Source organism: Salvia miltiorrhiza, chromosome 4 (genome assembly GCF_028751815.1).
Source record: "Salvia miltiorrhiza cultivar Shanhuang (shh) chromosome 4, IMPLAD_Smil_shh, whole genome shotgun sequence".
NCBI classification, from domain to species: Eukaryota; Viridiplantae; Streptophyta; class Magnoliopsida; order Lamiales; family Lamiaceae; genus Salvia; species Salvia miltiorrhiza.
This window is the reverse complement of record NC_080390.1, coordinates 23,359,687-23,431,775: the sequence shown is the minus strand read 5'-3', so window position 1 is coordinate 23,431,775 and position 72,089 is coordinate 23,359,687. Positions and strand designations below refer to the sequence as shown.

The window sequence follows — 72,089 nt, the reverse complement described above, 5'->3', positions numbered from 1 at the left end:
ACTATTTATTTGCACATAGTTGAATATATTTTTGAAGGATTAATTACGCGAAAAATGATGAACTTTGGTCGGATTTCCAAGCTTTCCATGAACTCTTTTTTTTATCAATTTTTTTCCTGAACTTAACCAACTGATCAATTTTGCCATGGTTTTGAGAAATCCTCAAATAGAGTACTGACATGGCACTCTTTAAGTTATCTCAAAATTGACGTGGCATCGTTGGCAGGAACAAGAGACGGCGACGTTTAATAACACCTAAAACTACGTTTTATTCACCAGAGCTGAATAAACTCGACAGAGCTGACGTTTATTCACCAGAGCTGGAATACACTCGCCAGAGTAGATTTCTAGCGTCAGAGCTGACAAGACAGCCAAATTAGATTTCCATCCCAAAAGCTGACAAAACCGCCAGAGCTTACAAGACCGACAGAGCTCTGGCGGCCTTGCGAATGTTATCAGCTCTGGCAATGGAGTGAAATATCAGCTTTGGCAACGAAATATCAGCTCTGGCAATGAAGTGACGTCGTTTGACTTGAATTCCATTCAAAACAACGTCTTTCAATACACTCTTATAAAACGGCGTCGTTTCTATTAATGCCATGTAGGCGCCAACTCAGACCGGAGCATCACCGGAGGTAAAAACCATGGCAAAATTGATCAGTTGGTTAAGTTCAGGAAAAATTTGATAAAAAAAAAAGTTCATGGAAAACTTGGAAATCCGACCAAAGTTTATGATTTTTCGCGTAATTAACCCTTTTTTGAATGCATATTTCTATCATATTTATGTGGTCATTTTGTTTAAATACAAATTCTTAAATAAAGTTCCTATGCAACATCCAAAGATTTGATTTTGCAGAAAAAATATGATTTGTTTTCATAAATAAAATTGGTCAATTTATTAAGTTTAATTTTATAATATTGAACAATAATGTTGCATTATTTTAGTTGGGTTTTGATTTTAATAAAAAAAATGAAAAATAGTTATATCGGTAAGTCGTAAGTGCATACATGTCATGTAATTTGAATAAATATGATAACAATTATTTTTATGTGCATTAAAATTTTATTTGTGTTATTTTACTAATATCTTTTATCAATGGGTAAGTGAAAAAATAAAAGGTTGAACATGAGATATATGTAGTTTATTTTCAAAAATAAAATGTATATAATTTAATATTTAAAATGCTATTTTTAAGATATATATATATATATATATATATATATATACATAGGGGAAGACTAAAATAAGAACGCTTCTTAAAATATAAATTAGGAACCATTTTTAGCCCTTAGATCATCAAGATCTACGGTTGATTCATCACCTTGTTGGATAAATTCATGGTCCTGAGTTCGAATCCCAAAGGTAGCAAAAAATTATTTTTCGCAATTCGTACCTTTATACAGTTTATTCATGCATGTTATGCATAAAATTCATGCATTTTTGCTGGTTCGCAATTCTTAAAATAAGAGTGGTTTATTGAATAACCGCTCCCTATATATATATATATATATATATATAGGGTTGCATTCAATGACAACCACTCCCTTAGATAAAGAATGAAGACCAAATCAGGGCCATTCATCGAAAATAAATCAACGAGCAGGATTAAATCATGTATTTGATTTTTAAGCAATTAAATATTGTTGATTAAACATTCTTTTCGTGCAAAAGGTCAAATGAGTAAACTACAATTTCATTGAATTGCTACTGTTTAGCATATCCCACAAATTCCTCAATTCCCATTCTTGGGACTGATCTATTTCGATAGAATGGAGAAAAATTCTAGGTTTTTAACAAAAATTTTCATCAGCGATTCAATTTACGAAAATATTGCTGAAATTGCTAATTGTCGTTCTAGCAAAACGCCGCCGCCGAGGGATTTTTTCTTGGTTTCAATATCGCGATTGTCGAAGTCCGTAGAAGACGACGAATTGGATTGCATCTGAATTTATCTCTGCCGGCGACGAACACCCATCTTATATGGTAAAGCTCATTTCGTATAATACATGAAGATCCACCCCCTTTCGTTTAATACATGAAGAACCCATTTTTCGGGGTTCAATATCGAGGTTGTCGAAACCAGCAAAAGTCGACGAATTGTAACCCTGCTCAATTTATCTTCGCTTTCAATATGCACCAACCTTGTATGGTTATGCTCCTTGCGTTTGTTAAATGAATATCATTTTTTCGTAGTTTACATTATCTAATATATTTTGTGAACTGATGAACTGCAGTAAATTGATGAACGGATGAACTGATGAACTGCAGTAATATATTTTGTGAACTGATGAACTGCAGTAATTAATATATTTTGGTTGTTAAATGGAATTTGATGAACGGATGAATCTATTTATTAGGCTATTAATCAGATGTAGTGATAATTGTCTGTTTACCTACTTTTTAAAAAAAGTATCGCTCTTATGGTTATGATGAAAATGTTTTAATGTTATTTTTCTGAATTGTAACCCTGCTCAATTTATCTTCGCTGCTCAATTTAATATATTTTGGTTATGACGAATTGTAACCCTGCTCAATTTATCTTCGCTTTTAATGAAGTTGAAAAGTATCGTTGTTTTGTATATATATAAACTTATGTGTATTTTTATAGCAACCAAAAATTGTTTGCAAGTGAAGAATCAAGCAACAGTTGAGATGGATACTGAATCAAAAGCTGGATTTAAGGAGCAAGAAGGGGTAAAATATAAATATGTTAGGAGGTCTAGGAAGTAGTTCGATATGATTGTATCATAAATAATTATTTTGTGCAGCAGGTAATCGGTGAAACACTAAGCCTATCATAAATATTGTGTTTACCCTTGTGCATGGTTGACGATGATGTATGTGGTTCAAGGTTTCAATTCATGGAATGCAAGATATAGATAAGCATGATGTCTCCAACACTGGTGTGCCATTGGGTGATATGCAATAAATGATGAAATCAGTATTTACTTGAATAAAAATTGCAAGAATAATATTAACTGCTTATTAATGGATTTGAAAATAGCTTACATTTTTGTTTTGTTGTGTAGATCGAACAAGTGGAGTCAATCGCTACAAGTGAAGGGACGACATTTAGAGACGTTCATGAGTGATTGTTTTACGAGTTGGAATGGATACAAGCACATACTCTATTGTTAAAGAGTTGTGTATACCATACATTGAACTTGAAGTTTTTATATCGAACATATGAATATATTATAATGAACATAGTTCGCTGTCGGGTATGATCATGTTGATACCATCTGAAAAAAAAGGGTTCATTAAATATAACATATATGTTCGACGTATAGCATTTACAGTTCAACACAACTGCAAATAACATGTATCATAACGATGACTATACAAAAACCATAGTTTTTTCTAACATGTATCGAAGTAATATCTTTTTTATGAACATATTGGTGAATAATATTTTTCTACGAACATATAGTTGAACATTAATTTTTATACGAACGTAATAATGAACATAAGCATTGTTTACAAACATACAGACTTATGAACTAATGAATACGAAAAAAAATACATATATTCAGAAACTGAACATTACGCACCATTTTTTGGTGCAACCTTGCTAAAAACAAGTATAAATGAATACCACAGTACATTTATTATTATGAAGATAATACTTATTGCATTATGCAAGAGTTATATTATCAAGAACAACATGAAAATGGAGAACAATATGAAAATCCATTTGAATATTCTAGTTTGTTTCTTCAAATACTTTATTTTTGCAGACAACACTTCATTCTCTCGAACAACATTTAAATATCATCCCAACAACATTTAAATATCATCTGTCAATGAACATAAATGTTCATTTGTTTTTCAATGAACATAATAGGTGAACATTAATATGTTCATTTGTTTTTCTACGAATAAATCGACGAACATTATTATGTTCATTTATTTTTCTACGAACATACCGACGAACATTAGTATGTTCATTTATTTTTCTACGAACGTATCGACAAATAAAAGGGTTTAGAGGTGAGAGTTGGGGGAGGGCAGGAGGCGTCTGCCACGGCGGCGGTGCCACTGTCACAGCGCCGCTCAAGCTGTGTTGTTGACAGCCGAAGTGGCAATAGGCGGCGTCCTCACCGGAGGAGCAGGGCCGGCGACGGTGATGCCAGATTTGGAAAAGGGGGCGGCTGGGCGGAGCTGCGGTCGACGCCATCACGCTCGCCGCCGCCGAATCCACAAAATGCCGAAGATGGAGTTTTCAGAATCCCCATTGCCAGTCCAACAATGGGGGAATCGTTGGTTATATCGATTAGGGCAGACCGATCTTGCTGCTTCTTCTGCATCGATGATTTCTCAGTTTTCTATAATTGAGTGGTAAATTCTAGAGCATATTTCGGGATTCTCTGTTGAAGATGAAAGATCCTACAAAGAAGGAAGTCTTTTTTGCCCTTATTCCACATAAAAATCGAAAGTCAATCGGTCAATATGCAACTAATTTAATAAGAATTTAAAAATCTAAGAAAAAGGACGTCCGCTTGATTTTAGTAGATCAATGGCCTTGATTTGGTCTTCGTTCTCTACATAGGGGAGTGGTCTCTATTGAACTCTCCCCTATATATATATATATATATATATATATATATATATATATATATATATATATATATATATATATAGGGAAGAGTTCAACAAGAACATAAATATTTGCAAAGTCTAGAGTCATAATCTCGTTCGTTAGATCGATTTTAATCAAGGGCTGAGATTAAAAGCTAATATTAGTATCCCTTAAATTACTCACATCCCTCTCTCCTCTCTCCTCTCTCTCTCTCTTCCGTCACTTTTTCCCTCTCTCCTCTCTCATTTCTCTCTCTCTCCTTTCCCTTTTTCCCTCTCTCTCTCGTCTCTCACACAGAACACACACACACAAACACACAGAACACACACAAAAGGTTGTAACGGGTATTCTAGGCGCGAGGATCTCCTTCGCCGTCTATCTGCCGGTGATGGAGGTGATCTACCGCGAGGTGCGGTGCTACGCGATGGTGGTGGAGATGCAGCTGCTGATGGGGCTCTCGGCCACGGCGTTCGCCACGGCGGGGATGGCGGCGGACGGCGGGTTCACGGACTTGAAATTCGAGAGCACGGCGGGGTTCGATCGCGGTGCGGCGGCGTATTGGTGGACGATTTGGGGAGCCGCTGTGGCGTGGCAGATGTCGTTCCTGGGGACCGCGGGGATGGTGTTCCTGACGACGTCGCTGACGGGCGGGGTGTACACGGCGGCGCTGCTGGCGGTGAACGTGGCTGAAGGGTGGTGGTGTACGGCGACGAGTTCGGCGGCGTGAAGGCGCCACCTCCTTCCTCGGCGCCGCCCAAGTTCAGCCCACAAGTTCATAGCCACCGCCGCCCTCAAGTTCAGAGCCACCGACGCCTTCGAACCCCCTCAAGTTCAGCCACCGCCGCCCAAGTTCAGCCACCAAGTTGTGTTGAACTTATACTTATAATTCTGTTGAACTTGTGTTGAACTTGTCTTGAACTTCTGAACTTCTGAATTTGTTGAACTTCTGAACTTGTGTTGAACTTGTCATGAACTTATACGTATAATTCTGTTGAACTTGTGTTGAACTTGTCTTGAACTTCTGAACTTCTGAATTTGTTGAACTTCTGAACTTCTGAACTTGTGTTGAACTTGTCATGAACTTAATTATGTATTTTGATTTTAAGAGAGAGAGGAGAGAAGAGAGAGGGGACGAGAGAGAGAGAGATGAGAGAGGTGAGGGGTGACGTGAGAGGAGAGAGGAGAGAGGAGAGAGAAGAGAGTAAATTAAGGGATATTATGAATCTTACCAATTTTAATTATATTAACTTCTAATCTCAGCCTTTGATCAAGATTGATCTGACGAACCAGATTGCGACTCTATTCTCCGTCTAATATTGTGTTTCTGTAGAATGCAACCCTATATATATATATATATATATATATATATATATATATATAAACAAAATTAATTATTTATCTACAAATTTATATTAATATAAATTTCACTTTGATTTTTTTTAACATAAAGAGTTCTAAAATGAACAAATATAAAGTTTTATCTTTCTAGTTCAAAAAATATAAAAAATTAAATATATATATATATATATATATGAATGAGATCATATAGATCCCAATGCTTATAATAGATCCGTAGATCCAAATCTAGACCACACATTTATGACATGTGGCGCATCAAGATGCATAAAGGCATTTCAAGGCAAAATCTAGAGAGGGGTAAAATTGGAATGTAATTTTCGGATTTAATAATTAAAAAATATATATATATTTTTTTAGATTTTCTCAAAATAGATATATTTTAGATGCATATAGTTTCACACAAAGATGCATAAAGTTTTCACATGAAATGCATGACTTTGAACAGAAAAATGCATCTGATTTTTACAGTTTTGGTATTTTCACCACCCCACCCCCCAACCCACCCCACACCACCCCCCAACCCTCCCCATTACCACCCCCCAAAATAGTCATGTTTCACATGCATATAAAATCAAACAAAAGTGCATAAAGATTTTACATAAAAATGCATTAAATTATACAAAAAATGCATTTCATTTTAATAAATCTGGTATTTTTGCCACCCCACCCCTGCCCCACCCCCACCCCCCCACCCCCCACCCAAATTTTTTTTTTAAACTGATTTTATGGCCACTGCCCCCCCACCCACCCCCCCCCCCACCCCCCCCAAATTTTTCTTTTTTTCAAAACTAATTTTCTGATTGTTGAGTCACTGACCCACCCACCCACCCCCCCCCCCAATTTTTTTTTTTAAAAAAAACTGATTTTCTGACCGCTAACCCCCACCCACCCTCCAGCCCAAAAAAAAATTATATTTTTTCAAAAAATGTAATGCATTTTTGTGTGAAAGTATATGCATTTCTGTGCGAAAGTATATGCATGTAAAACATGTAATTTTTTTATGCATGTAAAAATCAGTTTTTCAAAAAAAAAATTGGGGGGTGGGGTGGGTGGGTGGGGGGTCAGTGGTCAGAAAATCAGTTTTTGAGAAAATAAAAAAATAAAAAAAAATTGGTGGGGGGGTGGGTGGGGGGTGGGGGGTAGGGGTGGGTCAGTGGTCAGAAAATCAGTTTTTAAAAAAATAAAAAAAAATTGGGGGGAGGGGGTGGGTGGGTGGGGGGGTGGGGGTAGGGGTGGGTCAGTGGTCAGAAAATCAGTTTTTAAAAAAATAAAAAAAAAATTTTGGGGGTGGGTGGGGGTGGGGTTCAGGGGTGGGGTGGGGTTCAGGGGTGTGGGGGGTAGGGTTGGGGTGGGGTGAAATCTTATGCATTTTTATATAAAAACTTTATGCATTTTTATATGAAAGTTTATGCATTCTCGTATGAAACTTTATGCATCTAAAATATACCTATTTTGAGAAAATCTAATTTTTTTTTTAATTTCAAAAATTACATTCCAATTTTACCCCTCTCCTTATTTTGCCTTGAAATGCCTTGCCATGTGTCACCATCTTGATGCGCTACATGTCATAAATGTGTGGTCTAGATTTGGATCTACGGATCTATTATAAGCATAGGGATCCACATGAACCCAACCCTATATATATATATATATATATATATATATATATATACATATATAGGGGTGGGCTAAAATAAAAACATTTTTTAGAATATAAAATAGGAACTATTTCCAGCCCTTAGATCATCAAGATCGACGGTTGATTCATCACCTTGTTGGATAAATTCATGATCCTGAGTTCGAATCTCATAGATAGCAAATAATTTATTTTTTTCAATTCAATGAATTCATACATTTACAGAGCGAATTCATACGTGTTTTACATATAATTCATACATATTAGGTAGTTCATATTTTATATGTTAAGAAGTGTTTATACCGTAGTCATCCCCTATATATATATATATATATATATATATATAGGGGGCCGCTCCAATGAGACCCCTTAATTTTAGTGAGATCTAGGGCACGATTTGGTGCGTTTATTTTATCAATCCTATGACTGATATTGTATCTAGAGGGTGATTTTTTTTCGCAGGGTTCGAGTTCTGGAGGGAGCAGAATATTTTAAATTTTATTATCAGTATATACTGCATTGTTCATCAGTATATACGGCCCTGTTCATCAGTATATATATCTTATTCATTACGAATTTTTTAAATTTTATTTTTCATCAGTATATACATCTTGTTCATTAGATATACGTTTTGTTCATTAGTATTATATGTCTTATTCATTGTACTCATGTTACACGAAAAATAGGGGGTCTCACTGGAGCGCGCCCCTATATATATATAGGGTCAGTTTCTACAAAGACACTCCCCTTATAGATAGAATAGAGAACAAATCATATCCGTTCGTTCCTTAGAAAATACATGGCTGAGATTAATTGCACAAATCAAATCCCGCAATACTCTCGTTTTCCATGTTGGACGCTGATCTGATTTCAATACAATGGATTTTTCGCTCAAATTCTTCGTTCATTTCTTTCCGTGTTGATTGAACGTGCTTTGGTATATACTACGAACGTGCACACATGGTTGAGAGATCATTTTTCATTATTTCAATCTTAAAGTATATCTGTGTTGAACGTATGTTTTGAACTTACATGTATGTTCACGAATGCATTCACAGAAATTCAATGAATTGGCTAGTATGTTCATAAACGTCTTTGAACAAAAGTGGAACGACTGAAGGGGACGTATCTTGCGTTGATATGTTCTAATGAGATTTGGTGAGTAGTAATTAAGGTAATAGGCGGATTTGATAATATTAACCTCATCTCCATAAATAATGCATGCCATCAGATACAATATCTACCGTTCGGTTGCTTCATTTGAATGGACAAGATTAATTCTCTATTCTCTACACATTTAGGTGTCTCTATTGAACCTTTGCCTATATATATACTCGGTCGGTTTGATTTTCGATCTACCAAATTTGAGAAAACCGAATTGATAGAGATTTTTTTTAATAAGAAATAGGCCGAATTGATGTAGCCATAAAAAAAACCCAATCAAAAACAAATTGATTCAATCAATTTTCGACCGATTTAGTTTCTGCACAACCATACTACCACCAACCGTTCATCGTCATAAAACACTGCATAAAGAATAAAGTTGTGAGCGAGCAGCCAACGGAAAGAGTTTCTCTTTTATTCATAAACTAAGAGGGTGTTTGGCTGAGTTTATAAGCTCTTTAAAACAGTTTATAATCTTGTTAGGTCCAGAGGGTCTCGAATAGGTGTATGGAGGGGGGGAATACACCTATGGGCTATTTTTATCGAATCCTCAATCAGAGGGATCTCTGTCAGAGATCAAAACGAAACTTTGCATGCAAACACAGACTCCTGTTTTACTGAAAATAGTTTTGACCAAACAGGGCTGACGACTGATACTGAAAGCTCTTCAGTAAAGAGTTATCAGTTAAGCTGTTGAAACTTAACTGATGCACGTAAGGGCTTCAGTCGTGTTTGCTAAGACAGAGATGATAACACTCTTCCTGACTATCAAAAGATAAATCAGTCAGACTGATATCATACGCAGCGGAAATTAAACTTAGTTTCGCAATAGCCTTGGTGGAGCACGTTGTTGGTTATTAGGTTACTCTTTGCAGTTAATCAGTGTTCAGTTTATCAATTGAAATAACACAAGTAAGAATGTAAAACTGAAAACTGTAAACAACACAGAGACTTTTACGTGGTTCGGAAAAACTCTTTCCTACATCCACGGTTGGTTGATCAGACCAACAATCCACTCCGCAAGTGCTTAACAGGTGCACTGCAAACCAAACCGTGTGCTTGCCGGGTGCACACAACCGTACCACTGAAGAAAACCCTTCTTCAGGACCCACGCTTCACTCGCGTCGGATTTCTATGCTCAACACAACCCGTGCTAAGACTTCTCACTCAGAGTCAGAGTACCTTCCTGAACTCCGAATCACTCAAACACTCTTTTGGGGAGGAGGTTTGAACGAGTGCCAACTTCACTACAAATAACAAGTTCTTTGAAGCAAGTTTGACCTTTGGCTTCTGGGTAAACAGAGATTTGCCTAAGGTCTAAGAGAATGTGTGTAATCAGCAGTGACTGATTTTGGCTTTGGAATTCTCTTCTTCGATTCAAGCTTTGGGGAGATTAAGCTTTAGGCTGAGTAACAATTTCGGCAGAGCTTCAGCTTATGTCGTTGAATCGGTGAAGGTTGAAGTGATCCTCGAGCGCTATTTGTAGGAGAACTCTTGAATAGATCCGTTGGCGTAGAACGTCATCAAGATTTCTTCCGTTGGAGAGCAATTCGAATTTGGGCTGAGGCTTCAATCTTCGAGGTTCCTTGTCTGGGTGGAAACGACTCTCTTTGATGGACATGAGATGTGACGTCTCTGAAAAGTAACCACCAGATAGGAATGACCTCTGCAGAGATAAGATCCTGAGATCTCTGTATTTAATGCGGCTGTACTTTGTGAGTACGTGGTTTCCTCTGAACGTTGGAAGATCAGTCCGAGGAGGAATATTCAACTGATACTTGACTTTAGTATCAGTCCATTGCGCGCATTAAGTAATCAGTCTTCAACTGATACTTCAGTTGGTATCTGCAGTCTTCAGTCTTCAGTCCTTCGTTCTTCAGTCTTTAGTCTTCGACACCGCAAACTAAACTAGAAACGAACTCTAACACTTGAGTTCAAAGTAATTCTAGTCTATTACAATTAAGTCCTATGAATTTTGGTATCATCAAAACAAGGATTAGGATATTCCACAAGGTTCCCAACAAAGCTCTTTAAGAGCTTAGAGCATCTCCAATGAGAGGTGCTTAAGGTGGTGCTTAAATGGTGGTCCCCACCTTAAGCACCTCCCCCCTCCAATGCATTGGTGCTTATAGATGTCCTTAAATCTCCATTTCCACCAAAATTCTCATTTCTATACTTTTATGTTAAAATGTTTAATTTTGTTAAAATTAAAATTAAACGTTATATTAAAAATAAAAATTACACAATTTAAATAACTAAAAAAAAGAACATAATTTAAATAACTAAAAAAATTACAAAAAAATAAAAATCCTAAACTATATGATTTCTCGATGCTTGAGCACCTCATGGATCAAAATTAATAAATTACAACAATTAAAAATTAGGTGAAAATTAAAAAAATTTAGAATTTTAAAAGAAAAAAAATTAAATATAAATTAAAATCAAAAAATAAAATTTTAAAACCCTACCTACCCCTACCCCCAACCACCCCTCCCCCAGCCGACTCCCCCAATTATCCTCCTCTTTGCCCAAGTTTCCCCAGCAACTCCTATCGCCCATCTCTTTCTCTTGCAAAATAGTTAGGGGTGAGCATCGGTTCGGTTTAGTTCGGTGCAAAACCGAATCAAAAATTCAAAACCGAAAATCGAACCGATGGTTAAAATTGGAACCGAACCGCACCAATTGGGAGTGCCAAACCGAACCGGTAAAACCGTCGGTTTCGGTTCGGTTTACTGAACCAATGCAAAAAAAAAAACTTTTTTTTTTGAAAAAAAAACAATTAAAAACTTATAAAATAATGTAAAAATATGAAAAACCCAATTAATATATTATAAAATATATAAAATATTAATATATAATAAAATATTATAAAATATAAATATATAAACCAATTAAAAATTAGAAAATTGAATATATATTATAAAATATAAATATATAATAAAATATTAATATTTGTCGGTTCAGTTCGATTTAAAACCGAACCAAAAACTAAAAACCAAAACCGAACCAAAACTTATCAGTTTTTAATTTTCGGAACCGAACCAATAGATTCGGGACCGAACCGCACCAAAACGGTTCGGTTCGGTTCGATTTTGCATTTCGGTTGGGTTTTTGTTCACCCCTAAAAACAACAACTATTTCTTTATTCTTTTTTTTTTTTTAATTTGTGTGCGTGAAACGCACGCAGAATTCAAAACCCCCCCTTCGACCCGAGGCGAGCAGACGTACCGGGGGCGCACCGTCTCGGCTCAGGCACGACTCAGGCCTTATTTTGGCCCGTTGCGGATGCTCTTATAAGCTCCTTCAAAGTGATTGACAAAATAAGCTCCTAAAGAACTTATAAACTGTAAAAATAAGTTTTAAAAGCTTATAAGCTCCCCAAAAAATAAGTTCATCTACCCCAATTTATTTTCTCATTATTTTATAAGCAACATTCATTTTACAAAAATAATTCAACTATAATTTATATTTTCATCATATTTCATTCTAATTTTTTTTTTTTTTTATCTCTTTAACAAAGATTTCTCTCACTAACTAAAAGTTATCTCTCTAGGTTATAAGCTCAATTATCTAAACAATTTGACAATTTATAAGCTCTTAAAAAACTACATGTTTAAGATCTTTAAAATAAGCTTTAGCCAAACACCCTTTAAATCTCACTCCTCGATTATATGCAATTAACCCATGTGGAGATAATAGATATAGCAAACCTCCTCCCCCCCAAAAAAAAATCACAAACACGTAGAAATAGGTTTAAAAAGATAAAAAAGATAAAAAAAAAAATCCTTGAAATATAGAATGATAGAATTGCATATGCGAATACATACAGACGAAAACGAATTTGGCAAGTGTAGAATATTGACAATATATAAGAAAATATTTTCCTTCAAATTAAAATCCAGGTCACTCAATTATTTCGTAAACAATGATACACTATGAAGAAAAATTCTATTAATAACACGAGCCTTAGTAGATAATATTCGTGTCATAAAAATTAGTGGTGTTTGAAAGTATAATTATTAGTGATTAACTACATCATCAAATATCATTAATTTTTATGACACACATAATAGCTACCAATCTTCATGTCGTTAGTGACTTTTTTTTGTGATAACATATATAATTAAAAAAGTTAATTACATATAAATTATTAAAATTTCAAATAATTCTTATTTTCCACATCAACTTTAAAATTCATATTAAAATTATTCCACATTAGTGTTTAGATCAATACTCGGCAGGATGAGATCCAATGTCACACAATTTTATATGTGCCACTGTGTCTCATGCTTAAATCTATAATTTTAAAAATATTTTTTATAAAAATAAAATTTATTATATATAATACTATGAATTATATTTAATTTTTTTAAAGTATATATCAACCTATTATTAGCTAATAAAAGTGAAATTAGTAAAAAATAATTGTATACCCTAGATTGATGGAATAAACTCTAATTAATAATCACAAAACTAAGCAAAAGTATATAAAGTTGAAATTAAAGAAAAAAAATATAAATAAATAAATAAAATTAAAAGTGAAACACAAAATAAGACATAAAATATGGTACACTAAATCTCTATACTCGACAATCGACATACTGTCGTTAACGTACTTTAAACTGCCGCATTAATCATGAATCTTGCAAACAGAATTTATTCATCTTCCAGAACCACATTTCTCAAAACAAGAAAGAATTTGATTCAAAAGTCGGGATTGATAGCGCTGGACACTCAACATTATATACTCTTAATTTATTATCATCACGCACGCACGCACGCATCTATATATATATATATAAAAGTAAAATAAGCTCTATCCTACGTGGCGTAATAGAATCACTCTATTCTAATTTTCCTCAATTCTCATTCATTCTTATTTATTTATACATTTTTAATCAATTTTTACATTTAAAAACTATTAAATAATCATATAAATTTATAGATAAATTTTATACTATTAAATAATCGTATAAAACTATTAGATAAAATCTGTACTATTAAATAATTGTATAAAACTATTAGATAAATCCAACATATCTATTTAATTATTATTACTCCATTCTAATTTTCTTCAATTCTCATTCATTCTTATTTATTTATATATTTCTAATCAATTTTTACTTTATAGCAAAATAAATCATATCCTACGTAGCATCGTACAATCACTTCATTCTAATTTTCCTCAAAATTCTCATTCATTCTTATTTATCTAATAGTTTTATACGATTATTTAATAGTATAAAATTTATCTATAAATTTATATGATTATTTAATAGTTTTTAAATGTAAAAATTGATTAAAAATGTATAAATAAATAAGAATGAATGAGAATTGAGGAAAATTAGAATAGAGTGATTCTATTACGCCACGTAGGATAGAGCTTATTTTACTTTTATATATATATATATATAGAAATAATTGTATAAAACTATTAGATAAATCCAATATATCTATTTAATTATTATTACTCCATTCTAATTTTCTTCAATTCTCATTCATTCTTATTTATTTATATATTTCTAATCAATTTTTACTTTATAGCAAAATAAATCATATCCTACGTAGCATCGTATAATCACTTCATTCTAATTTTCCTCAAAATTCTCATTCATTCTTATTTATCTATAAATTTATATAAATCATATCCTACGTAGCATCGTATAATCACTTCATTCTAATTTTCCTCAAAATTTTCATTCATTCTTATTTATCTATAAATTTATATAAATCATATCCTACGTAGCATCGTATAATCACTTCATTCTAATTTTCCTCAAAATTCTAATCCATTCTTATTTATCTATAAATTTATACATATTATAGCAAAATAAATCTTATCCTACGTGACATCGTAATCACTTCATTCTAATTTTTCTCAATTCTAATTCATTCTTATTTATTTATATATTTCTAATCAATTTTTTACATTATAGCAAAATAAATCATATCATACATGGCATCGTATAATCACTTCATTCTAATTTTCCTCAATTCTCATTCATTTTTATTTATTTATACATTTCTAATCAATTTTTACATTTAAAAACTATTAAATAATCATATAAATTTATAGATAAATTCTATACTATTAAATAATCTATATATATATATATATATATAAGTAAAATAAGCTCTATAGCAAACTATCGTATAATCACTTCATTCTAATTTTCCTCAATTCTCATTCACTTGAAAATTTTAAATTAGTAAAATGATGGCATCCATAATAGGAATCTTTATACCTACTTAATTGACATTGTTCCAAGTGTGACTAAAACTTAAATAAAGTATACCAATAAATTAATCTATATATATATATATATATATATATATATATATAATAGAAAAATAAATCATAGTATATGGGTCACACAAAAAGTGAAATTGTAAGAGTGATAGTTAGTGAAAGTGGAGAACGAGTCTCACAAAAAAGTGAAATTGTAAGAATAATAATTAGTGAAATTGTTTTAAAAAATAGGTTAGGAGGATGTTTTGGGGACGAACCAAAATCGAAAAAAAGGAAAATGTTTGAGAGACGGAAAGAGTAAATATTATCGATATACGATTAACAGTAAATGCGACACATCAATTGTACATCATATCATACTTCAAATTTACATATTTTTTTCTTCTAAAATATTCAATCCCACATCAACTTTTTATAAACTTCATCAAATGAATATTTATATAAAAATGTATTTCTATTATCACAACCTACATTTAATTGGCGAAATTGATTAAGATTAATATTATTTCAAATATTATATTACTAATTTAATTTGATCATATAAAATTAATTAAAGAAATAATTTATATATAAACTATTTCATATGTTACAATAATTATAAATGATGACATAAAATAATTCCCGTCGAATTTTGACGGGTTAGACGCTAGTGTATATAAAACGATATGCTATTATAATGAGCTAGCACCGCTCAAATTTAATATGTATTAATATTACCTTTTTATATATTTATTTTTTATTTTAATACATCCAAAATTATTATTAACATTATTAATTTTTCAAATTATATAAAAATCAAAAGTTGTTTTGTTCTTTTATTTATTTATTTAAAGTTATAGAAAAAACATACAACTCGAACTTCTATTTATATACTCCCTCCGTCCATGAAAGAACTTCCTAGGAGGGAGTGGCACGAGTTTTAAGAAAAAATATTGTTGAGTGTATTGAGAGTGAATAAAAGGTAGTTGAGTGTATTGAGAGTGGTGAAAATGTGTTATAATTAATATTGAGAGTTGTGAAAAGTGAAAAGTGAAAAGTGAAAAGTAAGAGGATTATAAGTGGTGGGGTATAGTCCAAAAATAGGTAGGAAATTATTTTGTGGACGTCCCAAAAAGGAAATATAGGAAGTTCTTTCGTGGACGGAGGGAGTATAATTTATAAAATCAATAATGTCGATGACAATTTCTAAGGTATCAAAATAAAACAAATACTATATAATAATAATAAAAATAATAATAATAATAATAATAATAATAATAATAATAATAATAATAATAATAATAATAATAATAATAATAATAATAATAATAATAATAATAATAATGGTGTTTTTACAATACTCACGATCAATGGTGTTAAATCAAATATTTTTTTAAATTTTCTTTTTAAGTTGTTAAATTATTGGTATTTTATGTGAATCATTGCAACTCCACCGTCAAATCAAATCGAATAATTTAAATGAACTTTTTAATGTCACATTCAAAATATATATAGAAAATATATAAGTTTTTTCTGCGTCTAGCCCCGCATATCATTCCTTATTCCTTCACATGTGTGTGTATATATATATATATATATATATATATATACAAGTCAACAGAAGGTTCAGACAATTGATCATCACCATTAATTCAAAACACCTAGCTAATATTGTTGAAGATGGAAGCCCTGACATGCAAGAAATGCAGACGAACCTCGTCGCTGCCATCAAGTGCGCAGCGCATCCGCTGCTACGGATGCAAAACAGTCTACTCACTGAGCACCACCACCACCACCACTACCGACGCCGTACGCTACAAGGGCAGCACCACCGATGAACGGAGCCTCGACTTGTCCAAGAACAAGACCGAAGCGAAGCTCTGCCGCAGCTTGCGGAGAAAACTACCCTTCACCAACCCGGCGCCGCAGCAGAGCCCGAGCCTCCCCGGCGCCATCTCCCTCGACAACGAGGCCCACCGCGGGAGGCGAGCGCTCATCTGCGGCGTGAGCTACAAGAATCAGAAGCACGAGCTCAAGGGCAGCGCGCAGGATGTGAAGAAGATGAGCAGTCTGCTGCTCGACCACTACCATTTTCCGGCAGAATCCGTCCTCATTCTGGCGGAGCAGGAGCCGTATCTTCCCCCGACGAGGAGGCACATCGAGGCGGGTTTCGAGTGGCTGATGAGGGGCGTCCAGCGCGGGGATTCCTTGGTCTTCTACTTCTCCGGGCACGGGAAGCGGCAGCGGGAGGTCGTGCGGGGCGACGAGATCGACGGCTTCGACGAGACCATCTGCCCCGTTGATTTCGAGGAGAATGGGATGATCGTCGATAACTACATCAACCGCGCCATTGTTAGGCCGCTCGTGCCGGGCGTCACGCTTCATGCCATCATCGATTCTTGTCACAGTGGGACTATTCTCGACTTACCACACGTTTATGACATTAAGTATGTGTCTCTTTTTCTTTTCTTTATTTTAAATGGAATAGTTTCTGTGAATTTCGTCGGTGACATCAAGAAAAGAATCTTGATGAGTTGCATTTTTTTGAATTTTGAGTTCGAAACTTTTAGAAGCTAAATTTTTTATGAATCGGTTAGATAATAGGGGCTTTTGTACAAAAATTAACACAAAACTCCTGCTCCTGCCCCTCATCACCATTGACCGCCGATAAACACGTCGATAACTCCGTTACTAACGGAATATCTGGTGTCGGCGATAATTCAATGGCATATAGCCAACGGAAAAATCCGTCAGCTGGTGAGCAGCATCCTCTTAGGCTGACAATGGTATTCGTTGGTAGACTATTGGCAAGTGGCAACTAATGATGGAACAAATTCTCTTATAGTGAAATAATTAAATTAAAATTATTTTTTTAGAATTCAATTAAGATTATTTTTTATTTGATACTAATTATTATGTATGTATGTATGTATATTGATTAATTATGTGTTCATTAATTAGGGGAAAATGGGAAGATAATAGTCCCCCTTCCGGAGCTTACAAAGGTACAAAAGGAGGAAAGGCGATCTGCTTCAGCGCGTGTGAGGATTATCAACTGGCTGCAGATACAACAGTGAGTGCTTTTTTCTCTTTTTGAATTTCTCGATTATTTGTGCATGTTTTGGATAATTCCCACCATCTATAAAAGAATTGCCACATCATAGACAACACAATTGCTTTAGTAAAATATGAGTGGAATTATTATAGGGTTGTGTCATCCTACTATTATAAATTAAAGTGATAATTTTTTTGGGATGAATGAAGTAATTAATTAACATTAAAAATAAATATATAGGATTGAGTATTAATTAGTTAAAGGGTAGTTGCACTTAAATAAAAGGTTTATTGTCGAAAAATACTAAAAAATTGTTAATTTTCCAATTTATATCGTAATATTTTTTTTTGCCAAATAATACATGAATTTAAAATTGATTCGGAATTAATCGTTCCACAAACTATAATTTCGTCCAAATTCAATATGAATAATTCACTGATTAGGGGGTTTAAGCATATACATAACTTAAGTTGTTGATGTAATGTAGTGGCATGTCTACGCACCTAAGCTCGCCACAATGACATTGATTCATTGAAAATTGACAATCGTGAAAAAAATCTAAACAATTAAAAGTTTGTACATTTTGGAAGCAAAATAAATAGTTCATATGCAAAATCAAAATTGAGTGAAAGTTCATATATTAAAGCGCAATTAACTAATTCATTAAAGTATGCTGTGGATCAAACAATGTTATTTTCCTTTGTCGGTTAATACTTAAATTTGAAGATCTTTTCATGATGAACTCGATCCTGAAACCTTTGGCATGATGTATTAATGACTCTATTAGCAAATAGTTAGACAAACCATGTTATTTTTATGTGGCAAATATCAAAATAACCATTTTTCTTAAGGAAAGTTAATGATAATCATAAAAATAATAATATATTAATTAGAAAAATTATTACCGGAATACCTTTTAATTATTTTATTTTATTAGTAAAATTTTAAGTTTAAAAATTGTTATTTATCAAACTTGATATTTGAAAATCTGAAGTTAAATTAATAAAAATAATTAAGAAAAAAAACAATCGCCAAGGCAAAATCCCATTCCTCTATCCGGAGCTCGCACCGCCACTATAAGACAATTGTTGTAGCTGCATCTTCGCCCCGACTCCCACACCTGCTTCATCAATTTTCAAAACCTTAAATAAAAAATCAAATCCTTCGCCAAATCCTCTAGATCTCGTTGCCACTCTGTGCTATCCAGAAGAATTTACAGCCACCGCCATTGCTAATGCTTCGTTGGTGTCGATCGTGAAGATAATCTTGAAACCAGCAATTTTCAGCGAGACGCGGGTGACAAGTTGGAGTTTGGGTGATGCAAAAGGAAAGGGGAAGGCGAGAAGTTGTGGTGGCCAACAATTAGCACAAAAGGGGTGAGGCGGCAACGAGATAGGGGCAGGGAGGAGCATAATGGGGGCTAACTCTTAATATATTATGTTCTCGTTTTCTTTCCTCTTTTTAAATTTCTTTAATTAATTTATTATTACTATTATTTTATTGAGAGTAAAATAGTTTATTTACAAAAAAAATTATTAGAATTATTATGATTAATCTTTTGTCAACCAAAATGGTTAGTTAGGACTGTTAATATTATTTTTATTTATTTAATATTGACTGGTTGTAGGTCTTCTCAAAGTCGGAAAAGGAAATGACTGGTGCCATGACCATAACATTCATACAAGCAATCAAAAAATCAGGGGATAGGAAGGAGAAGATAAGTTATCAGGGTATTATGAATTATATGCATGAGAGCATCAAGCAAGCTGGTAAATCGGGAGGTTTCTTTGCTGGAATACATCGGATATTCCACCGGAGGATCTTACAGGTACTTACTTATATTGTTGGATTAATTATCTGTATATATACAAAATATGATTAAATTTTGATTTTGAACCAAATGAAAAATATTGGTTTAAAAATACTTAAACTTTATAGAGGCAATACTCTATAGTAGACTAGTAGTCAATGGCATATAGTAGTACTCTCTCTCTTCCATAAAAGTGTGTATGATTGTTGGTAGTTCGAGTTTTAATAAATGTTAGGTGAGTGTGTTATTAGTGAAAGAAGGACCAACATTTATTAGTGAAAGAATGGAAAGCTCACACTTTTGTGGGATGTACTAAAAATGGCAATGTGAATAAAATGTGGAAATAGTGGTTATTTTTGTGTTAAAATTATTTTAATACCTTAAAATGATGACCAAAATCCAATAATATAGGCATTATCATAATAATTTCAGCTTGCGAATCAGACTCCAAAAAGTTATGTTATAATTACCCAGCAAAATTTGGCCTCGTGCCAAATTCCAAAACTTACATGGTACATGTATTTTTGGCCAAGATTGTTTATTTGGTTGAAAAATAGAATTTGGTTATAGATTATGTATTTACATATAATTATTTTCATTTTGTGTTTAATATTTTCAAATTATTTTGCCTAATTCTTATATGATTTTGTAATAAAATGTTCAGGATCCGCTGTTGTCGTCTTCTGAAGATTTCGATACCAGCACAGAGTTCATGCTGTGATGATAATGAGATTGAAATGTCAACAAAAAATTAAACTAGCTTCTCATAAGATTCGTCTTCTTTAGGCATGTTAATTTCATCTCCTTGTTTCAAGTGATTAATTTCTACTTTCCATATAGTAACATTCATATCAATATATTTATAGACTATTGATTTTTTTTTTTTTTTTACTTTGGGGAAGGGGTTGGAAGCGGTGGGGTTTGAACCCTGAACCTCACTGTTCGTAGACAGGAGTTCGCACCGCTTGGTGTTCTCTTAGGGATATTTATAGACTATATATATATATATATATATATAGAGTATCTTAAAATTTAATTTAAACTCCATCCATCTTAACTAACTTGATTCGTATTATTTTTAGAGCCATTTCAAATTAATACATTTCTTCATATGAAAATAATTAAGAAACAATTTGGGGTATTATTAATTTAATTGAGTACATGTTCTCACGATGCACACACAAACCTTAATATGAAATCTCTCTGCTTTATCACTTATCTCATGGCGGCGCCGCGACCGCGGCGATGATAGATAAATAAATCCTTGCTGCTTTCTCACCACCTAGTCTAAGCTTTGTGATCCCAAATCACCGTCCCGTGTAAGCCTCGCCCTCCCCCTCCCCCCCCTCCTCCCCCAATCGCGATGATCTATGAGAGTGGAGGGCTCGCCAGCGGTGGCGAAAACCCTAATTCCTCGTGGCAATACGATATCCTTCACAATCCTCGCCACACATCCCCCTGCCCCGTGATGACAGATTTGAGCGATGGGCTCGTTGGCGGTTTTCTCCATCGCCATTCCCCCGCGTCCACCATTTCCACATATTCGTACTGGATCTGCGGTGGTCTTCAACCATTGAACCTTTGAAAAGGATGTTGAGGTATGAGGTGAAACATTGTTTCATTGTTAAGTGTATGAGGCGAAAGTTTTCCAAATGAATCCACACAACTGCCATTAGGAGTTCATCAACTGTGTTGCATGTAGTCTCTACTTATAGAGATTAGATGGCTCTAAACCATCTCAAATCATTAACATTGCAATATGGAATTTGGTGGTTGTTGTGTTAATTTTATGTTCAAAATCCACTATATGTGGCGTTGCATTATCGTATTGAATGTTGATTTCTTTGCTTGCTCCGATCCTTTTGGCCACTTGAACATTATGATTGGTATTATCTGTTAATTAAATGCATGTGTTATGTGCTCTTCTATGAAGTGAAAACCTGAATTAAATGCATGTTGTTATGATCTGAGCTAGTGCGCTTAATGGCATGTTGTTACGAAGTGAAAACTTAAATTAAATGCATAGGTAACAAGTGGAATAATTATGTTTGTGATGAAATAAAAATCTGAGATACAAGTAGCATTAAATGAACATGATACATGATCTGTGATGATGAGGTATTCTCAATCTGAGATCAATTGGTGCCATTATATATGCATTAATTGCATAAATAAGGTGTTCTAAACTAGGACAATCGTACCTTGGTGATTAAACAATCTTTAATAACCTTTTTGGTGATTGATTCAATTGAAGTTCCAGCAAAGAGAAATAGCAAGAACAGACAAGCAAGCGCTCTTTGGTGATGGATATTCAAAGCGCGGCAATTGAATCCATCACCAAAGAGCGTCTGCTCGTCTGTTCTTGCTATTTCTCTTTGCTGAAACTTGCATTATAAATGGAAAAATGCCATTTTTCCACCAAACAACACTTGCCGTTATATGTTATCAATGATTTTGATACAACACACATAAACATAATTTTTTAAATGAATTTCTTGATTTTACATGTCCTATGTGGTTTGGACTCTCTAGGTGCTAAGTAGAACTTGTGTGAACCTCGTATAATATAAAATTATTTCTCATCTATATGCACTGTATTATGCATTTCTAAGGATTGGAGTTAGAATCTCAACCCCAAGAGCTTGTTTGGGGCTGTGAAATCTAGTTTTATGGCGGATGTGTGTGCCCTGATTTTTTTCCAACAAGCACCCATCTCTCTATCGTGCTTTTACTATGTCCTAAACCACTTGCTACTTTCCTAATCGTACTTCTCTTCCTATATACTATATTTGAAAGTACGGCGAGATCAAGGTGAACTTCTTTTCTTCATATGTGATTAATTTACCACCTACAAGATGAATCACTTCACTATTCACTTGTTGTTTCTTCGCAACACTCCACAGCTGATTAACAGTTGGGCGAGAGACTCTGAATTTCAGTTGGGCTTCTTCAAGCTTGCTTTGATGTGGCTTTCCATTGGTGCAACCTTCAAGGATGAATTGGACACATTGATTCCTCCTTTCAGTTGAAGGATCTTCCCTCCCCATTTTTGTTTTTCGGCCTTATATTGTAGTTGTGTTAAATGTCAGTTTGTGTTGTGCTTAAACCAACGGATTCTAACTGAAACTAAGGAAAACAAGTATGTGGGCAAAAACTTTGAAAACTTTGTATTAACTTTGAGAACTTTGCTTTCGCGTAAGTAATGAGATGTAAGCGATGATCTTTACACTGAGACTTTACATGTATTTATAAGCTAAAACGTTAAGAATCCTAGCAGAAATAGAACTCTTTTTATACTTCTAATGAGACTAAGACTCTTCGAGTTGATCCTTATCTTTAACTTGATCTCCGTATGATGATTAAGCCTTTCCAGATAGTGCTAAATCCTGCAAAATCAGGACTGTTTTCGAGTTAACAACGCTGCTAATCAGCTGTCAGTGTTGTTAACGGTTGATTTCTATTGTCTTTGACTTTGACTTTTCATCCTTTAAGGGATGCATATTTTATTCCTAATCAAGTTGTATCTTAAATTTATAGACATTTTTTTGTTTTTTGTGGGAAGTTGAAATATTTAGCCTAAAAAATACGGAGGAAAAAATGAATTCAATCTCTACTTGTAAACTACCGCTAGTTTTTTGGTTTGGAATGATGAAATAAATTCAGTGTTAAATGTCAGATATTGTGTTCCTTATTATATGTGCAATGTTTAATTTTTTTGCACTTTCATAATTTTAATTTTAAGTTCCAGAATTTATTTAAATAATCATAATAAAATTATAAATATTTTAGTTTATAAAAATAAATAAATAGGAGTAAAACGAAAATGGAATAAATATTAGCCAATAAACATCTAATCACTTATTCACTTTATTACCAAACACACTTAAAACATTAATTTTTTAAATTTCGTGCCCAAAAGAAATGTCTCAAGTTATTTGGGACAGAGGGAGTAGTATATTTGTGAAAGGTTTCAGAAGTTCTCTATAGTTTGACAGAAATTTCATCATTTTGAAGCGATATTACATAGAACATTCAATTTATATATTGTATAATCTATATTATACTGTATATATTCCATAAGAGTGTACATGATTGTTGGTGGCACAATTTTTAATAAATTTTAGGTGAATGTGTTATTAGAGGAAGAACTGGTCCACTTTTAATAGTGGAAGAAGGCGTCCAAAAAAGGAAAGTGCACATTCTTGTGGGACGTTCGAAAATGGCAAAAAATGCACTCTTATGGGACAGAGGGAATAGTACATAATGCATATCAATATAATTAATTATATATAGGGGTGAACTAAAATAAAAATATATTTTAAAATATAAAATAGGAACCATTTTTAGCCCTTAGATCATGAAAATCTATTGTTGATTCATTACCTTGTTAGATGAATTCATGGTACTGAATTTAAATCTCATAGGTAGCGAAAATTTTAATTTTTGCAATTCATACATTTATACAACAAATTCATACTGGCGGAAGCCCGTCGTTGTAGACTCCCGTACAACTAAATTTATAATTCCTATGCCCACAGTCAGGTTCCACTAGCAAAAAGTATAGGGTCGAGCCAACGAGGAGTTGGTGTATCATTTTCTCTTGTCACAATGTTACTATCAATCACTTTGGGTTGTGCTTTGGTAAGAGCGGTGAGCACGCCTTAGCCACATCACTGGGAGCAAAGAACTGAAATAAAATAAAAGAAAAATAAAAAATAAAAGAACCTTGGTTTGGGTATAGTGACTCAACCTAGAACACCTCTAGTTTGACTTGCAATAGAACAAGGACATCCTAGCGATGGTAAGTTGACCCAATGTCATCTCTCAAGGAAGATCTTCAAGGGCAATTAATTATGTCACACAAAAGCAGTAAACTAGGGATTATTAAACTAAAACTTGGAAAATAAATTAACGTAAATTTAAACTTAATTAGAATTTAAACTAAAGAATTATCTAGGCATGAAAAAGAATTATTAACTAATGCTTGTAATTTAAACTTAAATAAAACTTAATCTTAAAATTATCTAGGCGTGAAACTATTAAACCCTAGGCAAGAATTAAACCAACTTAAAGTAAAGAATTAACTAGACAAATTGAATTTAAATAACTTTAATTAAAACTTCTAATCTAATCTAACTAGGCAGAAACCAAAGTGCATAATTTAAAGAAAGCATCATAAAAACGCATAAGTAAATTTGCAGAATTTAAAGAAAGCATAAGTAAAAATAAATAAACTTGATTAAAGAAATACCGTAAATTCGTCTCGAGAAGTAATCTGTCACGTAATTACAACTCTAAACGGAAAACTAATCTAAAACATGAATTAAAAGAACTATACTAAACTAACTAAGAACATGAATCGAAACTAAGACTAAGAAAGCAATAAAAACCTAACTTTGGCTAACTAGGCGTGAACTCAAAATTAGGGCAAAAGACGTTAGTTTTTTCAATGCAAAACAAAGCCCTATTTATAGACTTCTCCTCAAAGTTGCCATCCAAAGCTAGACTCCTAAAGGCAATAGAATCATGCAAGATAAGGTAACTCCAGCTGGCGTGTTCTTCAAGAAATCTCATCCTGGCGAGAATCATCAATTCAGCACGTTCAGCTCTGAAAAGGGAAGTGCAGAGCTGAAAGTCAGCTCTGTATTAGCGAGCTCTGAAAAAGTGCAGAGCTGAAAAGTCAGCCTGCATAAGTTGACTTTGTCGATCCTTAGCTCTGCTCTGTCAAATTTACTTTGGCGATCATGGTAGAGCTGGAAGTCAGCTCTGGCAGTCATGGCAGAGCTGGAAGTCAGCTCTGGAAATTTAGCTCTGGCGAGAGTAACTCTGCTCTGGAAGGCGAACTCTGGTGCGTCAGCTCGGGAAAGGTAGTCAGAGCTGGAAGTCAGCTCTGACGAATTCAGCTCTGCTCTGCAGATTTTAGCTATGCACAGGGAAGTTCAGCGCTGGAAATTTCGGCTCTACTTTGCAAGTCAGCTCAACTCTGGCGACAGGGCTATGCTCGCAGCTCAGCTCTGGCGACAGGGCTACGCTCGCAGCTCAGCTCTAGCGACAGAGCTATCTCAAAAACACCATTTTTAGCCAAAAATCTCCAAAATTGCACTCTTCCATCTATAAAACCTAAATCTCCTGCAAAGCATAAAATAAACCATAAAACGCACCAATTTCTAGAAGATTTAACTCAAAACATGCACATGCAAACCCCTAAAATTAGAACAATTAAGCATAAATCATATAGTCTACTCAAGTACGGGTAAAGTCATCGTTCATAGGTGCAAGTGTATTCGTTGTGCCCATGTGTCATTGGTTATGGGCCGTTTGATCAGTGAGTTGTACCCCCATTGTCACGGTGTCATGTGCACAAGCTTACTCAGCCCCTCATTCGCGCCCTTCGTATTGGGTGAAAATGTATCCCTTCCTCCCTCTACCCAGGTAGATTCCCTGCATCAAAACTTGAGTTGTCCGAGTATGCTCAGAATGCATTATCGAATAGTAGACCCAAATAGTCATAGGCAGGCATACTACCACCGCCCGCACCAGTCACACTATACGAAGTAGGATTTCTCTAAACTTTTGCTCGTGTAGTGTTTGTAACCCGACCTTGCCCAAAACATTACCGTCCGCTTAATGTTTCAGGTTTGCTCAGATTCAGACCTTGTGCTTTGGGAACACATGCACACAACTACTTTTCCCATATTAGACCTCACGATTTCACATGGTCATACTTAACTCGATTTTAGCCCAAACCAAGTAAAACAATTACCTAGACATAATTAAATAAATTAACACAAAAGAAATAAAAATAAATAAACATACTTGAATACAACTGGATCCCGCACGGTACTTGGTCTAGGCAAAATGTGCACCAGTGTTGTGCCTCTTTTGCGGAATGCAGCCTATTTTGCCCAAGATCCTATCCACCGGTCTTATTGCCCAAAATGTGTCCTCCAGACACAAAACACATAAAAAGAAGACTCGATCTAGGCCTAAACTACGCACAAAAAGAGCACAAATAAAAGGCTCCTCACGTACGTGTTCTACATAGAATTCATATATTTTAATTGGTTCGTATTTTCTAATTTAACAATTGTTTTTATCCTAATCCCTCCCATAATATATAAATATACAAGTATGAGTTATATAATTATATCTATTATTATAGTTATAAAACAAGTTACATCTATTTACATAAATTATATACTCCGTATTATATATTCTATATCACTATTATGAAAAATACTTATGTTTGACATATATTCTATTTATGTTTTTAATATTGGATATTTTGCTTTCATATAAGATCACTTTTATGCCCGTGGGTCGCTAAGATTGGGTCCTCACCTTTTAAATGGGCTCATATTAGTGGCCCAACATTGATTTCGAGTTCAAATTTGCCTACATGATAGCCGAAAATTCACACAAGCACCTACATAGAGTCGAAAGCTTATATGAAAACACGCAATACTCAAAAAAGAAAAGAGAAAATGTATAGAAAGTAACGTCGCATTAGTTAGGATCTAATAAATAAAGAAAATCTCGAGAACGACACTTCTCCAAATTACGCCCTAATTCTAAAACTTGGTTCCATATATCTCGACCCCATCAGATGTAGACGCTCATCCGGGATTCGTCATGGTCAACTTTAAGGTGGAGAGAATGGCATTGCTCCAATCTTAGCCCACTTATTCTCCATTTCACTCAGTGTCTCCTTCATTTTTCCAAGTAATTCCATCTCACAATAAGCCTTGATCAACATCCCATGTAAAAAATTATCAGGCACGAAACTAATTTTTGTCGGCAACTCATTGAAGTAAAGAAGAAAACGATCATAAGCCTTGGAGTTAATACAAACTAAGGGGAAAGCATTGGGGGGAGGGAGGGGGAAGGGGTACCAAAATCAGTCATCTGATTGTTAGTAGTGAGCGCATTGTTAATCATTACGGCGACGCAGTAAAATTTGATGAGAGATGAGATGAAGAGCTCCTTGGTGATCTGAGGTTGTGATTTGAGGGATTCAAGAAAGGCCTTCGATGTCAGAGAAGTAGTGGGATTTAGCGAGGCAGCAGACCCTTAGTTCCTAGATGTGGTGGGCAAAGGCTAGTGGGACAGATGCGTCATCAGCCACGTTGAAGGAGGAGTAGACTTTGAGTTACTCGCCGAGATCACATACTTATGTGAGTCGAGCTTCAGAGATGTTTGTAGTTTTGGAGGCGGTAGGCTCAGCGGCTACAATGACAGTTGAGAGGCTGACGAGCCCATTTTTCGTGCTTTTTTTTAGTCTGTTTTTAGGTCTAGATTGAGTCTTTTTGCATGTTTTTGTGTGTGTTTGTGCTTGGGAGGGCATATTTTGGGCATAAGAGTGTGCAGATGCCATATGGATGGAACGTGCTTCATTCTGCGGAAGAGGCAAGTATCCGACTTTAGATAGAGGCACAACCCAAGCTGTGCCCATATCGAGTACCGTACGGGATCGGGTCGTGTTCGGGCGGAAGGCCCAGATGTGAGAAGCATGATTCAGAGGACAAGGGAATGAAGGCAAAGAAAATAAGGCCAAGAGAGAAGTTCGCGTATGGGCACAGCTGGAGTGAGCAGGCAAAGGCGGGAATATCTGCCCCTCGGGCCGAGAAAATGAAAGAGATCCACTTACCTTCCTAGAAATGATCGTTTCCATAACCGGAGGCTCTGCAGATTCTGAGGCATGACATGGAAGGAAAGAACCAACCATGCAGCCCTAGCCCAGCCGCCGCCTGTTCTGGGCTAATCCCCAGTCCATGCCTTTTTTATAAAAATGGATGCACTACACGCCCAAGAGGAGTTCGACACCTTGGAGTTCCGGCGAGTGCACTGATCTAGGCCGACCCCCTACGCGACCACTTTCCTTTTAAATTGTTCATTAGTTTTCTATTCATGTTTTAGGTGAAATGAGGCAGATACAAGGCCACAAGCCATTTTACATTTCTGTTTTTATGTTCTGCTTTGTTATGCCCGGAGTTGGTGCCTGTAGTTATTACTTTTAATCTGTGCCCGTTTTACTTTCAATCAAGTATGTTTTCTGTCCATTTATGCTTTTCCTTTATTTTTATTGTTATGAGTAGCTAAGTCTTTATACCCGATATGGGCTAAGTTGACGTTGATGTAGGGTAATAATAATTCGTGAGGTCAAAATGAGTTTAAAAATTATGCAGTCATGTTCCTGAAGCGTTTGGCCTGACTCAAATACAACTTGGGCAAACCCGGCACTTTTTTCGGCCGGTACTGTTTTGGGCACGACCAAGTTACAAGCAGTATGTGGGCTCAAGTTTGGAGAAATCCTGCTCCACACAGTACGGCAAATGCGGGAGGTGGTAGTATGTCTTCGGACATGCCTATAACCATTTGGGTCCGCCAAGCTAATGTGTTCTGGGCATACCCACACAACTACAACTTGATGCGGTGAATCTACCAAGGCAGAGGGAGGAGGGGAGTACACCTCCACCCAACATGAAGGGAGTTGATGAGGGCTGGGTAGGCATGTGCACGTAACACCGTGATAATGGGGGCACAACCTATTAGTCAACGGCCCATAACCAAAGACGTGAAGGCACAATGACAATCCTTGAATCGATGACCGAATGAATCACCCCATATCATACTGAGACTATGCCCAGACCGGGTTTTATTTATTACTGATATTTTCTTGTGATTATTTTAAGCATTTACATATTGCCCAGAGTAGATTTAAATTCTGTTTTGGCCAGAGACTAGCGAGTGACACCTTTGCCCAGAGAAGGGAAACCCCCATATAAATTGTGACACTGAGTACCGAAATACACTGATTCCCTGTGGGTTCGACCATATACTTGCCATTAACTGATCTTAATTGCAGGACATAGGAATTAGAAATATCATTTGCCTGAAGTCTTAACGACGGGCTTCGACAGAGGCAGAGAGCAAAACGAAGAGCAAAGTAGAGAGACATTTTAATTTAGAGTGAGGTGGTACGCGCCATTTAATATGAATGGCAAGAGTAAGCGATGTTGTTTAATCTTTAGACTTTTTTTTTCTAAGTTAATCTATGCCAACTGCAACAAAGCCCGAATTTCGAGTGACACATAAGCTTTCTAGCCTTAAATTTAGTCATCAAGACCCCATCGTAGTAAATTTACTATTAGAGTAAAATTTGTACTCTATTATATTGTCATTATGTAGACAAGTGATTGTATTGCAGATGTTCTTCTCAGAGTTAGAACAATATCTTATACAGTATCTTCAGATGTACTAAGTGGCAACAGATACAATTAAAAGTTGTCAACATGCGAATTTAGCAGATAATTTTGGAGTTATCTTATAAGATTTTTATGGATATACATGGCCATGAATCTATAGATATAATGAAGCCTAATTAGATCACAATTACAGATAGACTCTGCTTTCATTGATGAATCCTCATCGAGCTAGAACTCATATTTCCATCTACGACTAGGAAATGATTAATTTAGGCTACAAGAGAAGATTGGAGACGTGCAGTGTATATAAAGCGGCCATATTTCATTCAAGATGGCTGGGGGGATTTCATTCATAACTAATCTCGCAATATAGTTGAGAATTTTTGTTCCTACTAGGTGTCCCCCGGGATTTGTTACAATCTGTAGTACAATCACTCATACTGTACATTTATTTATTCTAACAGAAGAGTGTTTGTGAGGAATACACTTGAGCGTACATTGTAAAAGAGTTATAAACTCTTATTTATTTGGTTCTTATTTTTTTAATGGATTAGGTGCACCTAGGAAGTTAGTCATTGTTTAGCTTTTAATTGTCCACTGATAGTGAGGTTTTGGGAAGTAAGAGGGAGTCTTATTGTGTAAGTCCTTGTATATCTTAATTAACTTCATATAGTGGATAATTTTCCATGGCTAGGCCCCCAAACGTAGTTTGTTTAACCGAACTGGGTTATCATTGTGTATTGTTCTTTCTTATTGCATGATACATTCTGTGATTTTGTATCATCTTTCGTACTTACTGGTGAAGGCAGTTCTGACCAACACAAAGATTTTTCATAATGGACAAGATAACCAAACCTGAGTATGGAACGCTGATCTTTCTTTAGCCGCTACTGACGGAACTGACTCTTGATTCTCCTTTCCTTATTGATAATCCTTATATTATTTATGATATTGGTAATGTCCCAACGATGTCATTTTCTGAATGAGAAGAACTTTGAAAGATTGACAAAACGCTTGAATTTGCATATATTTGAAGGGTATTTTCCATTTTTCCTACTATTTATAAACTATTACAAATGAAGGGTATTTTCTAAATTCCAGCTCTGAATACGGGGGGTATTTTTGTCATATTCGATCTCTTTCTCTTCTTGCTTGAGGGTATGGACGTCTTCTCAACTTTTGGGCATCTTTCACGTCAGCCGACAAGATGATAGTTTGGAGTAGCCGCTCCTGCAAAAAACTCGAAGGGACCACCTGCAATTCAATTACAACAACCATTCCTAGGTGCACTCTCCTTTGCAGCTATATAAAGGATCTTCTAGATTCTTCATCAGTTCTGACGTCCTTGAAACCATCTTTTCCTCTTGCATGCTTTTCTTTATCTGAAGCTAGAACACTCTTCTCTGACGATGAATACACTGCTCTCCTTTGAACCTTTTCTTCATAAATATTCTTCTGGGTGCCAATCTATTCTGCATCATTTTTTCCTTGGAATCATCAGCTTTGGACCTTCTATGTCTCTTTCCTTCATATCCTGAGGGTTGCATTATGACCTTCGACTTCGGCATGAGGGTCGAACATGAGTGTTTTAAGCCCTTTAACAGCCCATATCCATGCTCATATATTCTAGTATTTGGGTCAATTCTATCCTTTTTAATATATAGAAGCGCAAATACCATCCTCATCACTCTATGGATTAGTTATTCTTTCATTTGTAACGATGAGGACCCCAATAATAGTGCTGCTAATGTGAGGACACGGACATAAAAAGTGGCCTTAACAGAGATATGTGATCGACTATAGCTAAATATCATAAACATTACAAAGAAAAACATTTTAGTGACAAGAGTATCGACAAAATTAAAAAATTTCCTCAGCTAGTTACTGATGGAAAATTGATGATAGAGTGAAGACGGAATTATGAGAATAAGAACTGAATTGAATGATAATCCTCAAAAGAGGCCACAGAGATTAATTTCTGTCACAGCGTCAAACGCTAACTACAATAATATCTGGATACCCTAATTTACTGAGAAGTAGGCAAATAAATACTTAATTCCTACTAAGGCTCATGCATAAGACATAAAGCCCGTACAACCCAAAACTAAATAAAAACTGAATAATTAAAAGAAATCATAGCTCCTGCATTCTGCTATGCTGCTGCCTTCTTAAAGCGGCGCCGGGTATACATCTTTAATCCACCCGGCGCTGCTCCATCAATTGCTCCCGGCGACGAAGCAGCCTTGTCCTCAAGGCTGAAGTCGGAAAATTGTCCCCAGAATTCTGCCACATCCACCCAACTACTGAATAAGCTTTTTCTCCAGTGTAATGCCATCGCAAACCACAGAATGACACTCCAACACACCGCTCGGAACAAATCGGGAAACAATTGCGAGTAGTTCGTCGGGTAGAGTAGTTGTTCCACGTCCGCTTGCATCTGAGTGGTTCGCGACCCGCCATGCTTAGCACACATCAAGTCTGGCCCATCCATAGCCCCTAACCAAGCCTCATCTTCTGGCTCAAAAGAAGTAAGTTCAGTGCGAACATAAGCTTTACGGGTCAGTGATGGATCACCACGTGCGCACACTTTCTTGCCAGCAACCTCGAATTCCATAGTGAGCCTAGCCCAATTGGTCGTCACATCTCCCAGCTGAGCTAGCCATGAAACTCCCAATATAACATCAACACTGCGGAGAGCAAAGACGTAGCAAGTAATATGAAATATTTGATCAGAGATGAGGAAAGGTATTGCATTACAAACTCCACGACTGCGCACAGTCATGCCATCCCCGAGAACTACAGAAAAGGTCATGGTATGTTCCACCTTTAGTTTCAGATTTTGGGCAACATGTTCTGCAATAAAACAATGGCTAGCGCCACTATCCACCATTGTTAGCAGTCGTCGTTCTCCCACTTTACTAAATAACTCCAGTGTTTGGGCTCCACCAAACCCATTGGACGATAATTTGAAAAGCTGTAGATGTTGCAATTCTGCCCGAGTACCCCTACCTTCGTCTTCCTCACTTTCATGTTGCTCTATATCGACTCCCGTATTTTCCATGTCATTCTCTTCTGCTTCCAAAATCACCATGAGTGATTTGGCCGCACACCTGTGCGTGGGGCTGTAGCGTTCCCCACATTTAAAGCACTTTTCTTTAGCTATATATTCTTTCTGTTGTTCCAGACTGAGTCGCGAGTTTCGGCTTCCCCGTGGACCAGATGAGGCTGACGAAGAGAATTGGGGTCGGTTTCCAGATTGTTGTGACTGACTCCAAGTCGCTGATGGGTTGTGGTAGGACGAAACTGATCGCGTGGATGTCCCTGTAGTGAACGCGGACTTTGATGGTGTGGTGGAGTACTTTGTGATCGTGCAATCCTGCGCGCCGGTTTAATGGCAGCAAACATGTCGGTCATCTCCAAGCTTGGGATGCGATCTCTGATGGATTGATTCAAGCCGCCAAGGAACATGCCCAACTGTTGCTCAGGGGGCAGAGGTGGCAGTTAGGCGATTCGCTCCTCAAATAAGGCTAAGTAATCTTCCAATGACCCCGTCTGAAGCGTTACATGCATGGCCTCATAGGCGTTAATAGCCGAGCTGTCGCCAAAACGCTCTATTAATTCCTGCGTAAACTGATTCCATGGTATAGTTGCGGAGCGACGCAGTACCCACTGCACCCAAAACATCGAGCGTCCTGACATGGCGATGAGCGCCAGTTGCACTTTCTGTTCTGTTGGAACGCGCTGCACTAGAAAATATTGTTCCGTCTGTGCTAGCCACGCTATGGGGTTCGTCCAATCAAACAACGGTAGATCCATCTGTGGTGATGTTGTGTCTGATGTTCCTCCATCCATCCTAGGCTGCTTACCCGATTCCCCGTTACTATCCGAGTTGCTTGAAGTTTCCTTGTCTGATAGTTTAGACAAAATAGCGGCTAGGGTTTTCTGCATAGTCGCCATCGAATTCTCCAATATCCACCAACTGCCGCCTGCACTTCCTCTACCGTCTTCTCTACCTGTTCAATCCGTTCCTTATTCGTCGCCATAGGATTCCACGCTCACCGCAGCAAATTGATAGAGTGAAGACGGAATTATGAGAATAAGAACTGAATTGAATGATAATCCTCAAAAGAGGCCACAGAGATTAATTTCTGTCACAGCGTCAAACGCTAACTACAATAATATCTGGATACCCTAATTTACTGAGAAGTAGGCAAATAAATACTTAATTCCTACTAAGGCTCATGCATAAGACATAAAGCCCGTACAACCCAAAACTAAATAAAAACTGAATAATTAAAAGAAATCATAGCTCCTGCATTCTGCTATGCTGCTGCCTTCTTAAAGCGGCGCCGGGTATACATCTTTAATCCACCCGGCGCTGCTCCATCAATTGACATATTACGAATTTGACCTTTCAAACGTACCGATGGATACTGGTGTCGATGGAACTCCCAACTGCAAAGGCACCGACGGAATGTATTCATTAGTACAAACAAAACATACTATTAATTATTAATTTAAATTATTTTTCCCCGTTGCTGACGGACAAATTCTATCGATCATGAACGCTATAATATGCTGCCGATGAATTTGTCCAATGGTAGCTAAGTTGATTCTTTTTCGGCAACTTGCCGCCGCATGTTCGTTGCCACGAAGTTACGAATGCAAGAAATTGTGAAGCGGGCTACTAAATGAAATGAACAAAGAGATAAGTACAAGCTATATCTATAATAATTTTAATTTTCGGACTGAAAAATCATCATGGTATCAACTATCAAAGTTCGGACAAGAGATAGGATGCATATCAAATGCTTTATGAATAACGCCCATGTTGTACAGGACATGAGATACGATGCATATCAGAAAAGCATAGCTCAAAGATATATGAGATTATACTTTCAGAAATACAAAAAGAGTTGTTCTTTTCCATGATATAACAAATATTCTATCTTTATTGCAAAGCATATATCAATCCAAAGCTAGCGCGCACACATTTTGAACAATTAAAGTCATCAATATAATCATGCAACAGAATAATGATGCTTTTTTGGCATAAGAGAATCAGCATTTTACAAGAATTAATCAATGGTCGTGATTTACTTCCATAGAAAATGATATCCTGATAAGTATCACAAAAAGGCTAATTATATTCATTTTTTCAAGTAGCAGCCTACGTATTCTGATTTAAATACCAAACAAGATAAAACAATAAGAATGATGTTTGATACTGAGATATATTCTCCACCACTATCTCCATCTTCTTGTGACATAAATTGGGTTGACATATATGCCAAGCTAGCCATGAAAAACTAAGAGAAAGGATGGCGAGTAAGAGAGTGTGTTGCAGGTGGTGCAGGATGGTGTCTGTGGTGCCACTCGAGGCGCAGGGCCTGTACTGCCCTAGCTGCCGCGGCTTCACCATGGTAGCAAGAAACTACAATACCAGCAACCAAGGCCAAGGCTATGCTTATGCAGAAAATGGTAGGGTTTATCAACGCATGCCGCCGCCACCATCTCATGGCTACGGGCGCAAGCGAGCCGTTCTATGTGGCATCACCTACAAGGGCCACAGACAGAGCCTCCGAGGCAGTGTCAACGACGTCTTGTCCATGAAGAACCTTCTCATTCGGAGCTTCCAATTTCCTCTCTCCTGCATTCTTGTCTTGACAGGTATATATACCCTACATATGTTTATTTTTTATTTTCCGTGGCCAATGAATAGCAGCTCTCTTGATCAGTTTATTCTCCTCCAAAACAAAATACTCTAGTAGCTAGTTACATACTTAATATTTTTAATACTCCCTCCGTCCCAAACGAAATGTCCTATTTTTTTTTCGGCACGGAGATTAAGAAATGTGTATAAAGTAGATAAAGTGGGTTGATGAAAATTATTTAAATATTAAGTATAGAGAGAGAGTGTATTGCCAAAAAAGGAAACAAGACATTTCGTTTGGGACAGCCAAAAAGGAAAACAGGACATTTCGTTTGGGACGGAGGGAGTATTATATATTGTGACATCTTGTGAGTAGGTCGCTATCATACGCAGGCGGAGCTAGGGGTTGGGCAGAGCGCTCATTGGAAATTTTTAAAAATTAGCAAGGGTATTTTTATAATTTTATAATATATTATGAAAAAATAAAATATATGATTTTTTTTTACAAAGTTTTATCTGCTTAATTTTTTGAAGTTGTTTTATATGAACTTGAAAGTCAGTTTGAAACGTACTTTTTGTAATTTAAATAACATTATAATTGTATTAATAATAATTATTTATTTTTTAATTTGATTTAGTTTATTTTTCTATAATTTAATTATTAATTTTATTTTAAAAAATCAGACCCCCTAGGTCGGAATTCTGACTTCGCCACCGATTATACGTATCACAAAAAATAAAAGCATGTCACAAAGTTTAATCATGCATTTATTTGACATGTGAAAGTGTACTAATTACTCCCTCCGTCCCGCGAAGCATGACACACTTTCCATTTTGGGTTGTCCCACGAAGCATGACACGTTTCCTTTTTTGTCAATAATTATTACATTCTCTCTCCTACTTTATCACCTTTATTATATTCTCTCACCTACTTTATCACTTTTATTACCTTCTCTCTCCTACTTTATCAATTTTATACTTTATTAATTACACACTTAAAACACTAATCTACAATTCCTTAATTCCCGTGCCGAACTCAAATGTGTCATGCTTCGCGGGACGGAGGGAGTATATTTTAAGAAAAAAATATTTATAATTAGTTCTTAGAGAAAAGTACTCCCTCCGTCCACCAAAAATATGCCACAATTTCTTTTTTCGTCCGTCCACAAAAAATATGCCACATCCATTTTTAGTAGTAGGGTCCACACCATTCCACTCACATTTAAAGTGGGACCCTTACTCCACTACCAACTTCACTCACATTTTATTAAAACTCATGCCGAAAGTAAAGTGGCATATTTTTGGTGGACGGAGGGAAAAATTATATTAATAATATAAAAAAATCAAAAAATGAAAGATAAAAAGTAAAAAGTGAAAAATTGTGTGTGTGTGTGTGTGAGAGAGAGAGAGAGACAAAGGCTAGGAGCTAGAAAATATAGTGTAACACAAATATTTTGAAATAATTTTAGACATAGCAAATTCAGCAAATTTAGTTGTATGGATAGATGTCACAAAATTTATCAAATTTTAAAATGTAATAAAATTAGTTACATTTTTTGTAACAAAAGTATATGTAGCTAAACTTTGTCATGCCTAAAATATAGCAACTTTTATGATAAATCTCTTAGACTGCGTTCTTTTTAATTGATAAATTTATCATGGGAAAATGAGGAATAACAAAAATTTATGTCTTTAAATACCTCCTTTCTTTTCTACAAAAGAGAAGTTCATCATATTTTGTTCCTTCTTTTCACTTCAAGCAATGATAATATTATCACATCAGGTGAAAAAAAATGAACAAAATATGGCGAAATTCTCTTCTGTAGAAAATGAGGGAAAAGAAATAATGTATTTAAAGGCATAAATTTTTGTTATCCCCCATTCTCGTGATAAATTTATCAATCAAAGAAAACGCGCCCTTAGTGTCACTAAACCTAAACTATTAGTATTAGTCAATTTTGTTGAAGTGTAGATTGAAGATTCGAGTCAGTGTAGAATGAAAACAAGAAGTCATTAGTAATCATCTTTTAAACAAATTAAATGTGTTGTTTTGACTCTGCACAATTTGGTGTAGAGGAAGAAGAGGACTACAGGCGTGCCCCAACTAAAAGAAACATCCGTAATGCCCTGCGCTGGCTTGTTGAAGGCAGCCAGGCCGGGGACTCGTTGGTGTTTCACTACTCGGGGCACGGCTCACAGGTGAGGGACCGTGATGGAGACGAGGTTGATGGATACGATGAGGCCTTGTTGCCCGTGGACTATGAGACCGAGGGAAGGATACTGGACGATGAGCTCAATGCTACAATCGTTAGGCCCTTGCCTGCGGGGGCAACGCTTCATGCCATCATAGACACTTGCTTTAGTGGCACCTTTTTAGATCTTCCAAATGTTTGCAGAATAGATAGGTCAGTCAATGTTTCTAACTTGCTTCATGAATTAGAAGGGTATTTACATGCTTTTGCGAATAAAAGCTCCTAAACAGCTTATAAGGCGTGAAAATATTTTCTTTAATTATTTTGTCATAATATTATAAACAATAACCAATTTACAAACATAAAATTGTGTGTCCTATTTTGATAAGGCAAGCGTACTACAATTGGGAGGATCAGCGGATTCAAAATGGTGGTGCATACAGAGGCACTAGTGGGGGTTTCGCCGTCTCTATCAGCGCTTGTGATGATCATCAGAGCTCCGGAGATACCACGGTACGTCCAAGTTGCTTTTCTTTTGGCATAGTTGAAAATTAACCGCAAACTTTTAAATTTATTTTAGACAATTTATAAGAAGATTCAAGAGCTTATAAATTGTTAAAGTGTTTGAATAATTGAACATAGTGGTTGATCCAGGGTGTTCTGAAGCCCCCTCCCATTCTTTATTAATATATATAAAAAATATATAATATATTGTTTTAATAACTACGGTATCCATGTTAATTGCATGCTTAACATTTTACATTATTTAGTTAAATTTATGTTATATTTATCCTATTTTCCTTTCTTAATTAAGTAATTTTTAATGTTGAATTTGAGTCAATCCTCAAGTTAAAGTAAATATATGAACAACTAATAATGAAAATTAGTTTATTTAAAAGAAAACAATTGAAACAATAATGCATAGAAGTAGGTCTTTATATACTTTCAATGTACTTATTGTTAAATTATTGAATTGCGAAAAATTATTTATTATATTATGTGTCTGTTAAAAAATCTATAGACATAAACTTTACAGAATGCTAAAAAAAATTGGTTCTAGGGCTCCCGCCCGCCAACCTATTCAACAAATTTGGTTCTAAGGATAAATTTTTTTTAGCCCAAATAGCCCGAACCGAAAATAGTCCAAGCCCGATAGGGTTGGCCCGAAAACCTAGTGGATTGGCCCGATTAACCGAACTTTTTTCTTAATAATTTATTTTTAAACTTTATTAGTTTACATTTCAATTCGATAATATGTTTTGATGCTTATGGAATGTGTTTTTGTTTTATCCAACGGTTAATAACAAATATTTATGTCACACAATCAAAGCAAGATAATAATTTATGTTAAATGTATATCGAATTTTTATCTGTATGAAGTTACATATTAGCTATTATGTAAATTTATGTTGAAATAAAACTAATTTTTGTTATCTTAAATGAAGCGAAATCTTGATTAAAAAAAACACAGTCTATTTTTTTTTTACAAGAATATGATTATCAATAAAAAAAATTATATATGTAAAAGAAATCGTGAACTTGCGGACCCGATGGGCTTGCTCAGAACCGAGTGGGTTAGGTCAGGGTCAAAATATTTTAGCCCAAAAAATAAAAATAAAAATTGATTAGCCCGAAAATAACCTGGAACCAAATGGGCTGGCCCGAAATCGAGTGGGCCAGTCCAATTGACATCCCTATAGGTGACACATTATAGGGGAAAATGTGAGTTAAAGAGGAAAAAAAAAAAAATCCTTGTTAAAATGATATAATTGAAGAGGTATATATGTTTGAAATAAAATCATAATAAAATAAATTTTGTAACTGGATATATTTTAAGAGTTTTTTATGTCAAATAATTCTCAAAAGCTTATAATCTTTTTTTCTTTTAAGAAGGCTTATAATCTTTTTTAAAAAAGCTTATAACTTCAAGAAAACATACTATATTTGTTTGTTCAGGCTTTCACTGGCACTGCAACGGGCGCGCTTACTTACAGCTTTGTTCAAACTTTGGAACAAGAGAAAAGATTAAGTTATGGACATCTACTGATTGCCCTGCACAAGAGAATAGCGGCAGCACAAGATGCAGTTGGTCTCAACAGAAATGACTCCCACTCATCTCAGGTACGAATCACTTCATATTTTCATTCTTCTTATTTTTGTATCGATTGCCATCAACCGAGTTATTGTTTTCTAATAGAGAAGCAAATAGAATTACTAATTAGATATTAGCAAATGTAAATATAGTCTTGACACCCATATTTTAGAGGGGATTAATTGTAGTTTAAGCCTTTATGGCTCGAACTTTAAAGTAATATGTACAAATGGCCCAAACTTTGAAAAATACGGAAACATAACTTATGACTTTGGAATTGTTTATAAAAATTGCCCCAACTTTGATGTCTTTGTAAAATGGTCCGAACTTTGAAATCATTTTTGAAAATGGCTTGAAGTTTAAAATATACAAAAAATAGTTTGAATTTTCAAGTTATTTGTAAAAATAGCTTGAACTTAAAAAACTTTAAAATAACCCAAACTTTCATAAATACAAAAAATAGCTTGAATTATGATGACGTAAGAGGCATAAAGTTGATATGGAAATTATGCATGCAAACATTCTGAGTTCACTTGGTGCATTCCCAGAATTCTTTTATTCATGAATAAAAGAATTCTCTTTTCCTATGAACTCTAATCTCGCGTAAATAATTTTATTTTCTCTCATAATTTTTTTTGTCATGCATGCTCGTGATAATGCATGAATAATTTATGAAATAATTTGTGTCTTCAACACAAATTTTCCTTCTTTGTCGGTGCGTAATTAGGATTTTATGAGCTTGGAGCTAAAAAAAATTGTGTTTTCAAGAATATTTTGCGGGAGAAGAATTGCTTGTGCGAGAATATGATCAGTATGAGATCGAGAATTATTATATTTTTTAAAAAATATTCAAAGTAAATTTAGAATTTCTATATAATTTTTCCGTCAACTTCGGACTTTCCATATTGTCATAATTCGAGTATGAGCTCATGCCATTTTTATAACTTTATGAAAATTGAGGTCATTTTTTGTATAATAAAGTTTGTGCAATTTTTACAAATAATTTCAAAGTTTATGTCATTTTTTTGTATTTCTTAAAGTTCATGTCATTTTTACAAATGACTCCAAAGTTCGGACTATTTATACGAATGACTCCAAAGTTCATGTCATTTTTCCACATGTTTTAAAGTTCATGCCATTTTTACAATTGACTCCGAAGATCATGTCATTTTCCCATATCTTTGAAAGTTCATGTCAATTTTATAAATGACTTCAAAGTTCATGTTGTTTTATCGTATATTTTAAAGTTTGAGCCATTTTTACAAATGACTCCAAAGCAAAGTTCGGGCCATAAACTATTATTATTAACCCTTTTAGAGGTGATCAGCAGAAAGAGGCGTACGTTGTACGCATAACGAATGTTATTTTATTTTATAAAAGTAAAAAAATATAAATATAGAATATATTATATTTAAATTTTTAATTGAAAATATGATCTAGTTGATTCTATAAATGAGTAAAACCTCTTTAAAATAATACTCAAGTAAATTAATAAACTCTATATATAAACTAAAAAAATTCTTTGATCCCGACTTAGGTCAGTTTAAAAAATCATCAATATTAAATTTCTTTGGACAGTTTTATCCTTATAACTTACACTTATTTATGCACAATCTACTTAGCAATACCCTTAATGTGAAATCTTTTTTTTTTTATCAATATTTTAAATAACTTTTCACTAAATTAATCACGTACCGCAAGAAACTATACATATTTATGGGGATGAAAGCAATAACTTTTATGATTATTTACTTGTGCATGTAGGAACCTCAACTGTCTTCATCTCACAAGTTTGACATTCACTCAAAGAATTTCACTTTATAGAGATGGGCTCCATATCTCCAGTGTTAAGTGTTTGCTGCAAATAAAGAAACATTAATGACTTTACTACTTGACCTGGTGAAAAAATATATGATTTAATGGAGTATCAGTGTAGTGGTTACAAAGCTATTATTTGACTTGTCAAAACTATAATATTTGCTCTACAATATTTATAAAATCCCAATTCAGAACTTGTAGTGTTGAATATTAAACTTAAACCGTACAAAGATCACATATACTAAGAGCATCCATATTGATTGAGTCAATACTTGACTCATCCAAGTTCTGAGCAGACACTTATGAGTTAAGTGCTCCATTGGGTTGGTTCATCATGTTGACTCATATGAATTTGTTTTGATTTTTGGAATTTTGAGTAAATGTAAATTCAGAAAATACATTAATTGAAATACCATGCAATTACATTAAACATAAAAAAAATACATAAATTAAAAAAACTAAACATAAATTAAAATAAACATATAAATAATTATCCCGGTCCTAGAGGTCTGAAATGTGCGCAAACGTGCTCGATCAAATCTTGTTGAAGTTGTGCAGTTATTTGTCTATCTTTGAGAATTGAATCTCGCACGACATAGTCTTCGAAGCTAGGTGTGGGAGAGATTGGCGAGCATCGGATGAGCTACTACCAGACGCCCTATGCCCGAAATCATCATCTCTCCAATTCAGAGCACATTTTCCTTCATTCTCCTCAATCATATTGTGCATAATGATACATGCCATCATGATCTCTCTGAGATGCTCAATATACGAAGGTTGGGCTGAACCTCTGATGACTCCCCACCGAGCTTGAAGCACTCCAAAGGTTCGTTCGACATTCTTTCATGTCGCCTCTTGCATCTTCTTGAACCTCGCTTCTTTCTCGTTGCTCACCATTGTTGGGCTCTTGACAAAAGTTGATCGATCATTATAGATGTCATCACACAAGTGTTAGTCCATCTGATAATAGGGTCGGTTTGCTTCAAATATCACCCCCCGACCCGATTCCATCCAAAACTTCGGCAAAAAAAATCGATTGATTGAGAACACTTTGTCGTTGTTCGATCCGGCAATGTTGGAAACTTAATGAAATATCCTAGCCCTTATTTTGATGATACCAAAATCCTTAGGTTTTCTTTGTAATAGACTAGAACCTTTCGAACTCAAGTGTTGGAGTTCTCCTTGTAGTTTAGTTAGTGTTCTAAAGATTGAAAACTAATGACCGGAGGAATGAAGAATGAAGAACGAAGGACTAAAGACTGAAGACTGAAGAACTCGACTAATGTTCGCGATTAAAGGCAGAGTTAAATACTGATATTTGACTAAACGAGTTTCTCAACTGAAGAATCAATTATGACTGATTCATCTAATGCTGGCTACGTGGAATCAGCGGACTGATACTAAAGTCAAGTATCAGTTGACATTCTTCCTCAGACTGAAACTCCAACATTAAAAGGAAGCCACGCACTCAAAGTACATCCACATTAAATGCAGAGATACAGATGATCGTCCTTTCTCTGCAGAGCATTCATTTTTGGTGATTACCTTTTCATAGGCGCCTTACCTCATGTACCTGAGTAGCCGTTTCTCACCAAACAAGGAACGTCGAAGATTGAAGCCTCAGCAAAATTTGAATTACTCTCTAACGGATGAATTCTTGAAGACCATCTCCGCCAACGTATCTATTCAAGACCTCTCCTATAAATAGAGCTCTAGGATTACTTCAATCTTCACCGATTCAAATACACAAGCTGAAAGGCTGCCGAAATCGTCACTCAGCTAATCAAAGCCTTTCAAAGTTTGAATCGAAGAAGAGAATCCTAAAGCCAAAATCAGTCTACTACTGATTACATACATTCTCTTAGAACCTTAGGCAAATATTGTTTATCCAAAGCCTAAGTTACTGATTACAGAGAGCTTGTTCTCTGTGATCTAGTTGGTAGTTTTCGAACCTCCTTTCAACTGAGCGAAAAGAGTGTTTGAGTAGTGTGGAGTTCAGACCAGTGTTCTGACTCCAAAGAGATCTTAGTACCCAGTGCGTGCTAAGTTATTGAGAAATCCAACCCAGTGTGTTGGTACTGAAAAGTGTATTTTTAGTTCAAGATTTGTTGTGCACCCGTAAGCATAAGCCCAGAGTGTTTGTCACTGTGATCAACTAACCATAGACGTAGGAATTAGATTTCGAACCACGTAAAAATCCCTTTATCGTTTACTGCGTTCAGTTCTACTTTCTTATCTATACACAAACGTATTTAACTGAAATTGGTTAATTGCAAAGTCATGAAACTAAAATCTTGACATCGTGGTCCATTCAAAAGTAAGAATCCACCATTTGGACACCATCAACAATGTGCAAAAACAACTCCTTGGACCTCTGCAGTTGAAGAAGCCTTTGCAGAAATCAAACGGCATCTTACTTCTGCGCCTAAATTCTCTTGGATCTCTGCAATTGATGAAGCTTTTGCAGAAATTAAACGGCGTCTTACTTCTGCGCTTATTTAAGCAATTTTGGATTTTACGATGCTGTTTGAGCTGCATTGTGACGCTTCTAAGCTTGGCATAGGGGTTGTTCTTAATCAAGTTGGTCGTCCATTTGCATTTTATAGTGAGGATCTACGAGGTGAAAAAGTTCGTTTCAAGACCTATGATATCGAATTCTTTGCTATTGTGCAGGCTATCAAACATTGGAGACATTACCTCTTTCATCATGAGTATATTTTATTTACAGATGACGACACTCTAAGACATTTAAGCAGCCAAGATAAGATCTTTCGCGCAATGCTGCTTGGCATTCTTTCTTGCAGCAGTTCGCGTTTGTGGTCAAACACAAATCAAGTGTCTCAAATCGTGTGGTAGACACCTTGAGCCATCGTCATTCCATGTTAGCAGAGATGCGAGTTTAAGTTTATGGATTCGATTTCCTTCCTAACTCTGCATCCCCACAGGTTGTCTTCGCCAAAGGATTCTTGAGGAGCTTCATAACATGAGTCACATGGGACATGACCATACTTTTAGTTTGATTACTCAGTCATACTTTTGCTCGTTGCTACAACGGAATGTGAATCGATTGGTTTCCTACTGTCGCATGGTCAAGCCACCAATGATGGTCTTTATTTGCCCCTTCCAATTCCAACTCAGCATTGGACCACAACCTCTATGGACTTTGTACTTGGACTTCCACGTACTCAGGGCGACTTGGATTCCATCATTGCTGTGGTGGATCGCTTTTCAAATATGGTATGCGTTGTAGCTATTGATGTTGTTGTTGTGGCACAATTATATTTTCGTGATGTCTATCGCCAACACGGTTTGCCAACTAGTATTGTCTCAGATAGTGACTCCAGGTTTGTTAGTCATTTTTGGCGTAGTTTGTGGGGCATGGTTAATACTTCTCTCATTTTTAGCTCGGCGTATCATCCTCAAACGGATGGTCAGACTGAGGTTGTGAACCATTCATTGGGAACTCTTCATCGTGCATTGGTTGGAGAAAATATAAAGTCATAGGATTCAAAGTTGCCTCAAGCGGAATTTGCACAAAACATGGCTGTCAACCGTTCTACTGGCTCTTTTCACATTGTGTGTGGCTTCATTCCTCGTGGACCATTGCCGTTAACTCATCTTCCTGATGGTGTGCATTCCCATGGAGTTGCTGCTGATTTTGTATCAAATACGCAGCGGATTCATCAATTGGTCCATGCCAATCTTGTCGCTGCGAGCGCCACCTATAAGGCTGTAGCGAATCGGGGGGCCGTCGTGAGGTGTTGTTTGATGTGGGCGACTTGGTTTGGGCTATATTAATGAATGATCGTTTTTCCCTCATGAGTAAAACAAGTTGGCTACCAGAAAAATACGTCTAGTAGAAGTGGTGGAATGGATTAAACCTAATGCTTATCGCCTTGCACTTCCATGTCATCTTCGTACTTCCGATGTATTCAATATCAAGCACTTAATTCAGTATGATGTATCAAGCGCTTAAGTTCGTATGCTGGTGAGTCTTCCTCTCATGCTAATCTCAGGGATTCGAGGTTGAATCTTCCTCACCTCAGGGGTAGGTTGTAAATGAACAGAACTACTCGTAAGCTATTCGAGATTTGGCTCAAAAAAATCTCGTTCAGAGCTCGATTCGATAGTAAACGAGCCGAGCTCGAACCTGATTTTGAGCTCGAGATATTTATCGAGCCGATCTCGAGCCTAAGTACTCAGCTCGTTGAGCTCGCGAACATGTTCGGATTTGATTGTTCGCGAACATATTTGCAAGCATGTTCACGAACCTTCAGTCGAGCCTTCAATCGAGTTAGTGCATGAGCTTTAAACGAGTCGAACTCGAGCTTGAGTAACATATTAATTAAGAAGTTTTTCCTAAATTGATAATGAATTCGAGCTCGAACATCATATATACGAACATCTAACGAGCTGAGCTTGAGCTCAAGCTTGAATTCAACATTATCGAGCATCACCCAAGCCGAGCTCGAACTTGGTAAGTGGGTGACGAGCCAAGCTCGATAAACAAAATAAAAGCTCGAATCGAGCTCGAGCCTGAAGGAATATTAAACTGAATTAATACTCGATTTACCGAAGATCGTTTCTTGGATTATTATTAATTTATCATACAACGATTAATCCCTAACATGCTCCTATTAATTTAAGTGTTGCACGTTGGAGTTCAGAAATACCTGAAGAATTCAGAAGTCAAACTCGCAGCTGAACAGACCAGTCAGCTTCAAGCCTTCGTTTGAAGCCTCAAACGTCCTCAAATCGTATTCTGCCCAGAAATACGACTTCTTCGTATTCGAGAGAGATTTCCGTGGCCGCCTGTTTCGCCTGAATCGGAGTTCTGTGGAGGAAGTTATGGCCGTTCTCCCGAATCTGTCAGAACTTGATTTCCTGCGAAAATCTGACTCCAGCTCAGATCTTCTGAACTGTATCCCGCTCAGCTTTCACCGTTGGATGGACAACGAACTATGAAAGTCCCAAGAGATAAATAATGCTCCTCACGTTTCCTGCGCCCCACAGCTCTCCAAAACCCTAATATTTTATCAGTGTGTATTTTCTAAGAGCTGACAGCTGTATTTTATAATAAAACACAGAAGAGGGGGCGCAGGTTTTATAGGGTGTTGGGCGAATTCCAGCTCTTCTAGGGCTAGGAGACTTTGGGCCAGTTTAGGGACCAAATACAAGGAATAAATATGGGCCTCAAATAAATTAATTATCTATGGTCAGCCCAGACCATAATTAATTTATAAATATTAGTTCATTCCACTAGAGAACCAATATTGACTTACCCCTTTATTGCAGGGCTTGTATTTAGACTTATTAAATCTCCGTATTTAAAATATCCGACATCCATTAATTAATTAGAGCTCTGCCAGCTTTAATTAATTAATCTCTTTGTAATCCTTAAGCAGTACCACTCAAAACTTATTATTGCGCCTGAACTTAATCAACCTGCAGGGTTTAACGCAATAAACATCATTGAGCTTCTTAAGGGGATGTCATTATCCTCTATCGGATACGAGTACTAATACAGATAATCAAATATCATATATTAACCGCTATCACCCAAGATACAGAGTACTCAAGTTACTATATAACTCTCACTCATAGTAAATCAAAGTGATACACGAATTAACATATATATTCAAAATCTTGTTAGTATTAAGATTTTATTAAGTCTCCGAGATCTTGATTCTTCACTTAAGTCAGATAGAAGAATACATCTCAATGTGGTCCTATCAATACGTTATGACGTACCAGTATAGATAAGTAGTCAAGACAAACTACTTACATCTATACCGCAGCCTAAAACGATGACTCATCCTAAAGTCATCTCGGCTGTGATTATATTATATCTCTTAAGGTTAATCCAATTATATGGTCTTCTGTGATCTACAACACACCATATAATCTACTTATATTAGAGATAGAGAACATACATATGCAATCATGAACACAAACAGATAGGAGATTAAAACAGTGAACACGGGAATCATTGTATACAAGCATAAAATGTTCTTGCTTTCAGTAGACAAATCCAATAATCTCCCACTTATACTAAAGCAAAACTTTTAGTATACAATGCGTCTAAATACTAGCTATTACACAATCACTTCACTTCTTCTCCCACTTATACTGAAAGTTTTTCTCTAAGTGGGTGGCATCAACCGCAATCTCATCCCTCGAGCATGCTTCTCATAGGCTTTTTGCGGCAAGCTCTTCGTGAAAGGGTCATCTAAGTTCTCCAATGTATCAATCTTCTCAACTAGCACATCTCCTCTGCTTACGATTTCTCGTATGATGTGGTACTTTCTCTCTATGTGTTTGGTCGCCTTGTGGCTCCTTGGCTCCTTAGAATTTGCCACTGCACCCGAGTTATCACAATAAATTATGATACTCTTAGGCAAATTAGGCACCATTCCTAGATCCAAGAGGTAGTTCCAGAACCATACAGCCTCTTTAGCAGCTTCAGAAGCAGCTACATACTCGGCTTCCATAGTGGAGTCTACAATGCATTTCTGCTTTGCACTCCGCCATGATACGGCTCCACCTCCCAAGGTAAACACATATCCAGAGGTAAATCTCTTCTCATCCCGGTCAGCCTGGAAATCCGAATCGGTATAACCCAAAGGAGTTAGACTGTCTGATTGGTAAACTAGCCTATAATCTCGAGTCCTTTTAAGGTACTTGAGAATATGTTTTACCGCAGTCCAGTGTCTTGGTCCAGGGTTTGACTGATATCTTGCAACCATGCTAACGACATAGCAAATATCAGGTCTCGTGCAAAGCATTGCATACATGAGGCTACCTACAGCGGAAGCATATGGTACCTTCCTCATTTCCTCAACCTCACTAGGCGTCTTAGGACACATGTCCTTAGACAGAAGAATGACATGTCTGAAAGGTAGCAAGCCTTTCTTGGCAGTTTGCATGCTAAAACGAGCAATCACAGTATCAATATAGGACGCTTGAGATAAGCTCAACATCCTTTTCTGGCGATCACGAACAACCTTGATCCCCAGGATGTACGCTGCATCTCCTAAGTCCTTCATTTGAAACTGTTCGGATAACCACTTCTTTATGTCTGATAATAGCTCAACATTGTTGCCAATGAGGAGGATATCATCTACATAAAGTGCAAGGAAAACCACGTCACCATTGGCATCTAAACGGTACACGCAACTTTCATTTTCACAACGAGTAAATCCATAGGATTTAATGACCTCGTCAAAACGCTTGTTCCATGACCTCGAAGCTTGCTTAAGTCCATAAATGGACTTCTTCAGCTTCCATACAAGATGTTCTTCTCCCTTTTTCACAAACCCTTCGGGTTGCTGCATATAGATGTCCCTTCCTTCTTCAAGGAAACCGTTTAAGAAAGCGGTTTTGACATCCATTTGCCAAATCTCAAGGTTCATGTGGGCTACTATGGCAAGGAGTATTCGGATAGACTTGAGCATGGCAACGGGCAAAAAGGTTTCATCATAATCTATGCCCTGTTCCTGGGTATAACCTTTCGCCACCAGTCTTGCTTTGAAAGCAGCGACTTCGCCATCCGAATCTCTCTTTCTCTTGTATACCCACCTACTACCTATAGCTAAAAAGCCATCAGGCAGTTCGGTTTTCTCGTATACATCCATAGCAGTCATGGGTTCTATTTCAGAAACCATGGCGTCGTACCAAGAATCTGCATCTATATCTTTCATCGCTTGTCTAAAGTTATCAGTGTCGATATCCTTTTGTTCATCAACAGGGAGAAGATCCGAAGATTCTCCCAAGAACATAAATCGATCGGGTTGGACTATAACCCTCCCACTACGACGAAGCGGTGGTGGTACAGCTGTGACAATGGTTTGTGCAGTATCCTGTGGTGTATTCACTTGCACACTTGGCTGGGGTGATGGAATCGCCTGTCCATTGCCTTCGATTTCTTGAAGGACAATCTCGGACTTAGACTTGTGTTTATCTATATAATCCTGTTCCAAGAATCGTGCGTCGGTGCTAACAACCACTTTCTGATCCTTAGGATTATAAAAATAACCACCTTTCGTTTCTCTTGGATATCCTACAAACAGCATTATTTCGCATCTAGGATCCAATTTCTTTGCCTCTTTGTCAAGCACGTATGCAGGACAACCCCATATTCTCACATGATTTAGGCTGGGCTTTCGCCCTGACCATAATTCAGTGGGAGTCTTAGGCACAGACTTGGACGGTACTAAATTCAACAAATAAGTCATTGTCTCTAAGGAATATCCCCAAAACGAAATAGGCAACGATGCATAACTCATCATCGATCGTACCATTTCCAAAAGAGTTCTATTTCTTCTCTCCGCTACACCATTCTGTTGGGGAGTACCCAGTGCAGTCAATTGGGATGTAATCCCTGAATCTGACAAGTATTGCAAAAATCCGTTTCCGAGGTATTCGCCACCGCGATCAGACCGCAATGACTTGATAGATTTACCCAATCTCTTCTCCACTTCCGCCTTGAATTCTTTGAATTTCTCAAAGCATTCAGACTTGCGTTGAAGTAGGTAAATGTACCCATATCTTGAGTAATCGTCAATGAAAGTGACGAAATACTCATATCCTCCACGAGCTTTTGTGGACATCGGTCCACACAAGTCAGAGTGAATCAATTCTAACACATGCGAGGCCCTATTCCCCTTAGCCTTAAAAGGCCTTGCCGTCATCTTTCCTTCTATACAGGATTCGCAGGTTCTAAATGGAACAGCTTGAAAGTCTTTCAAGATTCCATTTGATACGAGCCTTTGGATCCTATTTAGATTGATGTGGCCTAACCTTAGGTGCCACGCATGTGTATATTGTTCATGAGAAAAATATTTCCTCTTATTTGGATTAGGACAGATTTGTGATGTAGATACAACATGGACAGAATTCTTAATTGGACATGTAATAGTATAGAGAGAGTTATTCAAAATTTCAGAACAAATAGTCATGTTATTTTTCATGATAGAGACACCTCTATCAAAAGTAACGAATATCCATCCAAAAACAACTTTGAAATAGAAATTATGTTTCGCCGAAAATCCGGCACATATAAAATATCTCTCAAAACTAAAATGTCATCACCAAAATATAAAGATAAATCTCCAATAGCAACAGCTGCGACCTTCGACGCATTGCCCATGGAGATGGTGATCTCGTTACTTTCCAGACTCCTTGTCGGCTTGAAGCCCTGCAAGGTGTAACAAACATGGTCAGTTGCCCCCATATCCACTACCCATGAATGAGTAGAAAACGAAGCTAAACATGTTTCAGTTACTAGAACTTGTGACGTACCTTGTCCCTTTTCCTTGAGCACCGGACAATCTTTCTTCCAGTGCCCAGTTTTGCCGCACTTGAAGCACTTTCCCTTTCCACTTGGCTTCTTTACACCGCCAGTAGGGCCAACTGCCTTACCACTCCCACTAGCTTTCTTGCCACCTTTGCCCTTTGGACCTTTGCGCTTCTTTTTCCCATCTTTCGACGAAGAAGCAGGTTCCTTGGCAGCGACAAGCACTTCTTTCCTATTGCCCAAGACTCCCTCTGCCGTAACTAGAGCATTCAACAACTCATTAAGAGTATAGTTGACCTTGCTCATAACGACATTGAGACTGAAGTTCTCAAAGGATTTAGGGAGAGTGTTCAGGATGATATCGATCTTGGCTTCGCCTTCGATACCTCCTCCGAGTAAGTCGAGCCTGTCAAACAGATTTATCATGTTCATGACATGCTCGTGCACAGAACTGCCCTCGCTCATCTTACATGCTAAGATTTCTCTCATCATGTTAAAGCGAGCAGATCTCTCGGACTCCCCATATACCTCAGAGAGGTTTAGCATAATGCCAGCCGCGTCAACCATGACCTAATGCTGGAGTTGCAAAGTTTGTGACATAGTCATCATAATATAGCACTTGGCCATATTATTAGACTTGTGCCACCTTTTATGCGCCTCACGTTCCGCATCGGTTGACGCGTCAGTTAAGGCAGCAGGACGTGGAGTAGTAAGCACAAAACTATGCTCCTCAGCGTCAAGAATGTACATAATGTGGCGTTTCCATTCGGTATAGTTAGGACCGATGAGAGGATTGTTTGCAAGAATAGAGATGATTGGAGACATAGACATATCTGAGTGTAAAAAATAAACAAGTAAGAACATGAAGCATATAATTCGTAACAATAATATTGTAGCCTTTTGATAAAACAATATTAATGAAACCTCCAACTGCCCAAGAAAACTCAAGAATAAGCCACGATAGGGTGAATGTTTACCATGATTTTCTCAACCAGACTATTTACCTAGTCGTTTAACTTCCATCCATGTCAACTTAACCTTTTGACAAAGGAAATTAATAGTCGGACTTTAACTAGACCATATCATTTTCAAGAACGGACTCCGATGGGGAGTTGTACATTGTACTTGAAATGATATCTAAGCAGCGACCACAATGTAGCCTCGATAGTTAAATTCTCGAAATTAGCATACTCACGAGGACCATACCGCTTTCAATTTAACCTCTTGGTTATCTTATTTAAAATCCATCCTCTAAAGTACTCATGAGAATCATACGAGTAAGCCACGATAGGGTGGACGTTTCCCGCATAACTCCCACTACTTAAATGGATTTAAATATTTTTAATAGAAATCTCAACTTAACAAACTTGTGAAATCAAATATGAAGTAAGCCACGATAGGGTGAACGTTTACTCATATTCTCAATCACTTTATCTTGAGACCGCATGTGGAGGTCTAAAATAATTTTTAAAAAATTAAAAATTATCAAAACAGCTTAGTCTTTTATAAATTCAAAAGGTTTGTTCATGCTCAAGCACATAATCCTAAACATGCTCTTCTAGAACGCAACATGTAAAACATGCTCGCAGAATTCTAAAACATGCTTAAGAAAACGATAAACCTACTATCATGCTTGTCTAAGCGCATTTAATAAAAACATATTAACAAGCAAAGACATAGAAAAGCAGGTAAAGAGCATAAAGGATAAACACCACGGCATGCAAAGAACAGAATTAAAGAATTAAATTCTTCGTGACCCATTTGTGGAATTCCAACATCTATTCTATTAAATTAAAAACAGAAAAGAAAGCCCAAAAACTTAAAAAAAAACTTGGCTCGAACACTTCATCCGGCCCGTCTTTGGAAAAAGCTAGGGTTTGGGCCCCCTAGGGTTTGAGACACGTAGCTAGGGTTTGGAAACCCTAGCTGCCGCCACCACCTCCCATGGCAGCCGCCCCGTCGCTCGGCAGCAGCCTGGCACCGCAGCAGCTCGGCGCTGCAGCAGCCCGGCGTGCCAGCCTCCAGCGCGAGCAGCAGCCCGGTCGGCAGCCCTCCAACGCGTCCAGCAGCAGCAGTCGGCAGCGCTTGGCGCCTCCAGCAGCAGCAGCAACGGAGCTGATCCAGCGCGCGGCAACAGCAGCGGCAGCGCAGCGCGCAGAGCGCGCAGGCGCGGCCCCAGGCGCGCACTGCCCCTGCCGGCTGTCTCCTTGCCTGCTCGCCCAGCCCGCAGCCCCTCGCGCATGGCGTGCACGGCAGCCTGACCAGGCACGCGTGGCGCACGACGTGCAAGCGCTCGTGCGCGCGCTGCCCTCGGCCCCGGCAGCCTTGCCGCACCGCACCCGTCACGTCCTCCTCACACCGTTCATCCGTTGTTGATTCGTCGTCGTCCTCGTCTCGTTCCTCAGTTTTACAGATTACAATGGAAAAACAAATACAATTTGAAATCCTAATCTAACCACGGATTTATCTCGTGGTGAAAAACGATTACAACGTCAAAACGATGTATCCCACGAATTAACAGACCACGAAGAACAATAGCAGTAAAAACAACGCACATTATTAATCGTACATAAATTAATAATTGAGCCAAGAAATTGATCATGGGCTCTGATACCAATTGAAGGAATATTAAACTGAATTAATACTCGATTTACCCGAAGATCGTTTCTTGGATTATTATTAATTTATCATACAATGATTAATCCCTAACATGCTCCTATGAATTTAAGTGCTGCACGTTGGAGTTCAGAAATACCTGAAGAATTCAGAAGTCAAACTCGCAGCTGAACAGACCAGTCAGCTTCAAGCCTTCGTTTGAAGCCTCAAACGTCCTCAAATCGTATTCTGCCCAGAAATACGACTTCTTTGTCTTCGAGAGAGCTTTCCGTGGCCGCCTGTTTCGTCTGAATCGGAGTTCTGTGGAGGAAGTTATGACCGTTCTCCCTAATCTGCCAGAACTTGATTTCCTGCGAAAATCTGACTCCAGCTCAGATCTTCTGAACTGTATCCCGCTCAGCTTTCACCGTTGGATGGACAACGAACTATGAAAGTCCCAAGAGATAAATAATGCTCCTCACGTTTCCTGCGCCCCACAGCTCTCCAAAACCCTAATATTTTATCAGTGTGTATTTTTAAGAGCTGACAGCTGTATTTTATAATAAAACACAGAAGAGGGGGCGCAGGTTTTATAGGGTGTTGGGCGAATTCCAGCTCTTCTAGGGCTAGGAGACTTTGGGCCAGTCCAGGGACCAAATACAAGGAATAAATATGGGCCTCAAATAAATATGGTCAGCCCAGACCATAATTAATTTATAAATATTAGTTCATTCCACTAGAGAACCAATATTGACTTACCCCTTTATTGTCGGTGATGAGTCAGGGCTTGTATTTAGACTTATTAAATCCCCGTATTTAAAATATCCGACATCCATTAATTAATTAGAGCTCTGAAAGCTTTAATTAATTAATCTCTTTGTAATCATTAATCAGTACCACTCAAAACTTATTATTGCGCGTGAACTTAATCAACCTGCAGGGTTTAACGCAATAAACATCATTGAGCTCCTTAAGGGGATGTCATTATCCTCTATTAGATACGAGTACTAATACAGATAATCAAATATCATATATTAACCGCTATCACCCAAGATACAGAGTACTCAAGTTACTATATAACTCTCACTCATAGTAAATCAAAGTGATACACGAATTAACATATATATTCGAAATCTTATTAGTATTAAGATTTTATTAAGTCAATGTGGTCTTGATTCTTCACTTAAGTCAGATAGAAGAATACATCTCAATGTGGTCCTATCAATACGTTATGATGTACCAGTATAGATAAGTAGTCAAGACAAACTACTTCCATCTATACCGCAGCCTAAAACGATGACTCGTCCTAAAGTCATCTCGGCTGTGATTATATTATATCTCTTAAGGTTAATCCAATTATATGGTCTTCTGTGATCTACAAGACACCATATAATCTACTTATATTAGAGATAGAGAACATACATATGCAATCATGAACACAAACAGATAGGAGATTAAAACAGTGAACACGGGAATCATTGTATACAAGCATAAAATGTTCTTGCTTTCAGTATACAAATCCAACAGAGCCGAGCTCAAGCACCCGAATATTTAAACGAGCCGAGCTTGAGCCTGCTAGTATTCGGCTCAACTAGGCTCATTTACAGCCCTACTCACGGGAGATGATGCGAATTAAATTGCACTTGCTGACATGGAGCAGATTGGTCACACCAATGATGTCTAGTTTTTGTTATTTTTTTGCTAAGTTTCTATTCAAATTTCCTTATTTATAGTGTTTTATGTTATTTGCAATTTCCTTAGTTAGCAGGGTTGGTTTGCAATTATCTTTAACTGTGAGAGAACTATAAATATTTTATTCCTATGTATTGTAGGGGAGTTGAATAATTTATACATAAAACATTAAAACCCTTGAGAATATTTCTTCTCTGCGCAATTCTCCGGGGTCATCTTGATCAACAGATTAATTGCTTTATTTGATTGATTGTACTCCCTCCGTTCACGAAATAAACTCTCATTCGCCCTTAAATTTATGTCCACCAAATAAACTTCCATTTAGCTTTTTGGACATATATACCCTCCCTTCTTTTTTAGTTTTACTATGATTTACCCTTAATTTATTTTAACCACACTCAATTAAATCCTACCAACCCCTAATTAATTAGTCTACCTACCTACCCTATTCTTTACTTATTCGGTCCTTAATATCCTAGGGTTTCCTGTGTGATTTATTCCATTTTGGGAAAACCTAATGTCTCTCTGCCACTCTCTCCGCCGTTCTTCACTTCTTTTTCTCCGATTCACTGATGTCTCACAAGTTTCTGTGCGAGCAAGATTCGGGATCCACAGTCCTACCATCCATGGAATCGGTGGCAAATACCTATGCCGCCTTCCTTGGGTGTGTGGTGCCGGAATCCGATTCGATGGTGCCGGAAACCGAGTCGATGGTGCCTCAAATGGAGGAGGCGGTGCCGAAATCCGAATTCTTCCATATGCAGTCGATTACACTGCTTCGATCTTTTCAAGTTAGGGTTCTGCCGCCTCGATCTTTCCTTCCTTTTATCCCGGTGACTAGATCTACTGTGAATCAGGTCCCGGCGACGCGAACTCTTCAACTAGGGCTCCGGAACCCGGATCTCTGGAAGAGGCAGAGTTCTATAACTTCGCCCAATTTGAGAGTGCAAAATACACTAAATGGGTGGGCATTTCTGAGGCGGTAATTCTCGACGATGGTGGGTACGGCGTTTGGCTTGCTAGTGGTGGCTGGAGCGTGGATGAACCGCTGTCGCTGCCCTTCGTGCGAAAGTAGCTGGATTTCTCTGTCCATAAGTTTTACAGGTGAAAAAACCCTATGATTACTGTTTTCTGAGGGTTTTTGTGAATAATTGGTGTTGTGATTATGTCCCCTGTGTATATGTGATTTTTTATTGTGTTTGGGGATGGTGATGTCATTTGTTGGAGTAGCCATTGTGCGATGGAGTTCTTTTCTTCATTAGTTAACTTAGACCTAGCTGTTAAATTGGCCATTTATGCCTTTTGTATTCAATTCTAATTTTCATATTGCAGTTTGAGTAAATGGGTGTAGTTACTGCAGCTATTTAATGTTGTTTTGCTGATTAGGTGAGTACTAATATTCCCTCCAAATTTTTTGGAGGGATGTGTTAATCAATTGGATTTTGGGGAGTGTAATCTGCCCCCATTTATTAGAAGCCAGGTTTGACTTTTTTATTGAATCACTTTACTTCTTATTATTTACTTATTGTAAATTTACCATATCTTTATTTAAAACAGAAAAAGAATAAGTAACATTACCATTTACATAATTCATATTTGTATCGAAAAAGAATAAAAAAAAATTTAAAACAATACCTTACATTAAATAAAAAGAATAAAATTATTGACCTTTATGTTAAATATAATTAACAATATGACAATTTAAGTAAATGAGATAAAAAAGAATCAAAAGTGTACCTATCTTAGCACTATCTTTATTCTACTCATAACACCTTTATCAGTTTTTCTTAGTTTCCGCATCCAATCCCATATGAGAGTTTATTTCAGGATGGAGTATATTTTTGTGGGTGCTTGTACATCAAGAGTGAAGCTGAGAAATCATAGTATAAGCTTGAATGAAAATTAATTGAGACCAATAGTTCTGTTACAAAAAAATTGTACAATAATATATGGGTTAATTACTTATTCATATACAAAGCAACATATACTTACAACGAAAAAGAATAAAAAATTTGAACACACTTAATCCAACGAAAAAGTAAAAAATTAATCAGAGCTTCCTTTAAATTTGCATGACTCATAAGGGATCTCTTCCCTCAAAATTGATTAAACAAAAAAATTATATTTATTTCTTCCCTAAAAACAGCGTGAATGAGAATTGAGAACAACTCTCGTATATATGGATATCCCAAGATAAGTTAGAAAAGAAAGATTTTGTACATGAATGTATATATCAAGAAGAAGTATGGTGGTGCATGAGGAGGGTAGCGCGGGAGGCCGTATACCATCGGGTGTAGCAAGAGCGGAGGTTGGGCCAGTCGGAGGCGGGGCAGTACGTGAAGTGGTGGAGCCAAAGGGACAACACCATCTCTTGCTCCTCTTCGCCCAACGACCAGATCACCTCTTCCAGTATTGTCTCCAGCTCCGCCCTCTCCGCCATGCTCAGAACCGGTGCGTCAGTCCCGTTGTTCGCGCAGCACAGCAGCGGAAGCCACGACATTAGCATTCTCATCTTCGTTGCTCTACTACCTTCCTCGTCTTCTTCTTGCTTCCTCATTTCTTTTGCTTCTCTAATCAAGAATGCTGCACCAAAACGCTCAATCTATATTAACTACTGCATATTTTTGCACACAATATCTCCTTCTAGTCTTTCTCACATAGCACAAGGAAATTATAGTCATGTAAATAGAAATATCAAAATAATAATTATTTTGAACTATTATGCTCTTACACACTTAAACGAATTTTTGATGTCATAAAAAGATTGTGTAACAATGTTTGTTTTTTTTTTTTAGGTAAAGAAAAACAATGTTATTTACACTATTACACGAATTTTGTTTACACAAAAAATTCGTGTAGGTGTGTAACGACATAGTACTCCAATATGATTACTATTCCCATATTTTTATGTATATGGCTCTAATTTCTTCTTGATTCGCCAAAATTAACCGAAATTCACAACTAAGTTTCTTTATGTTTGAGAAATTGTAAGCAAAATAAAGTCAATTTACGATTAAGAAGTATTTAAGTTGTTAATTAATATAGGCGAAATAGGGTCAAAACTGATGACAGAAAAGTTTTATGGTTATGAATTATTATATATTTTTTTTGAGATAAAAATGTAAGAATGACTATTTTTAATTTTTTTTTATGTTATAAAAAATGAATATTTTATTAGTTCACTCTTATTGATACATCACAGATGTGGATTCTATATATTTTAGTCTTATTCGCTATTTCGTTAATTGATTTCAGACTGTATATATTATTCAACTGGAAAGTATTACTATTAATTTCGATTTTAGATTCTAAATGATTTTTTTTTTCTTTTTTGTGCCAAAAATGATTAATTTTTTAATTCGTAAGAATAATGGAAAAATTAATCTTATATGAAAACAAGGCTATAGTAATTATGCAAAAAAAATTAACACAAAATGAGATGCAAATCAACACCAATGGGATAATAATTAGGGATGTCATTGTAATTGGATCGAAATTAATGATCGACTCGAATAGACCGATAATCTAAAGGATTAGGGCTGAAATTTTTATAATCTCGAAAAAAAATTAACCCAAATGACCCGTAACAAAGAAAATGGTTGTAACCCGATAAAACTGACCAAAAACTAGTCAATTGTCTGATTAAGTGACATATTTTTCATTATTTGATTTCACAACTTTATTTTATAAAATAGTCTTTCTTTAAGTTTTTTTTTTCAAATATTTCTGAAATGTATTTTGATTACTCATCATTTCAATTGTCTATAGTTTTACTTTAACACAATGTTTACATCTAAAATTTTGAAAATTATAATTATTTGAAAAAAGAGTTAAGTGAGATAGTCATGTTGAACAATAAAACATAATATTTGGCCACTCATCGAAAAAACCCAAATTTTGGCCATTTTTTTACGTTTTAGGACTATTTTACCCTTAATTAGGCGGACTGAGTTAAGGTTATGCGCGCGGGTTGGACTTCGAGTCGGGTTGGACTCGCGGGTTATGATAGTACAAATGGCACTAATAATGCCAATTGTGTCATTCAGGCGCGGCCGCTGACTTTCCCGCGGTCGCTGGCAGTTGGTACAATTGACACTATAAATTAGTGTTAATTGTGTCATTCAGGCGCGGTCGCTGACAGTTGGTAAAAATGACACTAATAGTGTCTATTGTGCCATTCAGGCGCGACCACTGACTTTCCCCGCAGTCGCTGGCAATTGGCACAATTGGCACTATTTAGTGCCAATTGTGCCATTCAGGCGCGACCACTGACTTTCTCGCGGTCGCTAGCAGTTGATACAAATGGCACTAATAGTGCCAATTGTGCCAACGGTCGTCCAGCAAGGCAGTGAGTGAGGGAAAGAAGAGGCGCAGGCAAGGGTATATTGGGCAGAACGGCTAAAAAACGGCCAGATTTTGTATTTTTCAAATCTGATGCCAAAATTTGTGTTTCCTTCTTCAAAATGACCATGCGGATGCATATTTTCTTAAAAAAATGTGTATCTTTATCTCTCTAATAGTTACATATTAGTGTGTCCGCTCCCTAAGTGCATGCTCACATATTTTCTTTTTGGTATGTCAGCAAAATACATACAGATATTTTTATTTTGATAAGTATATCCCACACAATAAACTCAAATTAAAACCGAGACTTTTATTCCATTCACACAACTGTCATTCTTAAATGGATATGCATTTGGGGAACAAATGGAAATCGATGTTAAAATGACATTGATTTATGTGTGAATTGATTTGTTACAATAAAGAATTATCAATAAAAATATATTAATTTTATTTTTCTTAAATTCTTTAGTTCGGGCCAGACCAATTAGCCCAAAACTCAAAAGTCTAGAATTAGGGTGTCTCCAATAAACTGTGAACCCAATTTTTGCACCTCCAATGATAAAATGTGAAATTGAAGGTTGGTACCTTACTTCCATAAATGAAAGCCTAACTTGTTTTCTTCTTTTTGGAGTTCATATGTAAAGTTGTGTGTAATATAATAAGACGCATATGAAAATTGGATAATAGTGGAACCCACATGAAATGAAAGTTAATTTTGTATGTTTATTATTGCAAAAAATTAGAATAATTGGTGGATTTTAGAAGCTGACGTGACACTGTAAGACTTATGAAAGTTGGAATTGTGGATCCTTAATTATAGTATCTTTACTGTCGATAAATATTTAATCCGAAAAAATTTCAACCTAAATGGTCCATAATTCGATACAATCCAATAGAACTAATCTTAAACAACTCGATGAGTGGGCCTAATTGACATTCTTAATGGTAATAATAATAGTGATTTTCTTAATTGCACATATTAATGTTTTTTCATAAATATATAATAAGGAATATCATCAGGTAGAAATCCATTTCTTCATAACATTGTATTATCTATGCATTTTTGTAAATAAAGAAATGCAATATTTTATATATAATCATATATATTTTGATAATGTGTTACAAATATATACGTATATGCAGTCATTTATTTTTTTTTAAATGTATTTATGCACTTTAATGTCCATTATATATTTTTGTGATTATGCATTTCTAAAGGATTTTTTTTTCATATATTAATACTTCATTTATCTTAATATTTATTATAGAATCAATATATAGTCCAAATTAATTGTTAATAAAAAATTATTTAATTGTGTAATGTGTATTAGATAATCTCATCTTCAAGGACTATATAAATCTCAAAACCTAAGGGCTTGAAATTATGTCATGAGAGTCATGAGACACCCCTCCAAATTGTCAAATTCTTTAAACCAATTTAATTAAAATCTAACTAGATATTTTATAGTTGTACTGCCGAGATATGCTTGTAACGTGTAACACCATGTATTTGTGTATTGATAGATAGATTTTGAAGTCAAATATCTTGACTTTGAATTCGCAGTAGAGCAATTATTATTTTTTTTGTTTTTTGTAATATATGGTTGTTTAGCACACAATAAGAATATTGAGCATAAAATAGGAAATTAAATTAACGATACGAAAAATATGATTATTACCTGAGAGCTTAACTAAGGAGCCCTGGAGCCTGGGCTCAGTGGATAAGGCGAGCCAAGCCATCTTAACAGCTGAAGCCCACTTACTAACTGCTTCTTCAGCGCACCCAGAAGCCGCCATCTTCTGCGCCAGCCACAGCAGCTCCGCCGCCAGCTTCTCCGCCGAGCTCCACGGCCGCCTCACCTCGCCCTTCACCTTCGCCCACCGCCACGCCGCCCGCCCATAATACTTCACCCCTTTCACCAAGCGGCTCGCCTTCCCGTAGTAGACAAACAAATCACCCTCGCGGGCGGCGTCGTCGCCGCCGCTCTTCCACCCCTGCTCCGCCATGGCGGCCTCAAGCTGGCTCAGCGACCTCGCGAACGCCGCCGATAGCACGGCGCAGTTGACCTCCGTCAAGGCACTCTTGCGCTCGATTAAGTTGCCGTCGATGAGCTTCTCGGCTAGGGATCTGACGGCCTCGTATTTTCTAGAACTGACCGGAATATCGTTCATGAGCAGCAGCAGCTGCGATAGAGCCCTAGAAACGCCGGAGCTGCCAACTCCGGCGGTGGCGGGGTTATCATCCGATTTGGGGGATTGCGAGGAGGAGAAGAGAGCAGGCAGAAGGCTGAGGAAGAAGAGGAAAGATGAGAGAATAAATTGACGCAGGAGGTGAAGAATTTTGTAATTGTGGAGAAAGGAAAGGGATTTGTCTGCGCAAAGGAAAATTCGGAGGAGCAGAGAAGCTATGGTGGAAGATGAAGTTTCCATCTGTTACCCCTTTTTCTGAGTCTTCTTCTTCTGTTGATTATGTTTTCTACGAGCTTCAATTCAATTTGTGGTTCTCAACGATCGGTATTCGCTATTTGGTGTGTGAAAAACGATCATTTTGACTTCCCAAATACTCCGTACTTTCTCGTCCTATAAAAATAGTTTCCTTCCATAATTTCGAAAAAAAAAATAAAAATTAAACTAATGGACGAAAATGACCGTTTCGACCTTGTGTTTAATTGTTTAATTTTTTAGACTTTAGGGGCCTATTTGATCTAATGTCGACTTTGAAGGGTATATACTCTAAGAGCCTCTACTCTAAGGGTGCATCTGCACCTTAACTCTTCTTTTTATTAACTTTAGCCAATTATGTGTTTTTAATTGAACTCTAAACATTGATATAAATTTTATTCAATAATACCAATGTTTAGTTAAAAATATATAATAAATTATTTAATTTAATACTAATATTCATATTATATAATACTCCCTCCGTCCGCCAAGATTATGTCACAATTACTATATCGGGCGTCCGCTAAGATTATATCACTTTCCTTTTATGGCAATGGTCCCACCATCCTCTTTAATATTTTATCCTTACTAACACTCTTTATTTACAAAAAAACCACTCAAAATTCAATCTCAACCACTCATCTCATAAAGTGGTGGGACCCTTTCTCCACTACATCAAAATCATCACCAATTTTATTAAATCCCGTGCCCAAGCAAATTGCCATAATCTTGGCGGACGGAGGGAGTACTTCTTTTCGTTCCAATTTTTAGTATCCATTAAAGAATGACACAAGTTTTAATAAAATGGTTGAGTGTGTTGTGACTTGTGATTGGAATAAGGGTTCCACATTTTATATTAGTGTTAAAGTGGAGTGAGGGTCCCACCTACTTTTACTAAAACTAAATGGATACTAAAATATAGGATGAACTAAAATGAAAATATGGATACTAAAAGTTGAGACGGAGGGAGTGCGATATATGATTTTAGTTTTTGATAAGCATATTTTTCACCTTATAGGGTTCTACTTCTTAATATTTGAACCCTAAATCCTAATTACATTACCGTTGCATTTTGGTTGGTGTGGGGCCCACTGCACAAAAAAAAATTGAAGTTAAAAGACGTTTACCGATCGTTTAAGACGTGGGATTATTTGCACCCTTCTTTCGGGAGTTCAGGGAGGTCAACGCACTTTGACCGAGTCTGGGGGGCTAAAAGCTATAAGAGGGTGTAGTTCAGGGGGCAATGTGCACCTTTGCCGTTTATTTTATTTTGGAAACTTTCAATTTCCTTCAATATAACTAAAACTATATATCAATCCTATTGATGAAACAAGTATCAACACCTTTAATCAAAATAGTAAAGAACACTAAGATTTTACGTGGTTCGATCGAATGATCTACATCCACGAAAAGTTGCCGGAGTTTTTCACTATGTTTTAAGAAGAGTTTACATTTTACAGATGAGAAAAGAGAGAATCAATTGGAAGAAAAAGTCGAGAATGAATGAAAAGCCCCCATATCTTACAAGTGAAGATGCTATTTATATTTTACAAAGAAACCCTAATTTTAAAGGCCCATCAATATAAATTGGGCCAAGCCTTCTTACACCAGTCTTTGTCTTGAAGTTGAGTATGGTAGAGTTGAGCTGCCAGGAACGAGTAAGGCTGAGCTGCCAAGAACGGGTAGATGTGGCATGTGTGTTCTTGAAGATCAACCTTGAACTTCCTTTTAGCTCAACTTTGTAGTCTCCTTCTTGGCTCAACTTTGTCGCCCTCTTCTTGGCTCAACTCAATCGTTTTCTTCTTGGCTCAACTCCGGCATCCCCTACATTGGCTCAACTCTAGCACCCTCTTCTTGAGCTCAACTCTGTCATCCCCTTTCTAGGGCACAACTCTGTCGTCCCCTCTTAGGGCTCAACTTTGTCGTCCTTCAATAATTACCTCTGCAACACCATTTTTACTTTATTAGTATCAAATAACATCTTGGAACCAAATTTCTTTTATTTATATTCAAATACAATATTAAATTGATAAGTTAGGGCTAATTAGTTGTTAGGTCCCGGAAGGTCTAGAATAGGTGTATGGGGGGAGAGGATACACTTATATGCTATTTTTCAAAACACACAGAACAACCTTTTGAAGTTAACTGAAAAAGCATCAACTGATACTGACAATTAATGAAAACTCAGTTAAACAAAGGTTAAAGACTGATACTATTACTACAGTAAAAATATCAGTTAGGCTCAAGGCATTAACTGATATTCGCGTAGAGCTTCAGTCTTGATTTTAAAACAGATGAGTGTTATGAATCTTACTGATTATCCAAAGATTTATCAGTTAGACTAATAACACTGGCAGCGAAAAACTTATCTTTTGAAATAGCCTTTGATTATCACGTTGTCAGATTATAGTTTCACTTTGCAGTTAATCAGTTTCAGTTAAAGAGACGTTTGTGTACAAATAAGAAAGTAAAACTGAAAGCGATAAACGACAAATGATTTTTACGTGGTTCGGAACAAGTTCCTACGTCCATGGTCAGTTGATCACAGTAACAAACACTCTGGGCTAGTGCTTACGGGTGCACAACAAACCTTACAACTGAAAATCAAATTTTCAGTACCAAGACACTGGGTTGGATTTCTCGCTCACTCTTAGCACGCTAAGACACAAAAATGCCTTTTCAGCGGATGGCTAAGATCTCTTGGAGTCAGAACACTGGTATGAACTCCGCTATACTCAAACACTCTTTTAGCTCAGTTGAAAGAAGGTTCGAAGTACCAACTAGATCACAGAGAACAGGCTCTCTGTAATCAGAACTTAGGCTTTGGATATACAATGTATTTGCCTAAGGATCAAGAGTATGTATGAAATCAGTAGTATGATTTTGGGCTTTGGGTATTCTCTTCTTCGATTCAAATCTTTGAAGGCTTTGAATGGCTGAGTTGCAATTTTGGCAGCGTTTTTGCTTGTGCTTTTGAATCGGTGAAGGTTGAAGTGATCCTCGAGCTCTATTTATAGGAGAGATCTGGAATAGATCCGTTGGCAGAGATGGTCTTCAAGAATTCATCCGTTGTGAGAGTAATTCGAATTTGGCTGGGGGCTTCAATCTTCGAGGTTCCTTGTTTGGTGATAAACGACGTCTCAGGTACAGAAGGTGAGGCGCCTCTAAAAAGTAATCACCAAAAAGGAATGCTCTGCAGAGAAAGGACGATCATCAATATCTCTGCATTTAATGCGGCTGTACTTGAAAGTGTGTGGCTTCCTTTTAACTCTGGAGATTCAGTCTGAGGAAGAATGTGAACTGATACTTGACTTTAGTATCAGTCCGCAAAATCCACGTAGCCAGCATTGATGAATCAATCATAACTGATTCTTCAGTGAGAAACTCGTTCAGTCAAAACATCATTATTTGACTTGACCTTTTATTGCAACTTCAGTTGAGTTCTTCAGTCTTCAGTCTTCATTCCTCCGGTCTGCAGTCTTCAGAACACTAGACAAACTAGAAAGTGAACTCCAACAGTTGAGTTCGGAAAGTTCTAGTCTATTACAAAGAAAACCTAAGAATTTTGGTATCATCAAAACTAGGGGCTACGATATTTCATTAAGTTTCCAACATTGGCTAATATGGATTATACTCCCCATCACCTATTAGTCTTTTTTTTCCCGCCTGAGACAAGCTACATAAAATTAATTATTGATAATAATAAATAATTATTATTTCATCTGTTTATATATAATTCTTCTAGTTTTTCCATTAGTTATTGTTTCACATAAGAAACATTATATTTGTATACACGCATAAGAAAGTGACATTTCAATATCGACTTACATAATACTCTCTCTGCCCACCATTTCTTGATCCATTTGCTAATGGCACGGGTTTTAACAAATTGGTGTAGTATGTTGTGAGTGCAATGAGGGTTCCACCTTATTGTGAGTAAAAAAGTTACTAAAAATAGAATGGGTCAAGAATTGGTGGACGAACGAAAATGGCAAAATGGGTCAAGAATTGGTGGACGGAGGGAGCAATTGATATTCAATTCTTAGAAATATAAAGATGCACACATTTTTGTTAAATGATTATAATTTTTTAATTTATACATCTAAAAGTTTTATGTTAAGTATTGGATAAAAAACACATTGAAATAAAATTATGAGTATAATTTTCAAAAACACATCTAAATGATGAGTATAATTTTCTTTGAATCAAAATAAATTTCATAAATTTTTGGTATACTAATTTTCAGAAGTAAAGTAATGAAGGTAAAAATCAAATAATGAGAAAAAAATTATATAATCAGGCGATTACATTATTTTCAGGTCAACCCTATAGGGTTCGGACTATTTTCGGGGCCAACCCTATCGGGTGTCGAGCTATTCAGTTTGTCTGGATAATTGGGCCAGCCCACAGGTTTGTCTGGCTGGATTGACATCCCTACCAAAGAATGACATCCCCTTGTCGAATGCTTGTAGATCCGCCGATCGCTCGCCCCCCGTCCCTCCCAACAGAACTCTTGCACAACTATCGACACTCATTATAGCACCCCAATTTTTTCATAGAATAATACTTCCCCCATCATCCAAAAATAATCCTAAAGTTGGACGATATGAGTTTTAATAAAAATAATTATTGTATGGAGAAAGGGACCCACTTAAAAAGTAGTGCTTATAATGATAATTAATTATATTGTGAGTGGGCAATAGAGCCCACCATGTGATAGATAATTTCCAAAAATAGAAATGGACTAATTTTTGTGGACATCCCAAACTGGCAAAAATGAACTACTCCCTCCGTCCCACGAATCTTGACACGTATTCCTTTTGGGGCCGTCACACGAATCTTGACACATTTCCAAATAAGGTAATAATTATTACGTTCTCTCTCCTACTTGATCACTTTTATTACATTATCTCTCCTATTTTATCACTTATATTACCTTCTCTCTCATACTTTATCACTTTTATATTTTATTACCTACACACTTAAAACACTAATCTACAATTTCTTAATTCTCGTGCCAAAATCAAACGCGTCAAGATTCGTGGGACGGAGGAAGTATTTTTTGTGGACGGATGAAGTATTAGATTACATTATAGTATTCTAGAATATTTGGTAGAATTTGAAGAAATGTAGAATTCATTTGAACTTATAATGAATTAAATAGACAATCGGAAAAAAAAATACATTATTTTTAATTAGTAAATAGGATTTTATTTATCATTTCCAACCTTTATATATATTATAGTAATTGTAGTGACTCGAATCTTTTTAACGTATTTTGTTTCTTAAAACTTGTTTCAAGAATTTTTGATTCTCGAATAATGTGTCGCTACTCACTTCTAGTAGCATTGACATTTCATTAAGCATCAACTACATATTAATGTATTACAATGTTGTTTCAAGACTTGAATTTGTGACACCCAAATCCAATTTAACTTTAAATGAAAATGTACGCGGAAAATCATGACTATAAATAAATATTTAATGTGAAAATAAAGAAATAAATATTTTATTTAAAATACTTTACTCAAAATAACATCTTTAAATAAATCTAAATTTCAAATATTTGATCCGCCATTCGACCTTCCACGCGTCTCCGACCTTTAAAACCTGAAAATATTACACTACAAGAAACTGGACGGATACCGACGGAATGTTCCAAGATAACCAAATCTATTGTGTTGCTATACCCAAAGTAAAGGGCCAACAACAACATGCAATCACCATGCCCAAATTAGACCACAATATTAATAATCCCAAGCCACGTGATTATAAGAGAGATGGTGCTTCAATTCATCGATACGACACCGAAAACAACAACAACAATGAGAAACCAGAGGTGTCACGTTCGAGAGATTATTTGAAACATATTCGAGGAGACAAGACCAAGATGAAAATTGCAATGTACGTAGCAGCATTGATTGCTTTGATTGTGATCACGGCGGTCATAATTGTTAAACTTCGTCGTAGGTAGATCATCTTTGTGTACCTTTCGAGTAGGTAAAATTATTGGATGGGATGTACATAACAATTAATCTCATTTTAATTCATTTCGAATCTATGAAAAATAGAATTTCTTGTATCTATTATCCGTACTGATCAATTGGAGCGAGAGGGTCCAAGAATTGCGTTTGCACCACTTAAAACGATGAAATTAATCAAAAGACTGTATAAAAGATGCATGGAACGCCAGACAAAATAAAAAAGAGTGTGCGTGTGTTAGCCTAACGGTACGTGGTTAATGCTCAAGGGTCTGAGTCCTAGGTTCGAGTCCATCATCGTGCGATCTTTAAAAAATTGTTATTGTTCCAAAACCACTGTAATAAAATTTAGATCCGATAGATTTTCTTGTAGTGTTAAATATGGGATGAGCATACAGGGTACACTCACTGTGGGAACATGCAATCATTGTCCACGTTAATAAAACGATAGCACATACGGTCACTTCATATATATCCTCAATATTCGCACTGTGGCAATCCAAGGACTATTACAGTCCTGGACCCTATTTACGGGCCCCTGGTGACATCCTCAAAATATACCTCAAATCGCATTATGGCAACCCAAGGACTGTGAAGTCCTGGACCCTATTTACGAGCCCCTAGCGATATCCTCAAAATATACGTCATAACACATATGGTAAACACATATCATTAAAATGGACAATAAATAACCATGGCATATATTTAAATAAATCTCACACCTAAAGCTTGAGCTTTGAAAATTAACTTGAGTAGTTCAAATCAAAGTCAACGTCATAGTCGCGCCACACCTAATTACATAGAATGGGACAATGATTTATAAAAAAAATAATATAAAATTTAAATATATTTATTTTACATAATATGCGAATATATATATAATATGTGTATATGTCAAAACATATTTAGTTGATTGTGTAGTGTTAAATGTGAAAAATATAAATTAGACGTAGTACCTCATAGTGTAGCCGATCACCTTTTCTTTGTATGAATATATTTATAACTATTTCATTTTATCCTCTATTTATACTATGTAATTAATATTATTTTATTTCTTCATAGCTTTGATGAATCATGCCTAATTTTCATAGGCTTGATGATATTAGCTTAATATTCCTCCATATTTCATGTGGATATGTATAGCATTATATATATTTTCATAAATTAATATTTTATTTTAATATTTCCTTGTAGGTTAAGGTAACGTGTATATATATATATACATGCATATTGCTTAACCTTGAAGAATTTAATCTATATATATACATGTTTGACATATTTTATATATTGATATTATAATTCATTAACTTTTAAAATTTTATTTATCTATATCGTAGCCTTAAAAAATCAAGTTATATATATATATATATATATATATATATATATATATATATATATATATATATTTACAATAGATAATTATATAGATATTATTCTACTTGTAGATAAATTTTAAGAAAATTTTATTCTTAAGCTTAATCATTCTTCCAAAGACATTCTTTTAATTAGGGGCGCGACTAGACTCATAAATTTGATATATAAATTTTTTTTAAAAAAAAATAACTTGAAAATTTCTAAATAAAAATTATAAAGAAGATCAATGGTTTTGGGATGTGACAGAATTTATATTTATCTAATAGCTATTCTAAAAGTACAAGTAGAATTGTATATATAGATATTTACATTATATAAATACTCCATCCGTCCACGAAAAGATGCCCTAAGGAAGGGTGACACAGATTTTAAGAAAATTTGTATTGTTTAATTAGTGAATGGAGAAAGGGGCCCACAATTTATTACTAAAAATAGATTAGGACATCTTTTTGTGGACAGACCAAAATGACAAATTATGACATCTTTTTTTCGATGGAAGGAATATTAGTAGTAGTAGTAGTTGTAGTTGTTGTAATAGTAGTAGTAGTTGTAGTATAAGTAAACATATAGCTTGGGATGAATGGTATGGAATAACCCCAATCGTACCAACCATTCCAACTGTTGCGCGCTACCTCTTAGAACATATGAATGGAATGAAAGAGCTCATTCGTATCACTCATTCCTAAATTGATCTGTGGTACTAACACTTGGCATGAGTGGTGCAAAAGAACCCGGCCTATTCATATTTAAAAATGGCACAATTTATTCCAACAAAACAAAAAAACCTTAGTCTTGCAGTTTGTTCCAATGAATTCAATTACAATTCATGAACAAAATTCAAATCAAATCAACAAAATAATACGAAATCTCACAGATTTTACTCAAATCTAACTAGATGCTTGAACTAAATATTTATTTTCTTAATTAGATCTCGATCTAGATCACACAAATCTTGATCAGAAATGTATAGATTTACAATATAAATTATGAAGATGACAATGCGGTGGTAACGGTAGACGGCGATGTTCGCCGACAGCTGAATTTTTAGAGGACGGTGCAAAGGCCGGAGAGAGAGAGAGAGAGAGAGAGAGAGAGAGAGAGAGAGAGAGAGAGAGAGAGAGAGAGAGAGAGAGAGAGAGAGAGAGAGAGAGAGAGAGAGAGAGAGAGATGAGAAATCAAAATAGAGATTTAAATTTAAAATAAGTTCAAAGCATTTTCGTCCGAAAACTGAATATTGACTAATTTTTATTAAAATAATGTTGATTGATTTTCGCTATTTTGTATGACTATCTCGAAAATCACCTCTAGTTTTATATGTATACACAAAAAGATAAAAATCGTCAAAACAAATTGTGATAACATTTCTCCTATATTATTTTTATATAGTATAAAACAAACTTGAAATAAAAGTAATTAAATTTAGATGATAGTGAAATATTTGCATTTAAGGATTCAAATATAGTACTCCATTTATACCATATATTCATATTAATAAATTATTCCCACTGTTCATAAAAAAATTATTACACTGTGAATGGTACAAGTTTTAATAAATAGAAGTGATAAAAAATTTCATAGACGAACCAAAAGGTAATTGTGGCAAATTTTTCGCGGACGAAATGAGTATTATTTGCAAGTGGATTGTGTTGGAAACAAATCAAGATCATTGATCATATTAGTGGGAACACCTATAATGAATCCATTTATGATTTATTATATAAAATATATAATATTTAAAATATTTTTGCCTCAGAACCAAAAATAATGTTGAAGTTAGTGAAAAAAGAAGAAAACGTATTGATCATACACGATTCAATTTGTTCAAAATTATTGTTGATTTCTAAATATGATAAATTTTTATTTTCTAATGCAAGTATATTATTAATTAGAATGATAATCTTAATTGTTATTCCCTCCGTCCCAACGAAGTTGAGTCGTATTCATTTTCGGGTTGTCCCAACTCAATTATGTTTTTTTTTTGGAAAGAATTAGAAAAATTAAGATCTTAATTAAGCCTACTAATTACTCTGTCTCTTTCATTTACTTTTTTCATTTCACTTTTCAATCTCTTTCCCAACTCCATTATCCCCCCCTCCCCCCTCCCCCTCCTCTCTCTCTCTCTCTCTCTCTCTCTCTATATATATATATATATATATATATATATATATAGGGTCGCATTCAATGGAGACCATTTCTTATATAGAGAATGAAGACCAAATCAAGGCCATTCATCTCAATCCAATCAATGATCCAGATTATTTCCTGGTTTGATTTTTCATGTAATTAAATAATGGTTAATTACATTTATTTAATCCAAAAAGGGCAAAAACGTCCACTCAAATCCACGAATTATGGCATCTGGTTGAACAAATCCCGAAAATTACTCTCTTCCAATTCTGGGACCTGATTCGTCAATGAACATAATAGATGAACATTAGTATGTTCATTGTTTTCCTACGAACATTTCGATGAACATTAGTATGTTCATTGGTTTTTCTACGAACATATCGACGAATATCAGTATGTTCATTGGTTTTTCTACGAACATATCGACGAACATCAGTATGTTCATT

General features: G+C 36.0%; 3 protein-coding genes across 5 annotated transcripts; 2 read left to right on the top strand and 1 right to left on the bottom strand.

Annotated features, from left to right (window-relative positions):
- Positions 1-16,448: 16,448 nt before the first annotated feature.
- On the top strand, positions 16,449-20,712 carry LOC131019471 (metacaspase-1-like). 2 transcript variants are annotated; one of them, XR_009100266.1, is made up of 4 exons: positions 16,449-17,415; positions 17,930-18,041; positions 19,651-20,051; positions 20,110-20,712. XR_009100266.1 is itself a non-coding variant. In XM_057948020.1 (4 exons), exons 1-4 carry the CDS (start codon positions 16,649-16,651, stop codon positions 20,552-20,554), a joined length of 1,137 nt encoding a protein of 378 aa, XP_057804003.1. In that variant the 5' UTR covers positions 16,449-16,648; the 3' UTR covers positions 20,555-20,712. The 2 variants fall into 2 exon arrangements, 1 of the variants encoding a protein (XP_057804003.1); XM_057948020.1 differs by having other exon boundaries at positions 19,651-19,851; positions 20,498-20,712.
- A 14,498-nt stretch (positions 20,713-35,210) lies between these two features.
- On the top strand, positions 35,211-45,641 carry LOC131019469 (metacaspase-3-like). Of its 2 annotated transcripts, none has more exons than XM_057948019.1 (5): positions 35,211-35,708; positions 37,766-38,096; positions 38,273-38,396; positions 39,840-40,004; positions 41,740-41,989. In XM_057948019.1, the coding sequence occupies exons 1-5, from the start codon at positions 35,360-35,362 to the stop codon at positions 41,797-41,799; spliced, it is 1,029 nt and encodes a 342-aa protein (XP_057804002.1). In that variant the 5' UTR covers positions 35,211-35,359; the 3' UTR covers positions 41,800-41,989. The 2 variants fall into 2 exon arrangements, with proteins under 2 accessions (XP_057804002.1, XP_057804001.1); XM_057948018.1 differs by lacking the exon at positions 41,740-41,989 and adding an exon at positions 44,467-45,641 and having other exon boundaries at positions 35,225-35,708.
- An 11,840-nt stretch (positions 45,642-57,481) lies between these two features.
- On the bottom strand, positions 57,482-62,308 carry LOC131019468 (uncharacterized). The gene is made up of 2 exons (XM_057948017.1): positions 61,399-62,308; positions 57,482-57,958 (listed from the first exon to the last, which is right to left on the bottom strand). The coding sequence occupies exons 1-2, from the start codon at positions 62,147-62,149 to the stop codon at positions 57,609-57,611; spliced, it is 1,101 nt and encodes a 366-aa protein (XP_057804000.1). The 5' UTR covers positions 62,150-62,308; the 3' UTR covers positions 57,482-57,608.
- Positions 62,309-72,089: the final 9,781 nt, after the last annotated feature.

Bases quoted from the DNA above. Each gene is read 5' to 3' on its own strand.
- LOC131019469 (XM_057948018.1), top strand. From the start codon at position 35,360: ATGGCGAGTAAGAGAGTGTGTTGCAGGTGGTGCAGGATGGTGTCTGTG. The intron at 38,397-39,839 runs GTACGTCCAAGT...TTGTTTGTTCAG, and splicing joins AGAGCTCCGGAGATACCACG to GCTTTCACTGGCACTGCAAC. The intron at 40,005-44,466 runs GTACGAATCACT...GCTATTGTGCAG, and splicing joins ATGACTCCCACTCATCTCAG to GCTATCAAACATTGGAGACA.
- LOC131019471 (XM_057948020.1), top strand. From the start codon at position 16,649: ATGGAAGCCCTGACATGCAAGAAATGCAGACGAACCTCGTCGCTGCCA. The intron at 17,416-17,929 runs GTATGTGTCTCT...TTCATTAATTAG, and splicing joins CCACACGTTTATGACATTAA to GGGAAAATGGGAAGATAATA. The intron at 18,042-19,650 runs GTGAGTGCTTTT...GACTGGTTGTAG, and splicing joins AACTGGCTGCAGATACAACA to GTCTTCTCAAAGTCGGAAAA.
- LOC131019468 (XM_057948017.1), bottom strand. From the start codon at position 62,149: ATGGAAACTTCATCTTCCACCATAGCTTCTCTGCTCCTCCGAATTTTC. The intron at 57,959-61,398 runs GTAATAATCATA...GTTTTGGTGCAG, and splicing joins CTCCTTAGTTAAGCTCTCAG to CATTCTTGATTAGAGAAGCA.